Source organism: Falco cherrug, chromosome 6 (assembly GCF_023634085.1).
Source record: "Falco cherrug isolate bFalChe1 chromosome 6, bFalChe1.pri, whole genome shotgun sequence".
Taxonomy (NCBI): Eukaryota; Metazoa; Chordata; class Aves; order Falconiformes; family Falconidae; genus Falco; species Falco cherrug.
This window is the reverse complement of record NC_073702.1, coordinates 69,423,240-69,495,328: the sequence shown is the minus strand read 5'-3', so window position 1 is coordinate 69,495,328 and position 72,089 is coordinate 69,423,240.

Below are 72,089 nucleotides of genomic sequence, written 5' to 3'. Positions count from 1 at the left end.
ACATATGAAAATGACCCTCATCATAGAAATGTCGGAGAGAAAGATTTCAGCCCTGGCAATAAAGAACGATGATTCTACAAATGCATATGCATGCGTTTAATTCTATACACATGACTAATCCTATTTTTAATGTTAAATATGTCAGTAAACATTTGAAGAAACAAAATTATATTCATACTGTCCAGATACAGCTTTGTAAGCATTAATATATGAAGATTGTATAAGGGCAAGTAAATCAATAGCATCAAAATCATAGTATCAAATACAAGAAATAGTTTCAGTAATAGCAATTCCTTCATCACTGTCTCAGCTTAATCTAAGCTGTATTGAGGGCAGTAAGAAGCACACTTTGGGACAGTATTTTATACATCCTTGACACTGCATTACAGTAGCAATAAAACATTTAATATTTATGCCATATCCACAGGAGCTCTCATGTTATAAAGCATTTAAAAGTGAGTCACGTTCTTTCATATGTTTGTGGAACTGGTTGTCACTAAAATGATAAGAGGATTTTGGACTTAAAAATTAGCAGATACTGCCTTCAGAGACAGACCTCAGAAACACATGGGCTTTTAGCTACCCTTTTACCCCAAAGAATCTTTTGCTGTTGGGTTTTTTCATAGGTTTAGTCACCCATACATACACACATATATAAAATCCCTATATAAACGACTGAATGATATATTGCCTAAATTACAAAAGCTTTCTTTTGCTGCTTTTATTGCAGCCTTAAGAACTTGCAATAGTGCTTAGAATACTTGATGGAAAAGGAGAAATAGCTCAGCATATGTGTACACTTTAGGAGTTTTTAAACTTTATATATGGAGTTCCATAATTTTTTGGTGGTGAAAGCATATAGGTGGCAAGCTATTTAGTGCTAACTGTCTTGTTTCTATTCACCTTAGGGAAAAACACAGGTAAATACAATTTATTTCCAATATTACTTTTTAGTGTGAGAAACTGTATTATTAAAAGAAGATACCATTTGTTTATTAGTAGTTGATTTTTAGCAATATGCCATGTTGAAAGAATAATAATTTGAGAAGTATTTTTGTGGAAAACTTAAATAGTGGAGGACAATGCTGCTCATTTCAGTTGGGACATGACAAACAAATTCAAAGACATGATATTGACATAAAAAGAATGGGTCAGATTATGCTGCTTAGGATTTTCTGAATATCTCACTTAATGAGAGCACTTATCAGTTTGAGAAAGAACTGGATGGAATTGTTAACATTAATTGGATCAGTGTATCCAGTACAATTACTATACAGTGATTCCAGAATTACATGTGCCCCGACAAAATAAAATGCAAAATCTTCATCAACTTTTGGGGAATTAGAAGTACTTAAACACTAATGGGTTTACCATTTTATTAAATTTACCGAAAAGACAAAAAAAGATTTATGAAGCATGTAAAAAAGTTAGCATTATATTGCTAAAGGCCAAATAATCCATGAATCAAATTTCCCTTAATATGGAAAGGCCAAAAATATCTATTTTTCCTTTAATAAATGTATGTGTAGACTCTGAAGTCATACTGAATTAAGTATTTGGAAAGTAATAAATTATCAGATACTGAATCACTCTGAAACTGCACTGTAGTACAAATACTATGTACCTATAATGACAGATGACTAATGAAGGAGACCAGTGCAGTTACTTTAAAGGGAATATTTTGGTTTTGTTCCAGTTACCCATATAAATGAAAGACCAGAGAAAATGACTGAACTTATGCAGTATAATTCTGATTGATATTAATGACCCTGTGAAATATACACTAGTGGTAAATCAGAAGCAAGCTGTGAGCTTTGAAATTGGAAATTTTTATTTCTGTACCTAGCATTGACTGGATGGCCATGACTCAAGGTTTAGACCAAATGTTTCCAAAACAGTTCCTCCTTTGTAAACATTTAGCCGCTTTAGACTTGGGCATACGTCATCGGTACTAGGGAATTCTAGATCTTCACAGCAACCACTGTCATTGCTTTTGAAAAAACAAGTCAGCTGTAGCTGAAGTAGTAATCTGTATTTTACATACCAACTTTTTGAGTGGTTTTGAGTTCTTAAATCTGGCCAAATATGGGTAAAACTTCTTCTAAAACAGCACAAAAGTTACTGACTTATTAAAAGAGAACAAAAATAGTTTCAGTACTAACTGATCACACTGAATTTAAAGACCAGATTCTATGACTTTCATGAAAACTTCGCTTTTCAGATAAGTTCTCAACTGTATCATCCAAGAATAAAATACTACTTAGCAGGTATCCAGACTCTTAAATACTCATGGATTAATAATCAAACAGAAGCTAAAGCTTTAATAACAGCAAACAAGAAAAGCAAGTTGCCAGTTGGAAGAATACCACTTTACCAAAGCATACCCCTAAACTCTGTTTCTCAAATGGTATCTATTATTCTTTTTTTGTTAAAGTTTATTTACAAAGCATCCTGTGATACTTCACACCTGCCAAGGTTCTGATAGATGTGGCAATTTTTTTGGATTAATTTGAAACTCATATACATATATGAAACTTATATATCTAAGATATTTGTCTCCTTGTAATTTAACTGCTAAATTCAAAAGTTACACGGTCATATATATGATTTCCTTAATTAAAATTCCCAATGATTTATTTGCTGTGGACTGAATGGTTTCAGGAATTGATCAAATGGCTCACTTCAAATGAAAAAAAAGATTAAGTAAAACAGAAGTCATCATTTCATTCAGTTTAGTACATTTAGTACTTATTAGTACATTTAGTATTTATTAGCAAAATAAGCTAATACTAGGGTAGATTTACACTGAAATAATGCAAAAGAATGTAATTTTCAATAAGATTGAGTAAAAGTGTCAATGACTGCTGAAATATTTATGATTAGGCATTTTTAAAAAGATTTATAAATTTTGTGTGAATGTTTTTGGATTAGGCTTGTATAGCCAGCCAGTCACGTGTTTCCTCTTTCATGTGATCGAGTTCTATTTTTCTACATCTTCAAAAAACAAGCAAAACTCTTTTCCTATAATAACAAAACACAAATCCCTATTTTCTAATTAAATAAATAAATAAAAAAAAAAATTCCAAGCCTCCATAATTAAAGACCCAATTTGCAAAGATCCACATAAGAATCCTTATTTAGCAACCTACTTAATGGTTAAAGCTTACTGGTTTTTTACATTCTGTGTAAGTGCAAAGGATGTTAATCTGACTTCTTCAGTAATTATACATGTTCTTTGGTGAATGAATTTAAATAGGTGATCAAAATTAAACAAAATGTTTTGTTGAAGACAAGCCTCTCCATTGGAAATGGAGAACATCTTCAGAATTCACTGTATGTTGTGAAGAAGTTTTTGAACGAACTGACAGCAAGAAAATAGAATTCCATGAACATTTTCCTGCATCAAACAGTATAGTACATTTGCATGGTATTTTTCTCCCTTAATGTCTATTTCCACTTGCCTTTCCTGTCACTAACAATACCAGACATATTAACACCTCTATTTTTATATATTCAGTTGAGGTAATAAAAAATTTGCCCTTCATCGTCTTTGTTTTATTATAAAGCAAAATAACTCTTTTTGAAACTACTATAAAATAAAATCTGCGGCTCTGTGCTTGTTAATATTCTAAAGCAAAGTATGTTTTGAATAGCCAAAATAAATTCTAGTGTCAAACACAAAATGGCTATTCGTGTTGAAAATGTTAAGTCAGGAGTTTATAATACTGAAAACACTTTAGTTGTGACTGCCTGATAGAACACCTCTGTCATGGGCAGTAAAATACACATGGAAATACATATTTTGCAAAATGACAGAAATTTCCAAAATGAAGGCTTCAGACCAAGGTGAAGTCTATGCACAATATACATTTCAAGTTTGAATGGACATGCCTCTGTAGCTAGAAACACTCCTGTAGCGCTTCTGTGTCTGTGCTTTAGGGACAGCAGCAAGAAACCACAAAGAATGCCTGATCAAACCAAGCCAAGAAAAAAACCCAGTCACTTAAAAGTTTTCCTACATTTTGGTGAGATGCCACTGTCATTTTAATTAGTTTATTTTAAGAACTTTCATATTTTGTATATGTGTGCTGTAATATGCAGACTTCTTGCAATATACCAATATAATTGAAAGAAATTATTAGACTGAGCTCAACTTTTTTTTCTTTCTATGTAAGGGCGTGTTCCTGGGTTATTTCCTTTGGCTTTCATAGAACTTGACCTTTTCCTTAGGACTGCAAGAAAATATGGATCATTCCTGGAGTACTGTCTTTCTTACTTTGCTGACAAATCTGTCCATTGCTTCTGCCATTGTTCATGGCTTTCTTAATTTGCAGATGGCTAAAAGCTGGCAATTTTATCCATAGTTTGTCACAGTGATTGAAGACAACAGATTGAAAAATGGTTCATTTCTTTTTACTGATGGTGCTGAGAACCTAACCATCAATGTAAAGCATCAAAATTCTAACAGGATGTTGTACTTTCTTTAATCTTATCATCCTTGTTGTGACTAGCTTTTCCCAAATATGAAATGGAAGTAACATTTCCAAATCTATTTCTCTTTAGAAAAAAACAAATTGTTCTAAGTGAGGTTTGTGATTTCAAGGGTTATGCTCATAATTCGGAATATGAGTTTCACAGTACTGAAAGAATTAGATAAATTAAACTCTGATGCTAGGAAAAGCCATAGCAACAGCAAAAGCAAACTGAAGGGGTTTTCATAAAAAGAAAGACTGGGCAACAAAATATAATATTTATTACATAATAGCCAGGAAGAACTGTCATGGGAGTAGAGAGGATAAGAACATGAGGTTTTTTTGATTTGTAGCCAGAATTTTAGGGGGGAGGACAGGGGATACATTCAGGTTTTTTCACACTGATATTATTCAGCAGGACACTATTTTTTAATAGTGTGGCTTTGACTTAAATTTGGTAGAATGCTTGAGGTTTGAGGTACCTGACATAATCTAGGATTTTAGTTACCAAAGTCTTGCAAAGCAATTGTAACTGCTTACCTGCAAGCACTATCTCAAGAAAACCTTGCGAAAACAATAGAATACAGTACGCTATTGTGCTGGTTCTGGCTGGGATAGAGTTAATTTTCTTCATAGTACCTAGTACAGGTCTCTGTTTTGCATTTGGGCTGGAAACAATGTTGCTAACATAAGGATGTTTTTGTTATTGCTGAGCAGTGCTGACACAGAGCCAAGGCCTTTTCTGCTTCTCAAACACCCCACCAGCGAGGGGGCTGGGGGTGCACAAGGAGCTGGGAGGGGGCACAGGCAGAACAGCTGATCCCAGCTGACCAGAGGGATATTCCGTACAGTATGACATCTTGCTCAACATACAAAGCTGTGGGAAGAAGGAGGAGGCAGGGGGATATTTGGAGTAACCGTTACACGTGATGGAGTCCTGACTTCCTGGAGGTGGCTGAACCCCTGCCTGCGGATGGGAAGTGGTGAATGAATTCCTTGTTTTGCTTTGCTTGCATGTGCGTTTTTTGCTTTACTTATTAAACTGCCTTTATCTTGACACATGGGTTTTCTCACTTTTTTTCTTCTGATTCTCTCCACTGTCCTGCCATGGGGGCAAGGAGTGAGTGGCTGTGTGGTGCTCAGCTGCTGGCTGGGGTTAATCTGTGATAGCTTCACAGTTCCAGATACTAGGTTTCTTTCACCCCTTTTTTAGTCTTGTTTAAATATAGTGCCTGAATACTACACCAGTAAAACAGCATCCCTTCTCCATATAGTTAATGAGAAATAGGGATTCCATCATAATGTAAGGATGGATTTGGGGAGAAGAAGGCAAATATGAGTCTTTTCATAATGAAGAAGACTCAGCATGCATAAAAGAGGAAGTAGTGTAAGGTAGGGTAATGAGAACATAGTGCAAGGTATGGAAAGAGTAGAAAGGACAATACAGAAGACACAGCAGAGATTAAAGACGTGGAAGGGATCAAGGAAGTCTAATAGGCCAGAATCCGCTATCTCCTTGCACCAGAGAAGATTCCAGTATTTTCCAACCTGGCTAGTACTTCTGTTATGTTTAAGCAGCTGTCGTATGCCTTTGTAACTTGGTGACTAGCTTCACCAATTATAATACAACAGATTGTCTTTAGCCAGTTCTACAATACTTCTAGCTTGCCTGTAGGCTTAATGGAATGCTACTGGTACTATATAATGCTGGCATTCAGGGACTCAGCTCAAGAGCATGATTCGATTGTGCTACATGCTTTGCAATACTAGAACTAAACCTGGGTATTTGGAGCTGGCTGTCTAGCTAGAGGAGATACATACTGAGAGCACACGATAATGAAATTACAGAATATGTTATAGTTTTGAATATAAGCATATATTTAAAATTTCTTCTCTGAATGATCATGATTTATTGCTGAAATATTGTTTTAAAATTTCATGGACAAAATTCATCTGTTACAGCCTGACAGTAACTACATCTTCTAGTGCAGACACACATTTGGAAACATACCTCCATCTCTATTGAGAAATATCGTTGAGTGCATGGAATGTGCTTCCAAGGGTAGCAATACCAAGCAGAATAGAGCCCCAGATAAACTGTGGAGAGTTACTCCTAATTTATTCCTAGAACTGAGCCACTTTAAAAAATAAAATAATATATTTTTTTTTCCCAAATAATCTTTCTTCAGCAAATGGTGGAAGGACAGGACCCTATTATTTAACAACCATTAGACAACAAATACAGAATGTATTGCTATATTTCTGAGCAAAATTTTCTGTTCACTTGCAGAACACACAAGACAATGAAAACAGTGAGGAATGAAATTAAAAGCTGGAACAACTCCTCTTGATTGCAGTGGACTACTGTCTCTTGTCAGATTGAAAAGTAAAACTTAAAATCAAGTTATTTTCAGATGGTAGTGGTGGTGGTGGAACATCCACCTGAATAGAATAAATCTGAGGATTAAGGCTTGCTGGAATTTTTGTTTCTTTGTTGCACCAATTCTCATTGTAGTAGTAAGAACACTGCAAGCTGTATTGTTATCAAAGACACACGTGAAATTTGCGTGTATGAAATACATGCATAGTATATTAAATTATCTTATTGCTTTCTTATATCATCAAAATCTGTTCACCTACTTAAACTTAAATAAATAAATGAAAGAGGTGGAATGTCAGGACAGTGGTTACTAATTTTACTATTCCCACAACTTTTTGCCTTTGGGAAGAGAAAAAAGCCATTGTGAGTATTTCTGGAAATTTTGCTTTCTGTTCTTTTTTATCCTGATGAACATGACTAACAACTCAATACCTTGTGATGTCTCTGGTGGGATTTCAAACTTGTTTCAGTCAGAATTCATAGTTCAAGGTTTGCAATAGTGAACTACGGTTTCACTCTTGTAATAACCTCTGTGTTTGAAAACCCAACACAAAGAATCTGCAAGTTATTTTTTTTATAATAATCTCCAAGTATTCTGCTTAATAATTATTTGTTTAACTTATTTAGCATCTTTCTTGTCCAGTTTCAGTCAACAGTGACTTGGTTGCTTTTAAATTAAAATACATTTTTAGCTTCTATCTGAGCTCCTCTCAAAGGCGATTTTCAATTCCTTATCCAAATAATGACACACTGGAACAAAAATTTACCTCTGGGTCATCTTTATTATTTATTTGTATTTCAGAAGTAGCTAGATTGCCTACTGAACTGATGTCTTTTGAACTAGGAAAGCTGCATCAGATTTTGTCATAGTTTCCCTGCTGCTGCTAAGTCAGTTTCCTCTAAAGGAAATGCTTTTATAAATCCCTTTCCATCACCCATTGCATTTGTAAGGGATCTCTTAATGACAATTTCTTTTTTATGCATAGGTTTAAGTGAATAACTAAGAGTGGGATGCATTTTGGGAGCTGAGTAAGAAGATTTTTATGATGGGGTTGTTTGAACTAGATTTGTGTTTTGTGGTAACTTTATCTCTGAAGGAAACCTTACACTCTCTGTCCTCTTAGATGATAGCAATTAGGATTGGATATTTTATCATGAATCATCCTTTTTGCTTCTAGCAAATTTTATAGAAATATTTTACACAGAAAAAGCCAAACACCTGTAGCAGCAATCCAAAGTTAAGACAGGAGCATGTAAAATACCATGTATTCATGTGCAATACCTGGACAACTACTATGGACGTTAACAAATTATTTATGACAATTAGTTTTCTATTACCAGTTGTGTATTTTATAAGTTGATAGAGCTTCAGCAAACTGCTTAGTCCATTTTTCTCATTAAGCCTCTCCAAAACTATTATACTAATTATATTAGGTTTGAGAATATTTTCTTTGGGAAGGGTCTATGATAAGGCAAAATAAAATGACTTTTTTTGTGACAACTGCTAGGAGCACCATACAGTCTGTCAGCAAAGAAGGTGAAATTTAATTGCTCAAAATAGCTAAAGATTTCTATCTGCACTTAATTGCAGCCCATACTGCTGTTATTTAACATTGGAATGCCTCAGACTGGAGTCAGGAATTAATTGTATATAAAATTTTCAGGGATTTCAGTTACTTCTCTGAAGTAGTCTAGAGGTATAATGAAAGAGATGTAATTGTTTTAAAACTGGAGTGGTACAGAAGATAAATTCATTCTTTTTCACTCACTTTTTGGTTTTGACATTTTGCTTTATTGTGAGAAAAGCTCTTTATATATAAACCAAAGAACAACTTTGGAAGTAGTGGAATCTGTCAAACAGGAAACAGAGCTTCTAAAGCCTGCTGAAAAAGGACTACCTTATCCTTGTTTCTTTCTTCCAATTTTCATGAAAAATAGCTGAAAGCTCTGAATAAATTTTGATTTTGATTCAGGTAAACCCAAGCAAAAGCTAGATTGTGGAAGTAACATTGCTGAATGTGCAATTCCAGCCTTGAGCCTCTAAAAAGCATACTAATAATTTATTAGACCACTTAAAAGCAAGTTTTGGTTGTTTTTGGTTTCCAGTTAGGAAGGTGGGCAAACAGCTGCCTCTGCAGCCGATGTTAATGCTTTTGCTAAGCTAGAGAGGCTTTTATCTGAGATGGGTGTCTCAGTCACCTTTTCAGTTGAGTGCAACATTTCCATATCCATCAGACTTTCTGCCAGTTCACATGGTTCATCATTGAAATGTTCCCCATATAGAGCCTCTGCCTCCCCCTAGCCATTGTTATTTTCATTTTGTGATGAATTGTATTTGGGTTATGTCTGTACACTAGTTCTGTTGCTTGTTTTCTGCCATAATGAAGCTTAACACTTTGTAAAAAATCATAGAATCATAAAATTATAGAACAACTCAGGTTGCAAGGGACCTCAAATGACCATCTGGTACAACTTTTACAATAAACCACAACAAACTTCAGTTTAAGCTTTGATTGTTATTCTTGTATTACACTAAGGCATCTGTGAAGGTTGGACATTAACTATGCAATGGGAAAAATTATTCTGTGATAAGGTCTCAGGTCTCAATGTCTTAGGTCTCATAGAGAACTGTCCCCTTTACAGGTATAAATAAATACTGTACCATTCAAAAAATTTACAATATAAAAATTACATAAAACTATGAAATGAAAACAGAGGCAATAAAAGACAATATAAATGTACAATGAATGCTGTTGGCTTTCTTGTTTTTTTTAAAAACATGCTTAAATATTTAATATGAAATAATGATATCTGTAGACACCCTGTTTTTTACTTTTGAGATCATGAATTCAGGAATCTCTGATGGAGTCTTAATGAATTTAATGTCACTCACACTTTTGCATGCATACTCAGTGTGGGAAGTACTTCCCACAGTCCAGCCGGGGCAGGACTGGAGAATCATCAGAGTTGTTCTTACACAGTATGAGAATCTTCAGGATTCAAGAGTTTGGGGAAATACTTCGTAGTAACTTAAAAAAAAAAAAAAAAAAAAAAGCTTAATTCATAACAATATTTTTCTTCTCTAAAATTATCCTTACCATACAGATTGTAAATATAACAAACAAACAAAAAAAGAAATCCTACTCAGATTAATTTGATGGGAGCATTTCACGCAGAGATTACTAAGCATAATCACAGGTTTAGATTTTTTAGTGCCAAATATATTTAGCATAATAAGGTAAATTCTTCAGATTCTTCATGGATTAGACATTTGAGTAACTGCATAGCCACTTTACTGATTCTATCTGTCTTAAATTATAATGCTGGAAAGCTAAAATATAATACAAATTACAATTCCAGGGAATATACCTGACATCTTCTAGTACCACTGAAAGTAAATTTGGTGCTGAAAAATAAGATTCCTTAGGCTTAGTCTACATCATGAAGATAGTGCACCAAGAAATTTTTGGTTATTGCAAAATATAATAGTTTCAGTCCATTTTTTCTCCTGTGATCCTTAAAGCAAAGAGCTGGTAGGCACAATAATGTGTTTTTGTAGCTGAATAGCCTTCATTTCTTTTAAAAGAAGCCTTTGGGCATTTTAACAAAAATATTATTAACTCCTACAAACGACTGATCTACTAACTTTAATACCAAAGTTGTTATCCTAAACTTACATTCAAGAACTAGAGCTATAATTGTGAGAACCATGACAGTTTCACTTTGTACTGTCAGTTAATGCTTTCCCTACATACCATAATAACAGCAAATTCCAGTTGCCCAGCTTTTATTAAAGACCTTTAAGGCAATTTTCTGCAACAGGTCTTCAATAATCTCATGACATGGCCCTGCAGGAGCTGAAAGCACTGAAAATGTTGTCAAGATGGAAACCCCATAAATTAAATAACAGCACCACCAACAGCCATTCTGAAACCTCATATGTTACAGATGCATGCAAAAAGTGAGATCAAACTTGCAGAGGTCAGAGATTTATAAATTTCCTTAGGTCATTACATTACTGAAGTTAACACAGATAGATAAGAAGTACTCTAGGCTCTGGAATTGTACAGGTATAGTTATGGAAAAGTAGTGTATTCACAACCTTGTATTGCCTCAGTGTCCTTAAGGGCTTAAAATAGAAAGTACCTCTGATGGTAATGTAACAACATTTAGTAAATGCTGATTTAAATTGTTGCTACTGTATGTTGCCATAATTAGATTAAACAGATGGCTGTAATTTTTTGGTTTTAATATTTTAAAACAGAAATATTTGATACTTTTGAAATAAAAGTTTTCAAATGAAGATTATTTTTTCATTTCTAGAGTTATTTACATAAATACAAAGTTTTGCAAGTTTTGGAAAGATTTTGTTTAATAAAAATATTTGCAAATTGAACAAAATGTTTTGGTTTGGTTTGGGTTTTTTTAACCCATGTAAAACCTGCACACATTAGAAATCCATGTGAAATCTGTGGATTCCAGATTAATAACACAGTATTCCCAAGTTTTTCAGAAGCTCAGTTATCATTAGATATTAATTTTTGTGTCATTTAGGTTCACTATACTTTTTCTTGTAACCATCTGTGTTGCTAACCTTTTATACATTTTAAAATAATTAATAGAAAGGACACTTTCTACTCTTACTAGCTTACTGTTTGTGCATCAAGAACTTCTTTGTTGGGTAGCTGGGCAGACTGAAAACATGAAACAGTCAATGGTAAGCCTTTTTCATCTCAGGTAAGGGTGCTAAATCCTTCTTTCTAATATTTGAGAGTTTTTAAGTTCTAAATCAAGTTATTAAAAAACCCTTTCCAATTATTAAAGGATCCAGTCAGAATCAGTCAAAGTAATGAAAAAAACCCAACCCATACTTTACTGCGTGTTGAGAAGACATGTATTCAGCCTGAAAGGTACCCAACACCAAAAGCTTCCTCACAAATAATGCTCTTACTCTCAGTTTAAATATGTTGTACCCATCGATGATGTAGTAGATATTTACACAGAAATATGTTAGAATTTCAATTAAGTAAAGCCAAGTCTATAAGAGCAATTCATAATTCAGTTACTTTTTTTTTAACTTTGATTTGATATTTTGTGTTTAAAGTAATTTTTCTGTCTTTTGGACACATGCATTTTTCCTCTGCATACAAAGTCCTAGTCATTTCATGTACATTTGATGCAAAAGAACTAATATAATTTAGTGAGGAAAGCTATGCTCACTTTCTAGAGGGTGTAAATTCTGGTTTTCTCCCTTGAGTGTCTCTACTTACGCAAGTGACTTTTTCTGGGCATTTTGAAAGACAAAATGCCTTAAATTTGAACTTAATTATACATGCAAATTACTTCAGTAAATTAAAAGTGTAAAATAAGTACAAAACTTTGGGTTTGATTCAGTGTATTAGAAACTTGTCTATTCTGTAGCCAGGTGGACTGATTCATGGTGTACTACTTAGCAAGTGACTTGAGAATAACAATGTGTGTTTCATCATGTTGCTTTTCATTAATTTCTACAGACCAAACTGTTGGAAGTTGCATAATGGTGACTACAGAGAAAAAAGAAAAAAATGTAATGGAAATTGGAAAATATTGGCAATTCTTGAATATATTAAAAAAATCTACTCCAAACAAAAGTTAAGCTGCTTTTCGTTGTTGTTGGGTTTGGCTGTTGGGGTTTTCTTTTTTACTTTTATGTTAAAGGAAATCATTACCTGCCTTTGCTGGTGGACTCTTTTTGATAGCAGCAGGTAGCCCAAACCTATGGACTTCATTAATAAGATGAGGTCCTGGCACTACTGACTTTATTTAAAAGAAAAATAGGAATAAAGCAATATCTGTATTAAAACCTTCCCATTTCAGTTGCTTGGTTTTGAAAGGTGCTTTTTAATTCATTATTTGAAGCCTTCAAAGGAATTTGGATTAAAGCATGTTTGAAAATTAGGACCTTGGCTCCTGGAGCTTTTTCCAAAACTCACTTTTATTAGTGGCAGAACTCATGTTAACTGCTTCCCAAAATACAAGCTGTATTTCATTATTTTCAGTCGATGTGGTCATCTTTATTTCAGTTCCAGGTATGTTTCCAGTTTAGAAAGGATATTCAACTCAATCCCATACCTTCCTTAACTGAGTCTTTCCCCACACAAAACTCATATCTCAGTGTTCTTTTTTTATTATTTTAAAAGTGTTTTTAAGGAATTAACTTTCCTGTTCAGACACAAAGCCATTGCTCTATTCCAGGATCTCATGAGCTCAACTTTCCTACTTCATAGACAAGGAAGTGACCAACAGTGAGGTGAGATGACTTGCAAAGAGCTGCCTGGGCAGGCACTGAGCTACCCAGTAGCAAACCTAGATACAGAAATCCAGTCATGTGTGGAGGGGGTCCTATTTTTTCCTAGCCATTGTTGCCACTGCACTGCTCTGTATGCTCCCATTTATGCCAGTGTTCCTAAACTCTTGAATCATAATGGCATTATTTGTCAAGACAAATATAATGTTGGTAGGTTTCAAAGCTTTTTATTTTTTTCCCTCTTTCCCCTTGCAACAGCATTATGATATTTCTGTCAGAATAAGAATGAAAAATTCTTCCTTACATTTTAACTGAGTTGACCAAATATAGGCTTCCTATGCTACAGTTAAGTTTTGCAATAAACACACACTATTCATTTTCCAAATGACATATCCCTCACTTCATAACTATTTAAACCTCAAGGAACAGCCTTAATTATTTCTGCTTAAATCATCATTTTGGCTCCCCATCCAGATCTCTTCTTTATGCAGTAAATAGATATCTGGAATATTTTTTTTTAATAAATATTTTATAATAGATGAGATGCTTAAAAATGAAATTAACAATGAACTTGTATTTGTTGTTCTGAACTTGTATTTGTTGATCCTTCTTCACTGGGTTAACTGTTATCATTGAGGGACATTGTTCTTTTCCATAAGAACGTTACACAGTTCTGAATATAGAAGTACAAAGGAAACTATTGAACTATGAAAGAACTTTCTCTATAAATTTTTTGCTCAGTGAACAGTGATCTTGGCAAATAGAAATAATCCATATTCTAGTATCTCTCACCATTGTAGAGTTCTTTATGCACATTAAACCCCATGATCATAGCTTGCCCTTTCTATGGAGCAGAGTGCAGCTCAACCAGGGCTGAAGGTCCTCTGTGTTTTCCTAAGCCAGCAAGCTGCACAATGGGGAGGACCAGAAGTCTTATTCTTGTGAAAATCCGCAGGGGGAGTACCTAGGGAGAAGGCAGTTTTGTCTCCTCCCTCCCTACAATATGTCAGTCATTTTAAGTGTATATATGAATAACAATCTTTTCCACAGGAGGTGATAGGGATTATATCTACCCTGAAGTTCAGCAGTGATCAGACAACAAACTATAAGAATGTTACAGTTCAATCTTTGGTACTTTCATGGAGCAGCAGAATGGTTTAATGTCTTCAAACATCTCAGAGGTTATACCAGTTTCCCTTTTCATAGTTACCTGGTTTCACCTCATTTTATATAAAAGGTTTTCTATTTGATGGTTTGTTTGTCCAGGACAGTTTATATATACAAGTAAAGAGACCGACATACTTTTCTACACTGAAATAGCAAGAAATATAAGCCAGAGAGATAGCTTAAAGAAAGCTCAAGAAAAGCACTTACCAAGTCTGTAACCCTGTCTCTTTCAGTAATCTCAACATTCTACCCAGCACAGTGAAGAAAACCAGAATTGTGTAAAAAATTTAAAGAAAATCCATTTTCTTAAAGCAGAATAAAACCTTTTAAAATATTCTGGCCAAGTAAACTATTATAGATAAGATATGAAGAACCTTATCAACTTACTGAGTTGAAACGTATTAATAAAAGATATATAGACTTCTAAAGCTAAAGTTGATTAAGGCCATTTCATCCGTTAAATAATTTTCTCATATTAATAGGATTATTTTTTTAAATGAGCAGTTAAATTATGTGCTTTTGTCATTATTGGTAATTACAGTACTGAGGAGCTATTAATTTAATAATACTGAGATAAAACAGTTCATTAGTTCACATAAAGTTAGCATCCAATAATGTGTCCCATTCAGCAATCTACGGTTTTTACTCTTATAAATTCCCTTTCCAGGGAAAACTGTTTAAGAGATTTTTTCTTTTAAAAATTTCAGGACAAATCAGTTATTGTGCTTTCAGCTCAATATTTAGGATAAAGCCCCCTGTTCCTCTAAAGAAGACATAAAAATCCAGTTTTACAGTGAATTATTTTATTTTCGGTTCATTTCTTTACAAATATTTTACATAACTGTTTACCTCTTTGTCTTTTATTCATTCTCTGAAAGATCATTAATTTGATAATAAGGATATGATAAAACATTGCACTTATTTCCTATTAAACAGCCTGATAGGACTTTATAATTCCAGTACATTGTGCTTCATATTTTCAATTTTCCTGTTCCAGAGCCATTTTGTTCAACATGGGGGGGAGTACTTGTGAAGCTTGCTTTTAAATATAGCAGAGGTAATTTGTGACTGTGTTCACTCTCTGAAAACTAAGCTAATTCAAAATTTACCCATCTACTTGTCCAGCAATAGCTAGATAGTATGTACATTTTCAAATATGACCTGGGTGACTCTCCTAGTGTCCTCCTGAGTGCAAACTCAGAGTAACAAGAATTCTTCGAATTTTAGTTTTGAACAGAGAATGACTTCTGAATCTTACCAATTTTGGTAGGAAAACCAGACATTGCTATTTCAACCTCTGGACAATTTAAATGGGTTAAATCTTGAGATCATAGTGTTCCAATCTTCCTAACAAAAGTTTATCAAATACTGCTTTTCTGTCTGTTTTTAGGATTTTCAATCATGAATATTCAGTTTTAAATTTTGCTTGCTTCCGCTGTCATTGTTGACAAGGACAAATGATATTATGATAAAATGGAAAAGGGAAATATTATTTTTTTAAGAATGATAGTTTTCTACCTCTTCAGAGCTTTATATCATTGCCATACTGTACTTTGTTTGTCTTGACGCCCTATTGAAAACAACTAGAGGAACTATTATCAAATCATTAATTATATCTCCAAAGACAACTGTGAAGCAATAAATGTGCCCTGTGCTGCTAACAAATTACTGCAACTGACACAAAGAGGCCTTGGGAGGCTATTTATTTCTGTTAAGACTCTTTCATAACACAGTTGCTAATATATTTTTTGGTTTACCTCAGTTCTGTAACATGTCTCACTTCCTTTTTGTATTTTTCTAGAAAGACATTTTCTACGTGGCATCCAATCAAAATTGAATAATGGCCAGAATATATCACTGAGGAGATACAACAGTTTTATAGGTTACCAGGCTGACTGGTCAAAGATTTGGTTTATTGACTGCATTTATTAATAACATGGGTATAATAGCATATTTCATATCTAAAACAGCATGCGCTATTCTTCACTTGCAGGATAAAGTTTTGCAGGCAGCTGGAAAGCAATTTTCATGAGAATATCTCATCCATTGTTTTTTTTCTATCATAATTATCAGAAGTTGATAGTATTGAGCCTGAAGTATATTTTAATTCCTTATCTCATTTCTAAAATGAGCATTAGGCTTAAATATAGTTATTTAAGTTCTGAGACAGTTGCTTCCTCTTGCAGGTGCTGCCAATATTCCATCAAGAAAGATTCTTTCAGAAAGTTTAGTAGCCTTTAAATCACTAAAACAGTTTATGAAGTACAATGAATAAATGTACTGTAGACTTTAAAAGAATTTAGGACTGAAACTGCTTTTGCAATTGCCCAGGACTTTTTCCTGTTTGTTCAGCTGATGTATAGGAGTGGAGTAAATGGTTCATCAATATATGACTGACCTACAGTTTGTAGACTCACTAGAGGTAAAAATAGCAGAACATTTCACTATGATAAAACTTACGTGTGACTGCTATGAGAAACACTTTTTTTGTGCTCAAAAAGCAGCACCACAGCAAAGGAAAAAAAATAAAAATGGAGAGGGATACTCTGTGACAGCATCCTAACATGGCTCGCAGTTGTAAATACATGCCTAGGATGATGTGCTGGTAGATTTGTAGGTTTTATAAGGAGGTGTACAAATCTGATATTCCTCCAGAGGAAAACAGTAGTTTTGCCAACTCCCATATTAAGCTTCTCAGAATGCATTTATGCTCATGCCAGAGCCTCCATTTTATTTTTTTATTTTCTTTCCCTAGAAGGTAGGTGTTTGGGACCTTTGTCGGAATACAGTTTTTATAAAGGTAGTTCAACGCTTTGCTTAAGAAATGTGAAGAGGACATGACTGACAATGCTTACTACAACTTTCCATCATAAAAAAAAAAAAAAAAAAAAAAAAACCAAAAAAAAAAAAACCCAAAGAAAAAAAACAAACAAACAAAAAACCAAGAAAAGAATGTAACAAGAAGCACCTACCAATATGCAATGCTCACTGACAGGTCAACTTCCTATCATTTTAAACCTGACCAGCCATTTTACATTATTTGTGCCGACTAAGAAATACTGTGTCTAACAACTTACTTTTTTTGTGCTGAGAATGAGCTTTAAAGCATAGCATATTTTTTTGACTTCTTTTGTTTCTTACTAACTTCGTTAAATGTATTGGTTGGAGAAGACAAATGTCATTCTGCTCCAAAGCTTGTTTGCTATTTCATATGCCTTCAGCACATGCCTTGGCATATGCTGTTCTCCATGACACCACAAGCCAAACAGGATTAGTAGCCTTAACGTGCAATTAGCTGGTAAGGGGGTTGGCCATTTACCATGTCATAGCATTGTCTCCTCAATGACAAGATGACACATGACATCATCACATAAATCTAAATGATAGTCATGTGTCCCACACCAGGAAGGTGTGAGAGCAGAAGTCTGGAAGGGAATGTGCAGAAGAATAACTGCCTGATTTATGGCACGCTTGTTCACTTAATTAAAAACTTGTGGAAACATCTGATGTATATCCTACTTGTTTCTTTGAATTGCTCATCTGTAACTGCGACAAACAAACCATTTTCTTTTTCCAGGAAACTTTCACATTGAAGAGGTGAGACCTATTCCTAGTTCAGACACACTGTAAGTGATTCTAATACTGTTACAGTGTATGTCATATATCAGACATTGTGCAACATAAAAGGAAATTTTACATCTGTACTGTGACATCTCCATCCTGTGTGTTTATTTTCTGGTCTTTTTATAGTCCAGGCATATATCCCTGGCTGTTATGAGTCATGATTGCCCATAGGGAAAAAAAAAAGAATTGACCAAACCGTGTTACTGTGACCAATATAATCATTGATAATACTAGATAATGATTAGATAGACCCTAGGACTCCTAGGAGGAGTAGAAATGATGTCTAAAAGATTAGAAATTAAAAAAAGAAAAAAAAAAAGATTATTTAGATCTATTTCTTATTCTGCTACTGACTCATAAGATTTTGGACAAATCTTTTTAAAAGTGGCTATGAATCTGAAATATACACTAAGAAAAAGAAGTAACCCAACTGCAGTATTGCATACTGTTATCTCCAAGACCTGATAGGAATACAGACTTGTAGGGTAAGGATGGGAAATGAATATTCATCTTGTCAACCTTTAATGTAACTCTATGTTTCTGTGCATATGTCTGTATACAATAGATTGGAATATAATAATCACTGTGTATTAGTATAGTGATCTGTTTAAGTTTTTAAATGTAGAATTTGTTTAACTGACTCTCACAAGTATTAAAATATCAGCCATTTCAAATTTATGGCATATATGAGAAGGTTATGAATTTAGTAACATATGTTTCTTATAGTTTCACCAGCTTCTTGGAATTTGCTATATGTAATATGAAACATTAAGAATTATATTTACTTTAAAATAACTTGAGAACTTAAACTTACATCACACTTTATCCTCCTGGATGTAAAAGGCAAAAAGGACCATTATGATTACTTTCCTGATCTGTGTAATATAACCACAGAATATAATCAGTTCTTGCCCCATAAGTAATTGATGAATAGAGTATAACTGTGAAAAAAGACATTGGTCTTCATTCAGGCTTGCTGGTGCCACCCTGTGCAGACACTACATTCAGAATAATAGAATATGGTATCACCATAACTACAGCTAACTCAAACATATATTGTGACTGCACAGAGATATACAAGATGTATGTCAAATTCAAGCAAGTATACATCCAGTATAGTGGAACCCTTCATGTTCTTCAAATCTGGTCTTGTCTTTCCATCCTCATTCCATCCCTGCAACTGACTCCACCACCTCTCAGCAAGAGGGAAGGATGGCAGCTGTCGTTAGATTTATGATCTGAGATAATTTTTCCAGATGGTGCACAGTACGTTGAACAAAAATTCTTACAGTACAGCTGAATAGCTGAATGGGAGAACCATACAGACATACTGAGGTGGCTCTAAAGGAACAAGTTTCAGAACTAGTATGGCCAGAATGATAATCATGATAAATTAGCTGCATATGGGTTTGGCTACTGCTTCTTCTAGGACCGATTATGTCATGGTGTTACAGTTCAGGACAAAGAACACCCCACAGAAATAAGAATAGAAGTCAGAAGATACAAAAGAGAATGAAAGTTTTCTTTGATACTTTTAAATTTTTGGTCCATGACATATTTTTATGAGACTCTGTGTTTTTTTACTTCTAAGGTATGCTCTCTGTTTGTTGTTTGTTTGCTTGTTTAGTTATGAAAAAAATAATTTGGAATTGTAGACATTCTACAACACTAAAATTAACTCCAGTATTTGCTCCACCTTTCTCATGGATAAGAATTTGCTATTTCTTTGTTGTCTGAAGTAAATCAGGAAGACTTACATAAACATACATGCCATTCCTGTTGGGAAAATTACTATTTTATTTTGTTTGTTCATTCAAAGCCTGAGAAAGCCTAGTAGCTTCAGTGTGAGGTACATACATGTGTAGTTTAGACTAGCATGAGGCAAAGAAATGCCTTTTAAGTGAGATTTCCTGCATTCTTCACCTCTTGTTATTTTAAAGGCACCATGCTCTATATTTGAATTGCTCAGTAGTCATCATTGCATGCAGAAATAGCTGGCAGTGCAGCCAAAATATATAAGGGGAAAATGAGACAAAACAACTGTCCTTTTTCCCTAAGCAGACCAAAGAAGGAAGCAGTAGGGAGGAGAAGTATTTCAGAGGGATGATAATTCAGAAATCTGGAAACTGCTTTAGTTAAGTAGATTGTCAAAGTTCTGTATAGAGAGATTTTCTAAAGTAAGTTTCATGGAACAAGTGGAATATAAATTCCAGGTATTCTTAGTGATCTGATTGGTCTGGCTGCTGAGGAATGGTGTTGGCAATGTGGCAGGAAACTAATCAAGTACTTTGGCATGTTGAAAGCTATTTAGATTTTGGAGAGTAAGCAAATTACAGTGATGATGTATACTGTGGAAAACAACTGACTAATTTTACTCACAGGTATTTCTCAGCCATCCTTCTCAGGAAGTACTGACTGATGGTTAATTTTGTATGGCTCCGTTCACCTGGAAAGAAGATTGCCTTTCTTCCCCAGATTATTTCATTAGATTTTTAAAGCTTTCTTTTTTTTAGATTGATAAGGGATTTTTATAGTTGAGAATGTTGTTCTTAACTGAAAAAAACCCACAAACACCAAAACTAAACAACTCCAAAACAAACAGCCAAAGTCTTTTCATCTGTGAATTCAATGCACGAGCTGAAGTACTGTGTAGCTGTTTCACTTTAAATCAAGAAAGAAAAGACGTACTTTCCTTTTTTATTCAGACCAGCTTTTGAGTTTGATGGTTGGGTAATTTCTCAGTTGTTAGAATACTACTCCGATTACTACTGAACAAATATGTCATTCCTTGATGATGATGACTTTTATTTTATCACACTATTGACTATACTTTTAGGAGTAGAGATACTGAGAGTTAAAAGGTAAAAAACCAGTTATGAAACAAAAAAAATGTCTGTGGTCATCCTGAAATCAAAATCACATATTAGCCAATATTTAATTTGAAAAAATCCATAATAACTTCATTTAGGCATAATAATGAGCTTTAACTAGTCTGAGTCTTAAAAATTAGCAAAAAAAACCCTCAAATTTCCTTCAGCTCTCCATGTCCTTTATCAATATTACCAGTACAACAGTAAAAATCCTTATATTATATATTATCAAATATATAGTGAGGTAGTTCTTGCTCCCCAAAAACTATTAATTGATATGGTGATGATCTGAAAAAGAAGTCAAATATATAGAACTCCTTATTGATAAGATGCAGGTAATTCACCCAAATTTTACAAAATACTACAGTTAAGCTTTAGCAAAGATATAGATTAAACCCATCTCTGTGCACCTCCATCTAGTTCCTTACCAGCTTCTGAGTTGTATGTAGCTGGTGTCTTTGAAATTATTTATTTCTATTACAAGACATAGAAAATATGGGTTTGCCATGTTTATAAGTCAGATGCCATATATTTTTCACAGAAAATTTGTGTTGCAGAGGAGTAAACAAATAAATTCTGATTTTTTTAGATAATATGTATAAAAGTTAAAGGTAATGAAATAACTTTTTTTTGTTTGTTTTAACCAGGATCTAAGAACATAGGAAAGCACATAATCAAAACCATTTTTAGATCACAGAACCACAGACTGATTTAGGTTGGAAGGTACTTTGGAGGTCATCTTCTCCACCTCCCCTGATCAAGCAGGTCCACTTACAATCAGTTGCCCAGGACTATGCCCAGACACCTTCTGAAAAGCTTCAAAGATAGAGACTCCAGAAATTCTCTCGGCAGTTTCTTCCATGTTCAGTCACCCCCACATTAAATAAGTATTTCCTTCTCTTCACACAGAGCCTCCTGTGTTTCATTTTTGCCCATTGCCTCTTGTCCTGTCACTGAGCACCCCTGGAAAGATCCTGGATCCATCTTCTTTGCGCACACACACACACACACCACCCCCCCACCACCACCCCTTTAGGTATTTGTATGCATTGATAGGATCTCTTCTGAACCATATCTTCGCTAGGCTGAAGAGTCCCAGCTCTCTCAGCCTTTCCTTATAGGAGAGATGCTCCAGTACCTTCATAATATTCATGTCCCTTTGTTGGAGCCTCTGCACTATGCCCGTGTCTCTCTTGTACTTGAGAGCAAAGAACTGGACACAGAATTCCAATTCCAGGTGTAGCCTCACCAGGGCTGAGTAGAAGGGAAGGTTAATCTCCCTCAACCTGCTGTCAACGGTAACTGATGCAGCACAGAATACTATTAGCCTTCTTTGCTGCAAAAGCACATAGCTGGCTGTTCAACTTGGTGTCCACCAGGACCCCCAGATCGTTTTCTGCAAAGCTGCTTTTCCGCTGCTAGTCTGAGTCACACCTCAGAATACACTGGTGCATGGGGTTGTTCCTCCCCAGGTGCAGGACTTTGTACGTCCCTTTGCTGAACTTCGGGTGATTTCTGTCATCCCGCTGGGCTGACAGTATTAGATCAAGTACGTAGATCAAAGCAAGCTATGAAATCAGAAAAGGGCCTTGCATGTTGAGAAGCTTGTAACTTTTTTCCAACTATTCTACAAATAAACTAATACTATCTAAACCTGGGTGGGTTTCCAGGTGCCTTGGAAAGTAATGGAATTCTAAAACTATTATGCCTTCCTGTTAAAACTTTCTTTTAGCCTTTTCTATTTTCAGTTATTTTTCTCCCCTAAACCAAGGTTATGAGTTTTGTTCATACGGTCTCAGGTACTCTTTCCATGCTGTCTCCTCCTCCATACAGCCCTTCAGAGAACAGCTTTTGACTTGGACAAGCTGTGTTTGAATGTATGGCTGTTTAAATAATAAATGTCTCCCAGTTTAGTTCAAAGATACAAGCCTTATCTCACTTGGAATTTTCTGCTGAATTTTGATCCTAAACTCAAACATGTGATTCCACTTCTTTATAGCTAGCATTTCAGCACTTCCTGTCAGAATAAATGTATCTAAAGGAGCAAGCCATGTAGAAAATAACTTCTAGCATTTATTATTTTTTTTTTTATAATTGAAACAAATATAAATCATTTCAGTGCTCAGCCCCAAGCGGAGATGATATCTGCCTTTTAAAATAGCTACTTCAAAGAAGTTCAAAACACATTTGCATAAAACAGTTGTCAGATTGTTTATGTTTAGTTCAAGGAGATGAAAATTAGTTGTAAAATGCCATGTGGGGAATTTGTTCATATGGTTTCCTTAGGGATGAACAATTTGATAACTTGATTTTACATAGAATGGTTCAAAGGACAAATTTTAAATAATATTTCCCCTCCCATTAGGGTTAAGTACGCAGGCACATCTCAGCAGAGTATAAGCTGTGTTTTTTGCTTTAATCTGCTAAAACTTCTCCAGAAGGGCTGCATATTTAGTGTAATTAGATAGTTGGCTCCTGTGTGGTAAATGGAAGATGTAACACACGAAAAGGCTGTGTTTCACCCTGTTGAATGAGAGACACATATCAGATATGCATCCAGTGTGATTTGTTGAAAATTAAAATAACTCTTTTTTCTCCTATTTGTCAAGGTTATCAGAAAAAAAACCAAAAAGAGGGCGGGGGCCACTGCTGGGATACCTATCCTTACCATGTGAATACTACACATTTCTGTGAGGATGACGAGCAAACTATATGGATTGTTGAATATAGAAGTTAAGTATATTGAACGAAAAGAAGACATCAGAAAGTGAGCTTTGATTGCAGAGGTTTTTAATGGGGGAACCAGATCCACCATGGCTGAAGTGGTGACATCCCAACAGTACTTGAACAATGCAACATTTCGGTTTATATTTAGGAGGAAATTTTTGAAATGGGAGCATATTTGAGGAAGGACTAAGTATTCTAATTTAAAGATCACTGAATTAAAAAATATTTTTTTTCTGATTTTTTGGCTTACTTTATTTCCTGTACAAATTGGTGAAGCTTAATATTTCTCTAAGTTATTCTTACATAGTAAGAACATATACATAACTTACATAGTAGGCTACTCCTACTAAAATAAAAAGTCTGGACATTTCCAGGCATTTGAAACTAGTTGTCTATGTTATCAAATTGCCTTTATTGATAAACTTTTTAGTGGTCACAGGAAAAGTGCAGGAATTGTCATGGGACAATAAATGTTTTCAATAAGGACATTCTAAGAGGTTAAAGTGATTAATATATGGGCAAGTCCATGGCATACCACACCAGTTGTCCTTAAAATTGGAAAACATATCTATCCACATGTAATTTATTACTATAAATCTAAGAACAGAGGGTAAGAAACATGGATTAGTCACACACACCACAGGTTTGTCTTGACCTTTTAAGCTCATATGTTTTCAAGGGAGAAGCCAACTGACTGATTATAGACAAAACTTATTCCTCAGATGATACAGAACCAAGCTGCAGTGAGAAATCGCCTGAAAATGAGCCCAACATGACATAAGGGAAGTGAAATGAAGACATAGCATTTTGCACCATTATATTAATTGATATTAACTTCTTAATAAAAGTGGGTATTTAATTTGATATTGCAGTGGGCAAATGTTTTCTTTGGTAATACATACTCATGCAAAACTCACAGGATTCTTTCTTTGTTCTGGGTTTCTTTTCCTGGGTAAATTAAGATGGCACAATTAGAAAGTCAGTTATGCTTTTGGACAGCCAGTTGCTGTAGATATAATTCCAAGATATTTTGATGAATGGTTTGCTGTTAAAGTTATTGACTTACAGGATTTTGAATCTTTTTAAATTTGTTTCAGCTTTTCCCCTATCCTTTTCCCCAAATTTTCCTTCTTCCTTTCCTATAACTTCTTCCCATTGTTCCTCAGTCTGGCAGATTACCTTTGAACAGGATAAGATTTGATATATTTTAAATTTGTATTTGGGAGGTTTTATTCCCTTTGTTTATGTAAACCTCAAATCAGTTTACTCACAGATTGGCAGATTCTCAATCTTTATTGCTTGCCAAACTATTGCTACTGAATATTTTCTGTTCTGTGTTATTTTATTAAAGGCAAGGCAAGGCAAGCAAAAAGGCAAGGCAAAGAAAAAGAGGGAAGGGAAGGGAAGGGAAGGGAAAGGAAGGGAAGGGAAGGGAAGGGAAGGGAAGGGAAGGGAAGGGAAGGGAAGGGAAGGGAAGGGAAGGGAAGGGAAGGGAAGGGAAGGGAAGGGAAGGTAAATGATGTAGGATGAAAGGTAAAATACAAATGTAGAAGAAGGCATATGATGAAGAAAGGATTTGTAACAGTATTATTTAAAAGATCAAATAATAATGATCAAACAACAAACAACCAAACTCATCACCAGCCCAAATTAGACTGTAGCTGTAACCCAGGGCAAAATTACATTTCTCTGCAAGTCTGCCAACATCCAGTCAGACCTTTGCAGCTGTCCATAATGCCCTACAGTGATAAATGAATACTGGTATGTTAATTCAGAAGTGCAGAAAAATGCATAGATTTAAAAAAAAAAAAAACTAGATAAGGATAGCCTTAAAAAATGTATTTTTGTAAAAAAATTTGTATAAAATCTAGCTTGGAGTTGTAGTGATAAAGCTCTATTTTTTTTTTTTTTTCAATAGTAGTAGACTGAAAGCATAGCAACTAATCATTAATGCTATGTTGTTTGGTAAACCACACATTTTCTTTCCTTAAATTTTTCATCTAATGCTAACTCTCATATACGTCTTAAAATTTATCAGCTTTTTAGATTGTATAACAAGTGTCACTGGGCTTCTTGGAATAAAGGGCATCTTTACACCTCAGGTATGTGTGCTACCCAAGAGCATGAAAGCTTGCCACATGGTATGCTAATGGATTTTTTTGGAGGAAGAACAATTTCTGCACCATTGTGAAGAAAATCCTTAGGACTGGATGCATTTTGTCATCTGTGAAGCTCAAAATCACAGGGTTATTTACATATTGATATGAAGGAAAGGCCAAATGTGAACCTCGGGTGCTGAGTTTTTTTGCTGTAATAAGACTATGTAAGGCAGGAGTGCTGGGATATGACTGATCATTACTTCTGGGTCCCAGTTATTTGTCACAGGATATTAACTTCTCCTAATGACCTCAGTGGTTATAGTGTTTCCTTAAAACCATGACGACAATGATTGTTTTTTGGCTCAGTTGACAGTACTGAGAACTGATATATCAATATGAATTCCTGATTTAACTAAGCATTTAATTCAGTCTGAAATGTTTCATCCCAGACCACAACTGAATCGCTATCTCTGGTTTTGCACTCCTGAGTACAACTGAGACAGGGGCATACCGAAATAAGCCCGCCAAAAGGTCAGATAAGGACTCAAGAGTATCTGTTACACAGCAAAAGGCTGAGAGAGTTGGGCTTGTTCAGCCTGGAGAAGAGAAGGCTCAAGCACATCTGAGCAATGTATATAAAAGTACCTGATGGGAGAGAGTAAAGAATGCGGAGCCAGGCTTATCTAAGTGATGTCAGTGGATGAGCAAGAGTCATTGGCCACAAACTGAAATATAAGAAATTCTGCTTAAATATGAAAGAATTACTTTTCACTGTTAGGATAGCCAAACACTGAAACCATTTGTCTAGAGATGTTGTGGAGTTTCCATCTTTGGAGATATTAAAAATCCAACTGGACAATATCCTATGCAACCTTCTGTAGTTGACCATGCTTGAGCAGTGTATTGCACTAGGCAATCTCCAGAGATCCTATGCAGTCTCAGTGACACTATGACTCTGTGAATGTGTGCATTATTTTGTTCTTTAGTGAAAATAAATAAGAAATATAGAACTAAACACTAGCTTTCTAGAAAAGTTGGTGGCCATTTCCAGAAGCAAAGGATGCTCTATTGATGTTTATCTTCTGATTTCCTTATCTTACACCCTAGAGGTACATGGTCATCTAAGATGTGAGTACAGCCAAAATCAGAAGCCTGACATGGGGTAAAAATTTTTGTATATGACTTCCCTAGCTTTTATGTGGTACTTCTAAAACATTTGAAAGAGCTACCAGGCATTTTGTAGTAAGATCTTCCTACCCATTCCTGCTGAAGATGTTTCTCTTTTTGTAAAATAGTTTCATGATCATTTGTTTTAAGACAAACTAGGAATGTCCATATATAATCATCATCTATAGAATGTCTACTATTTAGGGTCCCAAGAGCAGAATAATCTGGATTCCATTCCTTACCTACAAAAAAAAAAAAAAAAGGGTCCAACTAATTTCCTTTAATTGCTTCATTTCACATGGTGCTTCGATGATTTAGATACGTGATGGTCTGTCATGGTTTAACGCCAGCTGGCAACTAAGTACCGCACAGCTGCTCACTCACTCCCCTAGCCCCCAGAGGGATGGGAAGGAGAAACGGGAAATAAGGAAGTCTTAGTTGAAAACCATTTTTAAAATGTGTGTCACTTTGCTAAATGGTACCATCTTCCTGAAATTTGTATTTGACTTAGTCAAACAATGCAGTTTCATTTATCTTCCCTTCTGAAAAACATATTCAGTCACTGAGATTCTGAATTCATTGTGTAAGGTGATTCTTCAAAGACTAAGCCCTGCACAGGATCTCTTGCTTCCTAAAATAAAGTGTAACTATTTTCTGAAATTATAATAAATACATACATACATACATACATACATACATACATACATAATCAAACAAACAAATTAATATATTGCAGGAGAGCATAGAGGGCTTCACTTCATATCACTTTAAATGTTTGCATTATGGTTGTCTATCATGCCCATGGAGGAAAAGAAGGCATTTCTAATGTATCCATCTGTAAGGTTTAAAATATTTACTCTAGAATAGCATTCATCACAGCTTGAAACTGGCACTTTCCTGTAGTCACAAAAGCATCTTAGGTTTTCTTGCTTAGTGATAAATGTGTAGAAATTCATATTTGGTCAGATGAATTTGAGCTACAGTTTTCAAACTGAGAATAATCTTCATTACAAAAAGCTAATATACTGAAAATAGCTTGCAGATTTTGGGAAACTCACACAGTCTTCTGATTATTATTTTATTTTCAGTTCACTTGTCTAGTCTAGTATGTAATATTTGAATGTGTAGATGGACCGGAAGAGTCTATAATTTATAACATCATTGTTTTCTGTCTAAGGAATCTGGAGAAATCCCTAGTGCACTCTGTGATTGCCAAATATGTACTTTGGAAGCTGAGTTTCAGTACTGATGCTTGAGGACTGAAGGAAGTTTTATTTTAAATATATAAGATAGACATACAAACAAATTCTATTATTAAATACATATTAAAAAAAAAAAAAAGGCATTTTATGGCTCTGAAATCTTCCTAAACAAATCTGTCACTGCACCAACATTCCAACCAGGAAATATAATCCTAAATTGTTTCAATGTGAAATTAGTTTTGAGTGATGTTCACTTGACAGGCATTGATTTGGTAGACTAAGAAAATACTGAAAATCCCTGGTGAACAAGAGAGTCTTTGACATCATCTGCTCAGATAAGGACAGAGGATTTTTACAGCTTTGTCTGTTTCATTTCAATAAGCTTTTGAAAGGGGAGCTAGCTTTAGTGTGGAACATGAGTAGATTCAGAAAGCATCCTAATTCCAGATTCAAGAAAGTATGGAACTAGCTGGCAAGAATCAGAAAAGTTGTAGACTAGGGAGGAGGAACTTGGCTGTAAAAAAAAATTTATTGTTATTTTATTGAGCATTAAGCCATTAAACTTTTTTCTAGAGAAAGAAGAGTGATCACTTTAGGTATCTTCAATTTCTGCAGAAACAAGAAATCATCTTCTAGGATCTGGATCAGTAAACTAATTGAGTGGAAGAAAAGACAGAAAAAGTAAATATACATTCAAAACAAAATTACCAAGAACTGAATTAATGTGATGTGTAAACCAAAATTTTTGGGATTTCTTTTGTAAATTTCTTATACTTCAGTGCTAGAGGTCTTGCTAAGAAATGAGAAGAGTTGGAATTGCAATTACCATATATGCTACGATCCCTCATCTCCCAATCATACTTTTATTGATTTTCTCAGCTTAAAAACTAATCAATCAGTCATGGTTTGGTACTGTATGAACAAACAGTATGCATTCTATTGTAAAATAGCAAGAACTGTCACACAGTTATGAATAGTGGATGTAGGCTACATGAAAACCACAGGGAATTCTATCTTCAGAGGCAAATTTTGAAAAAGTTGTGACAGATAATCTGGTTAACATGAATGTCTAGTGCAATGCTACAGTAGGCAAAGATAATTTATCCCTTCTACTTATTTCTTCATTTTACATATCAATGGGAATATTTAACAGGAGCAAAATAGTTATAATACTAGTATCATTGTCTGATTTATTGGAACCCTGTTTATAATTCAGATGCTGACACTGCAAGAAGAATGTTTTAACAGTTAATGAAGTTTCAGAGAAGAGCAGTGAAAGTGATTGTAGTATTGGGAACTGGGAACTGTGCCTTAAGAGAAACTGTGTGCATCCCCAGTTTGATTGCTGAATAAGACGTCACCAGAAGGATTTGACTACATTACTTAAGCACCTGTATAGATGTGGAAAGCTGAGTAAACTGCAGTTGACCATAATTTTAAACATGTGTATTGTTTCTACTGTATCTTTGTCTTAAATGTCAGGCATTACACGAAAGAAGAACACCAAACTGTCTTTCTCTGGAGAAGGCAGTTGTTCAAAAAAATCATAAATTACTGAGCAGTTTTTTTAAAGAGAATGACTTTGGCAGTGGTAAAGACATTTTCCCAGAGAGTTTTCTGAAGGTTTGTTTTGCATCTGAGATATTTATTCAGCCATTTAAAAAGTGAAAGCAAGAGAGAGAAGTTATTTATCACTTGATAAGTTGAATCTCAAAATTTGAGATCTTTTTTTTTTTTTTTGTCTGGGAAAAGCAAACACAAGAAAACCCAGAACACGGGAAAAAAAAAATCTGTAATCCTGAAAAGAATTTGGTGTACTTTTTAAAAATTTAGTGAGTTGTAACAAAAATGAGGAAGAGACTTACCTGAAAGTGCTATTTATGTTGCTGACTATAGACACATCCTTTATTTCCTAGAAATTCATCCAAGTTGGAGCCTCAGCTTTGCTTTTGCAGCACAACTTTTCTAGCCTGATACATTCAAATTTTGTACAGAAGGTCCCAAAGAAATGACCATGGTTGCTCATGCAATTAGGGAGATCAGCAATTATTCTCTGGTCACGGAGATTATTCCCAAGGAGTGCTCCAGGCAAGATGCTGTGCCAGTGGAGCTAGAGATGGCTGTTGGACAGAAATCTGTCACCATGACAGCTTAGGAAGCAAGTGTGAAAATTCAATCACAGCACCTTGTGTTTGAAAAGTAATGCTCAACCAGGCAGGTAGTACAAAGATTAGGAAATTATTTTATCCCTGTCTGTGAAGAAACCAAAAGTCTGGCTTGTCCATAAAAGAAAAATATAACAGTTTTCAAAGGATGGAAATTAAAACTAACCATATAAGGCTACTGATAATATGTGCTAGAAAGAGTGATAAGTAATTATTGAAACAATTCTGAATAGGTGCAGAATACTGTTGATGACTCTAAATTTTACCCAGGGAGTTGTGTTTCTCTAAAAATTAAGATTTTGAAACTCTATCCATTGGAGTGAAACAAATTGCAAGAAATGTTATGACCTTTTTTTTTATGTAGTAGTCCAGATCACATAATCACAATAAACCTTTTTGGTTTTAAATAAAAGACATGAATCCAGTGCCACTCTTCTGCTTCTTATGTGCTTATACGGCAGTCCATTAGGAGCCAGATCACTCAAGCTGTCTAGTCCAATTTGTGAAAATGCTGAGAGAGCCTAGATAATTGACATTTGAACTTTTAAGTTAAAATGTGGCTTTTCTGTCTTGTCAAGAAAAAGTATTCTCAGAATATTTGGAGAACCATTCTGAACACTTGAGCTCCTGGTTATTGATAAGTATTAGTCTGTGTTGCTCATTATTATTTCCTTTACTTTCATAAGTAATCAGGCTATCCCTGCAACTGGAGCATGACTGGTACTTTGTTGTTCCTGTATCAAATTTCAGTAGGGAAAAGAATAAAGTTCTTTTGCATCTGAAGTACACTATAATATAATTTGATAGTGACCTCTGGCACTGGTAGAATGACCTCTAGGTATTGCTTGACTCTTTTAAAAATACTATTATTATTACTTACAAAGTTTTAAAAACTGAAATTGTTGCTATTCCAGCAAATTCAGCATACAGTCAGATATTTTTTAATGCTCACACTCAACAAATAAAACTAAGTTATTTCTATAATATGTAACTACTTGTAAGTCTACAATAGTGCAAGCATGAACTTCTCATGAGTTTTTGACACCAAAAATGTAAAAAGATTACTAAATACGATCCCATAGTATTTCCATCTACTTTATTTTCTTTATTACAGCCTAGCACATGGTCAGCCTTGTCCTGTGGTCCTAACATTTTTTCCACAGGGACATTCAATACCTGTATACATTAATATTGGAGCTGTTCTGTTCTGTAGCTTTTGTGCACTACCACTGATATAAAAGGCAAGGATTTAGTCAAGATCAGAATCTGATCTCATGCACTGGAAAAGAATAAATACTCCTTAGCTTTCCTTGTATCTTAATCATCATGTATGAAGTAGAAATTGATTCCAGGGTGCCTTACGGACTGCATTACTTAGCATGATGTGTTAACTCTAGTCAGCAGCTCAGCTCCACACAGCCACTTGCTCACTCCCCTATAGTGGGATTAGGAAAAGAATCAGAAGGGTAAAAATGAGAAAACTTTTGGGTTGAGATAAAGCTAGCTTAATAAGGAAAGCAAAAGCAACACACAAGTAAACCAAAATAAGAAATTCACTACTTCCCATTGGCAGGCAGGTGCTCAGCCATCTCCAGGAAAGAAGGGCTCCATTCACCCATAATAGTTACTTGGAAAGACAAATGCTGTAACTCTGAACATCCCCCCTTCCTCTTTTTTCCCTGCAGCTTTTATTGCCAAGCATGATGTCATATGTTATGGGATATCCCTTTGGTCAGTTTGGGTTAGATGACCTGACTGTTTACCTCTCCCTTATGTGCATCCAGCCAACTTGCTGGCAGGGCACTTGTAAAAAGCAGAAATGGCTTTGATGCTGTGCTAGCACTACTCAGCAATAACTAAAAAATTTATGTGTTAATAACACTTCTTTGGTCACAAAGCCAAAACACAGCCCTATACTAACTACTATGAAGAAAATTAACTGAGTCCCAGCCCAAACAAGTACACTTAGCAAGTCAGAATCATCAGAAAATGTTTTGCTTCAGTTTGGTCAATATAGTGCTGAGATTTTATTTCCTTATGTTTATGTTTACAGGACTAAATCTCTAGAAGAACTTAAATGCATGAAAAAAACAGATGTTGAGGGAAGTCTTGATTCAGGGATGTATAGGACCCTCTGGTGAACTGGCTTGGCTGCTGTTCTGGCTACCAGATTGTTTCCTTCTGCTCTGCAGTGGAACAATATTGTGTTGCACCTGTAATTTGGGGTAGAGGACTAATGCTACTTTAATTGAATTTTTTGAGAACAGCTGATGAAACCAAAGGCCTTTAAAGTGTAAAGAGCTGTGCTACCAGCTCTTTTCCCTTCTGTTTCCTTATGCTTACAGATTTTTGTCTTAATACCATTTATTTTTGCTCATGTTGTCAAAAAAGGTTTCATTAATTTGCATCAACTGAAGATTCCCCTTTGAGAATCCTCTTTGAAATTAATAGGATTTGATGGCTCACACTTCTACATACAAGTTAATATGATCCAACAGGCATTGCTTCTGCACATAAACAAACAGTGTGAAATTATAATTACAACTAGGAAGTAGAGCAAGAGAAGCAAATTCATCTAATTTTCATGCAAGCTTTACGTCTACTTTTTTTTTTCTTTTACTTTTAATGTTATTTAAAACATACACTTCTTTCTACTTTGGCAGTACTAGCCAGCATGAGGGAGCAGCGAATAATATGAATAATATTGAATATGATTTGGAATCCATCAATGTTCCATACATTAATGTGTTGTACAGACAATTCTAAGCAAGTCCTAATAAAACTGGATTTTAACGTAATCTGATTCTTGTACCTAAGATGATTTGTTGATACACAGCACTACAGCGTAGTAGTAAGGCAAAGTTTTTACAGTCCTAAACCACTAATTCTGAAATTCTTTCACCCAATTATGTACAGATAACAAAATTTTCATTTTGGTGACTGTGATAGTTTTTGTGCGTTATTCAGTTGTGCTCCTGCTAAATAACAATGATGAAGAATCTGTATTTGCTTTGCTGTTGTGTATCAGGTCAGGCAGAGTCATCTAGGAGACAAAAGACTGCATATGAGGAGTGAGCATCCTCGGTTGGGGGATTTTTGCAGTGTGGTGGGGCAGGCACTTCTTCAGTCTGGGAAAATGAGTTGTCAGAATAGTGAAGACTTGAGGTGGAGGCGGGGGGGCTTTGCTGAACTGAGCTCCTAGTAGACACAGCAGGTCTTGGTAATTATAGAAAGAAAGAAATATTTCCTAAAGCTCGAGAAGGACTTTACAGCATTTTTTGCAAGCCAGACAATCTGAAAAGTGTCAGCTGGGAGGAAGCTGGGACAAGAGATCTATGCAGCGAGGGCACATGAAGCAGGGCAGTGCTACTCTTGTACTCTAATCCTAGTCATCGGTTTCTAATCCTACTCTATCTCTTTTAGAGGCTGGGTCTTTTGTTTGTTTGTTTGTTAAGTTTTGACTCTGTTTTTTTCCTATCTAAAAGACCCGTTTTTGGTTGTGTTTTAATAATACTTGATTTTTGAGATAAAAAAAATGAGATTTCAGCGTACTTGATTTATGAAAAGATGCTGATAGATCCACTTCAAAGGTCTCAGGGAAAAATTTTGGTGCCAATACTCTATATTTAGACACAATTTATGGACGCATATCCATTCCACAAATTAAATAAAGTTTAAGCTGTTTCCTGAGCTTGGGTCTAACAATTCATCAAATAAATCTGTAAAAACATTCTGAAAAATAGCAGTCACCATACTGTTCCTTAGCACTATAAAAAGCTATGATAGATTGATTTTAAATTGACTAATTAAGTTTTTGAGATTGAAGCATTATCTTACTCCACAGACTATTTAAATCACAGGAAGCAAATGGCTCTATTAGAATAAATAGATCTTTCCTTTCAGCCTGTTACTAAGTGTTGTCCAAAGAACCATTGTGAAACTCTTCTGCAATGTTTTTTGCAGACAATTTTTCTCAATAATGACAGTATAATAAAGTGATTTGTTCAGTGGTGATGGTTCATTCATTTATAGAAGAAGTAATTTGATTGAGGATGATCAAAGTGACGAGCTAAACAGACTTTGATATATTGTAACTTCAAACACTCATTTCTTGAGAAAGCTAACTTTAAAAATGAGCTCTGTATCACATGAGCCACACCTTTTCGCTCCCAATTCCTCAAGCTTTTACCTGCCTTTGAAGGGGACTGTTGAAAGGACCAACAATTAAGATGGCTGTTGTTCCCAATATTCTTGAAAGCACAGGGGACGACAGAGGAAAGCAGAGATTTTTACTGGTCAGTTACATGGATTTGCATTGTGTGTCCTGATCTGAGTGAATAAAAGTAGATATGCACAGGACCTTGCAAGTTCAGAGCAAAGAACAGCTTCAGTTGGGGTGGGGGTGGGGGGTGGGGTGGGGGAGGTGGGAGGGAGGGGGAGGAGAAAAGAGGCTGCTCAGAACTAGAATCAGAGAGGATTGCTGAAGTGTCTGCTCCTGAAGGGAGATTGTTGTCTTGTGATGAATCAGTGATAAAGAGTTTGGAGAGAAAGGGAGCTCTGCTTCAGAAACAGCAGACTTGCTGTGATTTCAAGGGGATTGCAGTGTAGTGACAAGAGTGGAAGCAAACTCCTGCCCTTCTCCTTCTTGCAGAACAAAAACCCCACAAGCCAAATTAAGAAAAACGACAACAACAACAACAACAAAAAAACCACAACCAAAAAAAAGGAAAACTGTGACAGTACTTTATCATTTCACCTTTAATCCTTGATCTTGATTACCATTCTTTGCACAAGGAGAAAAGCAGAAAGAAGTGGAATTTGGAGGAGCTGGTGAATATTAAGTATTGGTGGTTTAATTAATTGTGCTAATGTCAAAATGGCAGTAAGCAACCTCTCGTTATATTGAACCCTGTGAATCAATGGAAAAGAGCCCTACAGGTGTCAATCCTGGATTCAATTTACACACGAAAAATGGAGAAAAGACTTAAATGAAAATTTTTATTCTGCCGCATTCCTGGAACAATATGGTAGTGGCTGTCAGTCATATCTCAAAAGAAGGCCTTCAGAAGTAAACTAATTGAAGACATCACAGTTTTATTGAATTTACAGAATAAAAAAATTTTTGCTGATTTTTTTTTATTTAGTTTTCTATGCACGTTTTCTTGAGTAGCATGAGTTTTCTTGAGTAGCATGGAGATTATTACTGCCCAGATACTGTGATTTCATTATTTTAAAAGTCTGCACAATGCTTTTTTAGCTGAAACAGCTGCAAATTTTCATTAAATCTCAAAGACAAACTTTTTAATAGATTTTTTTTTTTATTGCTAGGGCAGGAGGTAATGGTTTTAAACTAAAAGAAGGTAGATTTAGACTAGTTGTAAGGAAGTAATTTTTTATGATGAGGGTGGTGAAACACTGGAACAGTGGCCCAGAGAGGTGGTAGATGCCCCATCCCTGGAAGCATTCAAAGCCAGGCTGGATGGGGCTCTGAGCAACCTGATCTAGCTGAAGATGTCCCTGCTCATTGCAGAGGGGTTGGCCTAGGTGACCTCTAAAGGTCCCTTCCAACCTAAACCATTCTATGCTGTCAGAGAAGCCCTTAAACAATTTTAAAAGACAGCATGGGTACCCATTAAGTGTGAAGGTAATAAAAATAATGAAATATTGTAATTTAAGAAGTTAGCCTTGGTTCTGTTCTCTTTGTAGATAAATTATGGGTTAGACACTGCAAAGACAAAATAGGAGGTTTTAAAAAGAGAAACTGTAGAAAGATAGAACAAAGAGAAGCAAGAATATACTTTAAATTCCATTTTTACAACAGTAGATCACAAGATAGAACTGTTAGCATCACTGGAGTAATCCATATGCCTCTTAGTAAAAATTTGTAAGAAAGGTTAGAGTTACCGGCTGTGTAAATATTTGAGTAATTCTGAACCTTCAAAGGCTTCTGAATATATGTAATTTATACTAAGTGTACTTGAAGTTCGAAAGCAGCCAATAATAATAATTAGTGCTTTGTTAATATTACCTCTTTCTATTTGCTTAGACATTTTCAAAATGGTAATTTTTCATCTAACTATACACATTGGTCTGTAAGTTTGGTAATTATACTGAAACAAAAGCCTTATATGCATCATATTGAGATCTTTTTTAAAGGGGCTGGATATAGCAAAATAAGGGAAAGCTGATTTCTTGTTTGCAAAAAATTGCTAAGGTTTAAGTTGCTGACAGCCACTTTAAAGAGAAAAAAGAAAGGTACCAGAATGTGTCTGAAAAAAATATATCTTAGGGATCAGAACTACATTAGATGGAAGAATACACTTAATATATTTTGAATGGTGTACACTTAATATATTTTGAATGGTGTTATTTCCCTTCTGACTCCAGAGAATCTGTGAAAAGGAATTAATTTTAAAGTCAATTGCATCCAATGTTAGTCACATGATTTGTGGTGGGTATTTTCATTGATTTTGTAAACAGAAACTGAATGTATGTGTAGTTTAGTGTCTTTGCCCCCTGGGAAATTGCAAGGAAGAACATTTTGTTCTCAGGTGTCTTTTTCGGTTTACAGCAAAAACCAGTGTGATTGTTATTCTAAACATCCACCGGCAGGATGGAGGAGAAGGAAGAGGAAACAAAATCAGCTTAAGAGAATGTGAATGCCCAGGGTTGCAGATGCTGGCCTTGATATTGTAAAGACTTGTACCAGAGCTTAACTTTATGCTTTGTAAGCAGTTCTAGTGAATTTAGCTGAACTGTTCAGAGGGCATAAAGTTAAGTGAATATGCAAAGTTTTGTGGAATAATGAGTTTAGTTGCCTTTTTATTTTTTCCCTAGGAAGCTGCATCAAACCATTAAAGTGGATGTCTGATTGAAAGGATGATGGACCTGATTTAAAGCATAGCTTTGGGTTGGGTTTTTGGTTGGTTTTTTTTTTTCATGTTAGCACTTTACCTCTTACTACTTATAGAGTGTATTTCCATGGGTTTCAAAGTACCTTTTTTTCTTGATTAAACTTTGTCAGCGTTTATTGCCTGAGGGTTTTTTTGCAAGCAAGGTCTCACAGGAATTCAAATAAAAGTATAATTTCATAATTTAAAATCCTTTCAAGTTATTTAAGTATTAACTGGAAGTGGTATTAGTTGATTTTTTAAAATATTTCTCTCAATTTTGATGCCAGTGATAAAAATGTGAAGCAATACATATCTCTTCCTACATTAGAAATCTAAAACTTGACCTAGAGATACCTAGTTCCTTCTTACAACTATATAAATGATAACTACCTGAGATGCAAATACCTATAAGATAGGCTTTGTGAGTACCAGTCTGACTGATCTACACTTCTTGGATGCATTTTTTTTTAATGTATCCACCCCTGAGGTACCTCTTATTAAAGTGAATCTCCTAAGTGATGTAAGCTTGTTTCTTTGGTTGTTTTGATTTGGTTTGGTTTTGGGGTTTTTTTGTTGTTTTTGTTCTTTTTTTTTTAATATTAGGTGGAATTAATCATATTATGTCAGATGATACTTTTTACTTCTTCATCTTCACTGACGATGGCAACACAGTTCTACAGGCTTTTCTTCTATGCAGTAAAGGAAGGACTTTTTCTATTTTATTTGCCTCAGATATTTCTATATATTATTTCTATATCCGTAACCATGGATATTTCATAAGGCTTTGAACCTGTCTGCTTTTTCAGGTAGGTTATTAACTAGGCTAATAGTTGACTAGGCATGTACTTTAAGCTGGTGACCCATCTTCGGTGTCTGCACTTGATTTTATGTAGTACACACAGCAGTGTACACAATGAAAAGGTAGAATGGTTACTCTTGCCTGCAGTTTGTAGTATTATCCACATTTTGAAGTAGGTGTGACTTCAAAAGAAACACATTGAGACACTACAAGGCTGTTCTTAATAATTAATAATTAATATATTTACATATACTTCTTTATTATTAGCGATGTTTTTCTTGCAAACTAGACATACTAGGGTAGAAAGTAAGCATACTCCAGACATATAATTAAAGCATATTAATACAACAGGGCCATTCATAAATTAAACATTATCTAAAGCATGTTTAAGTTTATTTTCATTCTTGGCTATAACTGCAGTTTTAATACTTGAAATGCCTGTTTTTATTCAGCAAGCTGATGAAAAGTTTCTGAATGACTTTGTTCAGACAGCTCTGCTTGCTTTATTCTTGTTTGAGGCTTGTTTCAGGTAAACTTCAGGAGATGGATTGCAACATGTAAGCCTGAAGTCTCAATCAAGAATGACATAATTTTGTTTTAATGTCTGGGTATATGACATTCATGTGAAATTCTTGTAAGACCCTTCTGACTGTGAAGAATCTTTCATAGAGTGATGTAGCTTAAAGCGTTACTACCACTTTGTGGATCTTCATGTTTGCCTTAATTAATACTGTAGAATCTGAACTTCTCTCTCCTTGGTAAGGTTTGAATTGGGAAAAAAAAATATTTGTGATCATTTTTTACTGCAACTATACTGTGGAAAAAATGTTAAGTAGTTACTTTTTCAGTAACTCTTTCTGTTAATATGGAGTCATGTAATCTGAGGGTAGCAAGCCAGAGGAAGAGCTGAAAAACAACAGGTTTCATATAGCTAATTACCTCGCTTTGGTAGTAATAAAATGTTTTATCTTACTATGAAAGTATTAGGAAACAGAACTATATTTACTATTTCTATATGACTTGTTCTCTTTCTCTTGATGTTTATCAACCTCAGCTGCCTACTAAAAATTAGGTCCAGGGAAAATACATTTCCTCTCAGCCAAGATATGGTTTTATACCATCTAACATTCTTAAAATATTCCTAATAGATATTTGTCTAACCTGTCCTTAAGATGTTAGATATTCCAAAATAGAATAGAAATTCCCCAAACTCCTTTGGTAATCTGAGAATTCCTTTATTAGTTTTGAATAAAAAAGATGTTTGCAATTTCTGTAATCTGAATATTTCTTATTTCAATTTATATTCATTGCTTCTTATCCTCTCTTTGGAAATAAATTATTCTGTTTCTCAATGCATCAATCATTACTAATTCGTCAGCCATTATCTTCCCTTACTCCCTAATCTGGACTAACAATAAGAATTACTCTGTTCCTTTGTAGACTTCCAATGGTAATCAAAAGTGGAAGATGCTGGGAAATCTAGGCAATGAAACAGGAATAGTGGTCTGAACTAAATCTGAGAACCCTGTTTAAACTTTACAACTTAATGACACACCTGAAAACTTTACTCTAGATTCACATAAATTGATAGGAGCTTTCTGCTAAACCTTTATAGGCACAGACAGTTTAAAATGTATGCCATCATGAAGGAAATACAGAAGGGAAGGTAGGAGGCTTGTGGGAAGTGTCATCTTTATCCTCTGTTATGAATTAGGTGATTGAGATGCTTATATTCAACACTTTTTAAACAGGGATTCGGTTGCATTGTTTAGTAAGCAACTCTCGCAACTCCAGCCCTTGGTTGTTTTACTTTATCCATTGTTCCTTCTATAATTTCCTTTGGGAATCTTATCAGAAGGAGAATGTAGTGTAAAAAATGGAAACAAATTGTCTTGATCAGCTTGAATAAAAAAAACCTTGCAGTATGGCATATTCTGATGTGAGAATTTTTTGATAGAAATCTCAGCTCTGAAGTCTTGCTAGGGTCAGTCTGCCCGGAAAAGTGATAACTTTTATGGACAACAATCTTGCCTTCTTTTTCTGGGAAGCTGGAAATATTTAGAAGTTAAAATTAATCTTCAGGTAAAAAATAATGTACATGCAGTTAAGAACAATTATCAGCATAGTTGTATGTCATACATGTTGCAAGAGGAAAGAAAGACTGTCAAGTATTTCATTTGATGGAATGGGAACCATGAAAACACAGGGATCAATAGAGGAGAGACATCAATACCTGCATAGGTTAGGAATGAGGATAATTATTTTGATTAGGGTAGGGAGATTTGGAATTAAACAAGATTGCTGATAAGAAATAAGAAATGGAAAAATAGATTAGGAAAGAAAACTGAAAATTGAACAGAACATAGGGAAGACTCACTGTTAAACCGACGGACTGAGAAGAACTTTGGTGCAATAAACGTATTTAGGATGAGAATGCTGAGCTGACAAATAAGGCAAGAGGAAGAATCTCCCTGGTGAATTGAATGAGGTCAGAGTGAATCTAATAAACCAAAGGCAAATAGGGGGGAAATTATGTACTGGGGAGTAAAGAGTGAATTAAATTCAGTATAAGCCCTAGAAACATAGAAACATTTAGTCTGGGAAAGACCTTTAAGATCATGGAATACAACCATTAACCATATGCTACCAAGTCCACCACCAAACTATGTCCCTAAACACCACATCTACATGTCTTTTAAACAGCTCCAGGGATGGTGACTCAACCACTTCCCTGTGCAGCCTGTCCCAGTTCTTGACAACCCTTTCTGTGAATAAATTTGTCCTAATACCTAATCTAAACCTCCCTTGGCACAACTTAAGGGTGTTTCTTCTTGTCCTGTCACTTGTTAATTTGGAGAAGAGACTGAGACCCATCTTGCTACAACCTGACTTCAGGCAGTTGTAGAGAGAGATAAGGTCTCCCCTCAGCCTCCCTTTCTCCAGGCTAAACACCACCAGTCCCTTCAGCCTCTCCTCATGAGACTTATGGTCTAGACACTTCACCAGCTTCATTGCCCTTCTCTGGACACACTCTGGTACTTCAGTGTCTTTCTTGTAGGGAGGGCCCCAAACTGGACACAGTATTCAAGGTGCAGCCTCGCTAGTGCCATTTATGTACAGGGACATGATCACTTCCCTAGTCCTGCTGGCCACACTATTTCTAATTAAAGCCAGGATGCCACCTGGGAATGCTGCTGGCTTATATTCAGCTGGCTGTCAACAAACATCCCGAGGTTCTTTTCCCACAGGCAGCTTTCCAGCTACTCTTCCCCAGGCCTGTAGTGTTCTGTGGGGTTGTTGTCACCCAAGTGTAGGACCCAGCACTGAGCTTCATTGAACATCATACAACTGGCCTTGGCCCATTGATCCAGCCTGCCTAGATCCCTTTGCAGAGCCTCTCTGCCCTTAAATAGATCAACAGTCCCACCCAACATGGTGTCGTCTGCAAACGTACTGAGGGTGCACTCGATCCCCTTGTCTGGATTGTCAATAAAGCTATTAAACAGAACTGGCCCCAATATTGAGCCCTGGGGAACAGCACTTGTGACCAGCTGCTAACTGGATTTAACTCCATTCAGCCCCACTCTTTAGGCTTGGCCGTCCAGGCACTTTTTTACCCATTGAAGCGTGTGCCCATCCAAGCCACAAGAAGCCAGATTTTTAAGAACACTGTCAGAAATGGTGTCAAAGACTTTACTAATGTCTTGGCAGATAACATCCACAGCCTTTCTCTTATCTATTTAGTGGGTCACCTTGCCATAGAGGGAGATCAGGCTAGTCAAGCAGGACCTGCCTTTCATAAACCCATGCTGGCTGGGCCTCATCATCTGGTTGTCCTGTATGTGCCACATGATGGCATTCAGGATGACCTGCTCCATAACCTTCCCTGGCACCAAGGGTAGAGTTACAGTCCTGTAGTTCCCTGGGTCCTCCTTCTGGTCCTTCTTTTAGATGGGTGTCACATTTGCTAATATCCAGTCTTCTGGGACCTCCCCAGTTAGCCAGGACTGCTGATAAATGATGGAGAGTGGCTCAGTGAGCACTTCTGCCAGCTCCCTCACTATTCTTGGGTGGATCCTACCCAGCCCCATAGGCTTGTGTGTGTCTAAGTGGTGTAGCAGGTCACTGACCATTTCCCCTTGGGTTACAGGGGCTTCATTCTGCCCCCTGTCCCTGTCTTCGAGCTCGTGGGCTGGGTATGTGGGTAACAGGTGGTCTTACTATGAAAGTCTTAGGCAAAGAAGGCATTAAGTACCTCATCCTTTGTCACTGTGTTTCCCCCCACATCCAATGATGGACAGAGAATCCCCTCAGCCCTCCTTTTGTTGCTAATGTATTTATAGAAATTTTTTTTTTATTGTCTTTTATGGCAGTAGCTAGATTAAATTCTAGCTGGCCTGAGCCTTCTAATTTTCTCCCAGTATAACCTCACAACATCCTTGTAGTACTCCTGTGTTGCCTCCCCTTCTTCAAAAGGTCATAAACTCTCTTTTTTTTATTCCTGAGTTCCAGCCAAAGCTCTTCTGTTCAGCCAGGCCAGTCTTCTTCCCCACCAGCTCATCTTTCAGCACATGGGGATGACCTGCTCCTGTGCTTTTATGATTTCCCTCTTGAAGAATGTCAAGTCCTCCTGGACCCCTTTGCCCTTCAGGACTGCTCCCAAGGGACTCTGTCAACCAGGCTCCTAAACAGGCCAAAGTCTGTCCCCTGAGGCAAAGGTAGCAGTCCTGCTACTCTGCCACCCTCACTTTGAGAATCAAAAACTATCATTTCATGATTGCTGTGCTTAAGAGGACCACCAACCATCACATCACTCACAAGTCCTGTCTGTTCACAAAAGAGAGAGGCTTAAGGAAGACTGGAGGGAAAGAACAGTAGAAGTCTGGAAGCTGATGAATAGTCTTTTGAATAGTTAGTTAAATATGGACATGAATCCTGAAACCAAGAAAAAACAAATTGAAGGAATATAGTGGAAATAGAACTAAGTATAATTTTAAATAAAAGTGAAAACTGTGTCTGTAGTGCTCGTGTGTACATGAAAATACTTGTGTTGTATATATAAAAGAAAAATTTTTATAAATTGCCTTATCAACCCCTCTTAAAATGTCTAAATGGTTTAGCAATTGGAGAGATGAAATGAAAAAGATGTGTGTGTGCAGGAACTTCCACAACTGTAGAAAATGGGGAAAAAAAAAAAACCAAAATAAAACCCAACAAAAAAAGTTCACCATAAAGAGAAGCTGATGCTATAGACCCTGGTCAGGTGAGTGTATGCTCTTCAGAAAAGGACTTCAATGCCAGGCTGTAATACGTACTGTATACTGCAAAAGAAGTCATTTCCACTTCAATCTATTTTGCTTTTTCTGCGTGAGTGGAAGAGGCACTTTAGCTAAACTGTGGGCTAGGGTGATTTTTCAGAGAAGTATGTAGTGATATCGCTGGAGGCAAATACTTTCTCCTGTTTTCAAGCCCTTTGGCATAATGTGTTCACCATGCCATTTTCTGCATCGTGCTAGGACTCTTTTTCCTCTCTAAAGTGTTTTAAGAGAGTTTATGTTCAAACATGAGACCAAGATTGCCCAAGCATATGTTTGGATGAAAGTAGTTTTTCTGTCAGCCTCAGTTCTGATACAGTGATTGATGAATTGTACTCAGAAGAATGTGATAGCCTCATTTCAGTATAACACTAGGGTTGATTTCATTTGAGTAAATCTAAATAAAACAAATAGTGAGGGAACAATATCTGAAAAGCTCTAGGATAATAATCTTTTATGTTCTTTTTCCTTTTTGTGAAACAGAGTATCTCTGTTCTTTAATTTTTAATTTATTTATTGAATTAATTATTTTTGCACGTAGTCACAAAACACTTCATATGGTACAGAATTTATGGAGAACAGGTTTGCAATAGTATGACAAGCATAATGGTGCCAGCTAGTATTTCAGTACTTATAGATGACTAGCCATCTGGGAAAGGGGTAATTTAAGGTCAACACATGAATAAGAATAAATGCCCAGACACTCTTTTTTCGTCTGCAGCAGCTATGCTGCCAAAAGATTGATAATAAATGCAAAAATCAAGTATTGTGTGTTCCAGCAATAATTCATTCATAAGTTTCAGTAGATCTGTCACATTACTTTTGTTTTAAGCACATGGCTCTAGCAGAATTACAAGCACCTCTCAAGCCAGTGCAATCTCGTTCAAAGGAAAAGCTGGTATGGCACTATCTTAAATCTGAATTTCCGTAAGTTGCAGTTCCCCATGAACAATAGAAAATAAAGTTGATAACGTGATAGAAAATTAGTCTTATTAGTAACAGCCTAAGACTGAGCAAGCTGTTTGCTGCCCAGAGGAAAGAAAAAAAAAATTATGCATATGAATTTTGCTAAGCCTAACTAACTTCACCAGTTCAGCGTGGATTTCACTCTGGGTAATGTTATGTATATGTTTACTTGTTTGTGGCACCCAAATATACTGGAAACTAGGCAACTCTCATTATCAAGATACAGTACTTTCTGGAAATTCACATGCAACACATAAGCGCAAAGGGATGGACATGTGCAAAAATAAAGTAGGCGTAAACCTGTATTTTATTATTGCTAGTCATATGGTACAAACATTTTCTTGATCTGGTTCTTCTATTCCTATGTAAGTGATAATATTTATTTGTGGGGTTTGGGTGGGTTTTGGTTTTTTTTCATGAAAGGAAGAAAATCATGTATTTGAAACTATATTTGTCCTTCATATACAATTGACAGTGAAGGAAGAGCCTTTCCCATCGAAGTCATTATGTCAACCTATATGAACAATGACTGAATCTCCTGAAAGTAATTCGATCAGTTTAAATGAAAAGAGAAGGGTATTCCAGTTCAATTCCTCCAAATTAGGTGTCCATAATTCCTAAAGAAAGAAAACTTTGCCTAATAGCTTATTATTTTTATTTCTAAATTGTTTCCTAAACATTTGGAAATAATTTCCCATCCCCAGTTTCATAGACACATGTACAGGTGCACAGTCATCTTTGTGTATATTTGTTAGATTATGAAATGTTAAGTTAATGCTTAAATGAGATCCCAAGGAATAAGTAAAGATTGAGTTTCTTCATATTTCTCCTTTAATAGCCTAATGTAAACAACAAAGTTTGACCAGGAGAGAAACAGAACATCCTTCTCACATACTCCTCATGATTACTTATCTCTGACATCTAGAGAAAAAATAGAGTAAATATAGATTTCAATTTTAGAAACTGAGAAAATGAGGCAACTCTCATCTCAGTGAAGTTAGTTAGGCTGCTAACAGCACCTGAACAAACCATTATGAATCTAGCTTCAATCTATACCAGAAGATACTATAATTTTTTAAATAAATTCATCTAGGTGTTGAACAAATAGGGGAAAATGTACCATTGAATTTGAAAGGTAAAGTTGACAAGAGGAGTAATATTTGGCAAGTCATTGAGAATTTAGTCTGGAAATTAGAAAAATCTATTTCCATTTTCCATACAGGATATGAAAGGTCTAGAACCTCTTTTCAGTACTAGCAGAGAGATGAAAACCGAGTTGCGTATAGCTCTGGAGGACAGAGTCAAAACAGTCCATGAGCAGACTGCATGTCACTCAGGGTAAGGAGATTTTCTTCATTTTCATATTCTTATGACTCCATAGTAATATTTCTGTTATAGTATTGCACTATTTCAGTACACATTCACTATGTCATACTCATTATTTCAGTGTGAATTATACTGAAATTCATATACTGAAATATTATTTATACTGTAAAATATCATTATTATTATTGGTTTTATATTTTAACAAAATTATACATTGAATGTGATTATTATGAAAACAATGACAGGATATTTCAGAGCGTCTGTGCGTATTTTCTTCACAGCCTTCTTTGAAAATACCATCAACATTTAAAATACTTGCAGTGGTGTTTATTATCTTATTACAGAAGCTAAAACAACATGCATGCATAAAACTACATACAGAATGCTATTTTTGTGAGATTATTTTGAAGTTCACTGTCACCTGCCTCTTTAACTATTTATTTCTCCTCTTGTGTCTTGCCTTTTATACAGGAATAGCACCTGCCTTTTCCTATACATGTAGAATTAAAACATAAATATACCTGTTCTTTGAACTTGTGGATGACTGTCATACATTCAGAAGTCATAACACCATCCTGAGCTGAAGAATAGGGTACAGCTGCTTCCAAGTCCTTTCTTCCTTTGAAACACGTTGAGAAAAATGCCTGAAAGGCACACAGATAAATTAGCCTACCCCAACAACAACAACAAAAAAGCATAGCTATTCTTCAGATTTGTTATAACATATGGTTTAAAGTTCAGATCAGCCAAAGAATGCTGAAGAGATCTTATACCAGGTCAGAATGGTGATCTCTCCAGAGTACCTGACAAAGTGTGCAGAAACCCTTCGCTGGGACCCAGGTTCTGCCAAGGACTTACAGCCTTGCATTTAATGAGACTTTTCAATATACAGCTAATTTAGCTGTTATTCATGTGCAGTGAATCCTTTCTCAGTTGGGCACTTTATGAGCTTAGAAAAAAGTCTACTGTGTATTTTCAGTCCACAGTTTTCAAAGGCTTATCGTTCTGTCAAATCAAAACGGATTTCCTATAGGACAGTGAAAGACACCGCTCCTCACTGAAGGTTATTTTGTAAAGCTTTAGCTTTCAAATGAACTTCAGTTTTTTTGGCTACAGACTTACTGGAAAATAAATGGCTGCAAGATTTATTTATTTTTAATGTAATAAAAAAAATTCCTTTTTTCTACTCATTTTATGTCCAAATGCCTAATTACTGCAGAAAAAATAAAGAAAAAATAAAATAGACAAAATCAGCACTGAACAGATAATTCTAGTCCTTATGAAGAGTGCTTCTGATAGTGTGGCATCAGTGAGTATCAGGATTAGTACAGAAAGTTGTTTTTTTTATTGTAGGGGTAGGCGTTGTGTCTAATAAATAATAAAATTAATGAAATAAAAATAAGTAACAAACCCATAGATTTTATTTCCATATTTACCAAAACAAACATATGAAAAAATCACTGAAGGTTCCTAGGGTCTTATGCTAAACAGTGTGGTTTCTGTTGTGTATGTGAGGAAACTTGTACTTTGCTTGCAGGATGTTTTCAGCCACCTGTGACACTGTGTTCTCTCTTGTAAGTGTGATTATTTTTTTTTTTAATAGTGCTGGAAAATGCTGCTTCACTCCAACTTAGAAACTACTGTCTAATTTTACAGAAGGTAACTAGAACGGAGTAAAATGATAATTTTAGAACAAGTGGTTATATAGCAATGACCAAGATTTAGTTGTAAAATGGTCTGCTGACAAGGAGAAAAAAAAAAAATAGTCAAATTAACTAAATTGTATGTACAGTATTCTTCAAAATCATAAACAAACCACTGAAATATAAGCAAAATATAAGCAAATGCTTACTATTTAGGCAATATCAGTTTTGTGAAGAGAATGAGATAGACATCACTGTGAAAAGTAACATTCATGCAATTACATGCAACCATGTAATCATGTGGCCACACATTTAAGAACAAAAATACAATTGTATATATAACAGTGTAGAAAATAAGGGTTACATGCACAGGTTTAATTTTTCAGCTTCTCTTTAGAACTTGACTTTTTAACTTTAATAATGCTGATGTGCTGAAGGTGTGATTTCCTACAGTTTTGATGAAGTAAACAGAAAATGTTAATTCCATAGAAGTCAGTAGAAAATGCAGATACATGATGCTGACATTTAAAGACAGTAGGTACCTTTGCCCTTTGATCTTGAGTAAGCAAATGATGATATTAATAGATTATCAGACTCTGTGAAACAAGATGAAGTAGAGAATGGCAAAGGCAGACCATTTCCTTGTAGAGGCTTTCAAAAAGCCACTTTTTTGTTGGTTTCGCAAAGTTTTCTAACATCACATTGAGGACTCAAACATTTAATTTTATCCTATGGGTGGAATGTCCTTAAATAGTCACATTATGTATGCTTTCTCTGTCTCCTGCCACTTTATATGCAGAGCATAAATATATATGGAGATACATATGAATCACATTTTCTGTCTTTGTTTCTTGGTCTTTTAGCTAATCTCTCTCCTTATCATCATGTCATGATTCCCACACTTTTTACTTTATTATGTTCTATTCCTAGTTTGGAGATATTTTCAAGACATTTTCTAATGCTGTATCACTGACTCCTTGTGTGTTTCTGTGCCCTTTGGGAACTTGTATGCAGAGCAATGATGGTACTAGATCTTACTTGCAGTGCTTGACACCACAGCTACCCATGAACAGTTTCACCTCTGAATGAATACATGAACAGTAAATATTAAGCAAACAAACAATGAAAACAGCTTTTGAGACTATAACCACCAGTTTTTCATGTCAATCAATTGGACCTCTTTTGCTGAAACTTTCCAAAGATTTGTGTTTCAAACAGGCAATCAGATTGCAAAATTTCAGACTGACCTGGTAAATTAACACTCAATCATATCAGTCAGAGGAAGAAAAAAAAAAAAAAAGAAGGAAAAAAAAATGCCTAATCCCAAGTATTGATGTTCCTAAAATAAATTCTATCTCTTCTAAAGTATTTTTACTTTCTTTAGTTATTTTCTGTACAGTCCAGTAACATTTTTTTCACATTCTCTCTTTCTTCCTTACTTCTACACAATTCTTTCTCTTTTGGTTTTGGTTCATATTTCTCCCCACCCACCATGTCTTACACAGAAAATGTGATCTCATCTTCTGATTATGAGTTAAACTTCTGCACTTCGGCTGCTGAAAGGAATTACAAATTAGTCAAATGAGACAAAATATCTTCATTGACCCTCAAGCCAAACTGGAAAGAAATAAAGCATGATCAGGTTTTCAGTGTCTCCCTCTGCTGAAAAGTTCCAGACAGCAGTGACAGGTGAACGAAGATGCTGCTTTTAACGTTGGGGTTTGTGCTAATTTATGTTAAGGCAAAATGTTACACATTGCATAAACAGGAAGGGAATTTACTTTCTTACTGCCAGAGTCTGCCATACCATTTTATATGCACCCAAGAGAGGAGGGAGAACAAAGGAACCACAAAATGACACAGTAAGGGTTTCTGGCCTTTTCTGAGCTAACACCTTCTCACAGAAAAGCTGTAGCAGTCCAGTTTAGGTGCTGGATGAAGGACCAGTGCTTGTATATTGAATTGATTGATGTGACTCGAATTGTTATGAACTATTTCAAAAGCAAATGGCTAAGAAAAAACTCAGGGAAATATTAGAAATTTATTTTATAGGTTTTCAGAGATAAGTAGTCATTTTGGATGTCTTTTTTTGTGTACCCAAATGGAATAGCTCTGAGTGGGATGTTCTCAATATGTTCTGCAAATCATAGCTTTTAAACCAGCACAAAATAGAGAAAAATAATACTTTCAATTTCAAGAAAACTGAGATACGAATACGCAGAAAAAAAAGATTTGTAATGGCAAAACAAGGATCTGAAATTATTATTAAACAGATAAAGGAAATAAATTGTATGGCATAGGTGGCAAGTGTTTGATGGCTTTACTTGCATTTCTGATGTATCCCACACTGGTATAGCGTGGAGTGTTCTAGACATGAATGGTTGTTAATCTGTTCTGACATTGTAATTCTTGTTACCGTTAATACGTATGTGTTTTCAGCAGGTAAGTTATTTCATAAAGTAAAACTACCAAGCCAAAAAACCCTGAGTCAAAAAAAACCAGTCCAAAATTACCCTAGTTATTCTTGTCGGTGCATCAGGGTGGGCACAGCAGTCTGAGTGACATAGTTTGATCTATTGAAGCCATGAAAAATTGGTCCCAGCATACACACAGAATAGGGAAGTATTTAATTTGAATTTAGAAACACTTGAGGCACATTAGCAACATTCTTTACTGCTAAGTGGAAGTTACACATGCCAACTGGCATAGCAGGAGTAATAGTCTAACATACTCCTTACTGCTAACCATTATAATTTTAGACTGTGCCTTTTTGAAGGCTTCAAATTCTGTTCACCTTTCAATTTCCGAAAAAGATGTTTAAATTCCCTGTTCTCAAAACAAGATGCTTTGCAAACGATATAATTTTTTTATGTTTGCCTTTGCTTATTGTGGATGCCACAAATTGTAAATATGGCTTAGAATAAAAATAGAAAAAAAAAAAAAAAAGTTACTCGGGCCAAGAACTAGCACTGAGCTAATGTTAAACTTTTCAAACTAATGACATGATATTTATGACCTTACAGTTCTCATTAAAACAGTAGCTATATGACCTCTCCTTTAGATTTCCTAATAAAAGAAAAGAATTCCTTCCTCCTGATTTTGACTTTCATTGTTACACATCATATTTAGCATGGGAAAAACAATGGACACTAAATATAGTCCTTCTAAGATAGAGAATGTGTAAATATTCTCTAAACCACCATTAATAATGAATACAAACTTTACATAAAACAGGAAAATCATGAAAGATAGAGATTATTTTTGCTTTGCTTTGCTGTCCACTCACACAGGGAAAGAAGTAGAAAAGGATCTGTGAACAGTCTTTACCTGAAAAGTAGATTTCAACCTTACTGAAGTAGGAGGAGAACAGGCAGGAGCCTAAGGCCATGTGCTTTCTTGGGAACAGGCTACTTGCAGAATTCTTTTTCACATGTTTTGTAAGAATCTGCATACTGAAGTAGCTATTCATGGGTGCAAATAAATTATTTAATAACGTGTTACCCAGGCTGGATTCAGACTCCTCCTACACAGTGCAGAACTGTGAGGAAAACCATACTTCAGTACTGGTTCCTCGTAAGCCCTTTCACTGCACTCAGCCTGCCCCACTGCAATCTGATTGCAATGTAAAGTGGCTGCAGAAGCGTCTGCAAAAACTAGAGACTTCAGAGCTGAAGTTTATTTGCAACCATACAGGCATGACGACACAGAGCTCATCACATTAAAAAGCATACATTAAACTCTGTTAAACTGTAGCTGGCATCCAAATTAGCTTTTTTCAAGACTTCACTACTGTCACCATTGTGATTTTACACACAGTCAATTGCATTATTCCTGTGGACAACATTAGTGGCTTCTTTAGTCACATCAGTGAAGAAAATTATTTGCCTATCCCAAGAGTTTCTTTGTTGATGCACAAAAGTGCTGTGTTTTTACTGGTATCAAAATGATTAATAAATCAAAATGACTGATCAAACATGTATTTTCTATTTATGAAACTTGTTTTAAAGTGTGACTTAATTTGGCATAAGTATGATTGGTTCTGCCTTTAAGCGGGGAGATAGAACTAAGGACCTCTTCCAGCCGCACCCAGAACTAATTTATAAAGTTTTACAACATGGCAGTCTGTAAAAGATTATCCTTGAAGGTATGGAAGTATTCCACCACCAAATTACATGGCATTTATTTGTTTGACTAATAAGGTGAACACAGAATTTCAGTCTACAAGAGGAGTTTTGATGTTGGGCCTATTGAAATGTCCAAGGTAGTAATATCGTTGTTAACAGTGATGGTTTCCTGGTTCAGATTGACATTTCTTTGTTTGACCTAGACATTTATTCTGTGTTCTCAGTGGTTTATTTCTATTCCTATTGCCCACTTTGGGCTGTTTTTATTTGTATTGTCTAAAATCACAAAACATGGAAGTTATAAGATACTATACTTTATGACAATGGTTTTATTTTTGGCTTTTGTATCTTCCTCAGTTCACTGTAATTGCTATAGTTATTGTTGGTCCTTCTGTATAACTAAAAATTTAATTAATAAAAAAAAATTGGCTTAATTTTATCATCTTATTCTTGCACACTGGTACTTTAATGTCCCTAGAGATCTCTCTGTGGAAAGGCAGCTGCACTAACGGCGCAGGTTTGGTAAAAGTAGCGTTCAGATATGTGACTGGGCATCAAAATGTTACTACTTCAAATGAATCTAAAGATTCTCCTCCTTTCTGATTACAGAGGGAATCCAGTCCTGCCAGCTTGTTACTTTTGATACCCAAAAAGCTGTCTCAGCAGCCTTTGCTTTTGGTGCCATCACACACTTTGGTGTGATAATCATTAACATTTTCACAGACTAAAAAAAATAAAGCATAATTTGATCATTATATCAGACACTGGTTTCGCTGAGAACCTCTTTCTGTTGATCTCAGACACTTAAGTCTTTAAGACAAATTCCATGAAACAGGCAGCATCTACCGCAAATGCACTGCGGTCATGGTGTACAAACAGGAGAAAACTCCTAAGCAGACTGTAGGGCATTCCTGTGTCTGCTCAGGAAAGATGAAGTTCAGAAAGGAAATAGATATATATTAAGAAGGCATTGCAGCTCAACAGTGTGTACCTGATGGGCATTCACCCATAAGTACTGGTTCTTTCAGGAACGTTTCATAGGTCAGGGCAGGCCATAGTATTTTCTCTATAGTCAGTTCTGAAAGTTCTTGCACTGGTAAATTGGAGCTGAGGACACCCGTGTACAGACAGTCCAGGTTTCAGGCAGCAGGATGCGTGAGTGAAAATGCAGTCCACCAGAGTGCAAATGTATGTTTCTGATTGCTCTTCAGGGACTTATCCTTTGCATGAATTTAAGCTAATGAGGGTAATTTCAGTTTCTCTACGAAGCTAAGCTAGTGGTAGTGAGCAGGAAACAGAGCTTCTTTGTGTTTTCCAGTACAGAAGCCATTTTGATGACAGTGCTTTTCTGGTTTTGATGGGATTTTTAGTATTTGAGTCAGTGTGTGACTGGTGAACTGGAAACAACTTCAGAGGAAATAACTAGTCCATGTATGTGTGTGCATGTATGCGATGGGAGTATTCAGTATTCCAGCAGAGCACTGAAGCACACACATGGTTAATGGAGGCTGCACCTTTTGAGATTGAACCCTTAATGTCAAGAGGGTTCAGTTTGTACCTGGTCAGATCACATATGCATTTTGTTTGGGATTCAGTCATTTCTCAGGTATTTCTCTCAAACCCCATCTCCTTCTTCCCCTCCAAAAAAGAATATGAGACAATGTTCAGAAGTCCCTGTAAAGTAGTGAAGATACTGCTAATATTTTATGTATGCATTTAACCATTTTAACTTTCAAATTACAATGTTATTTTAATCTCACATTTCCTCTCTGCCACGAACACTGAAAAAAGAAGCAATTCTTTAACAGCTTAATTATTTTTCTCTTGTCTGTATAGATTTTTCCCTACATGTATTCCTACCTGGTACTAATAACTTAGTCTTTTATATAAATGAATCAATATTGTTGCTTTAACATTTTAATAATTTCAAAACGCCTTGAGGGCATTATTCCTCTGAAGCATGTGTATGACTTTCAGTAACCCCTAGTGAATTACTCTTGCTCATCAAGGTGAAACTATGCCCTATAGTGTTGCATCTAATTTTCTTTTTCCTTCTTTGTCCTTTTCTCTAGCTAACTGCTTAGTAATGAGATGATAATAAGGATATGACAGAATATTTAAAATGTAAAAAATCAGAAATGGAGTTAGCTTAACACTTATATCAGTCTTTGAATATAATACAGCAAGGCAAGATACAGTACATTTGCAGCAATACTTATTACAATATTTAGTGTAATTCCAGAACTCTTCATCTGTTACGTTCACCATAGGAAGAAAAAAATTTCTTCAGCCCCAAATAAGTTAAAGTGATCCCAGTATTGGCTCTGTTGCCTTTAAAAAGGAACACTTGACGTCCATTTTGATAATGTGAGATCTTTAACCTGGGAAATGTCAAACTGATTGTTTCTTTCACAGATATTACCCGGGTGAGGTTTTCCCAATTCACTTCTATCCTTGCTGTCAGCTCACTTAAATGGAATCTTATCAAACAGTCTTCATGCTCTCCTGCTCAGCATGTGATCTTCCTTCAGTTTTCCTAAAGTGAAAACTGAAATCCTCTGTGTTGTTTGGCTGGCACCTGTCTCCTGAACTGACATGAGATCAAAACCAACTATTATTTTCACCACTGAGGCAAGAATTAACGGAAGGAAAGTTTAGTGAGCAAAGTATAAAAGCTATTAACTTTCTGAAACTCTATTTTAGATTTATTGGCTCCATCTTCAAATCTAGAGCTAAAAATTACATGTAGCTGCTGATATGTAGGCTCAGTCTCTTTTGGATTTTTCAATCTGTTACTGCAGGTCAGGCCTGTCTGAGCTTTTCTCTCACAAGTCCAGATGAGATCAACTAAGCCATTCGTGTATTTTAATGATCCTATCTTGGTGCACATGACACTGTGACACACAAATGGTATAGCAGCAGCATGTACGAACACGTATATTAGTCTACAGATTACTTTCACCCATATGTCTGAAGCACTTTCAGTAGTGTGGATACTTTTCACCCAGATAGTACCAGTTTAGTGTCACTAAGTCATATTTTTTTCATAATTTGTCACTAGATAATTTATCAAAGAGTAGGAAAAGGATTGTAATGCAGAGCTAAACTACCTTTGGACACTTTTCAGATCCCCATTTTTTGCTACTATTCCCAATTGTTATTTTTAAATGGGAAATAAATAATTTTAATTATGTCCTCTCTATTTAAAGCAAGAAATTCCATAACAGTTAAGATGATTTGTTTATCCTTAGCTATTTTTTCAAGAAGGTATCCCATTGTCTTACATGAGTTCAGCCAATGAATTTTTATCATTAGTAGGTAAACTTTGGCAGCCTTTCTTACCTTAGTTCACAAGCCCAAAAGGATACCTTCCCTGCTTTATTCTTCTGGGTTGTTTTCCTTGCAGCACTTTTCCTTTTATATTAACATTACTGAACATTTTCTTGAGACTAATCCTTGAGATCATTGAGGATGCTGTTGTCCTTTTTGCAGTTTCCCAAAAATTGGTCTTATATGTAGTTCAAATGAAGGGGTTTCAGTTTCTTTAGCTTGCCATCAACTTGCTGAGTTATCTGATATTACTTAATTTTTTATAGTCTTGTAAATAACTAGAACTATATATTTTTTCACAAATGCAATAGAAGTCTTGAAATAAAAAGCCTGAAAGCACTTCAGAAATGCAGATTTAAAGACATGATTTCAGATTTCCCATTTCAGGACTCCTTAGACAACATCGATTAACAGAACATAAGCAGCCAGCAGGGCATTTTTTTGTTTGGCTGTGTTGTGGCTTTTTTTATTTTATTTTATTTAAAATTTTTATTTTAAGTTCTCTTTTCAGATACCTTATGTTGGACACTCAAAATAGAACTACTCAATGCTTAGGACTAAAATCCCACACTTCTTAAGAGACTTTTTTTTTTTTTAAAATAATCTTCAGGAAAAAGAGAAAAGAATAAAAGAGGCAAAAAAGTGTAGTGAATATACTTGAAATACTAACATACTGATTTCCTCATTTTAAGCTGGAGCTGTTTGAATGGGTCAGATAAAAATCTCATGCCAAATGTGGAAGCAAACCTTGAGAAATCTGGATATATAATACTTTTGTGTTGTTGTTATTGTGTGACATTTCATGTTTACATTGAAGCTGAAAACAGTAAAACTGTCACACTACGGCTTAGCAGTCTAAGACGTGAAATGCTGGACTGTTATCCTTAACTCCTTTACAATTGACAGTTGGATCCATTCTGATTAAATATTAAAAAATAGATATCCTGGCAAGACAGGGAGGAGAGAAGAGTTACCAAAAAAACCTGAGAATTAATCTTTTAAAATTTGATTTTAGATTTAACTGCAAGAATGGAATAGTCTGGGGTGGGAGGGGGAAGGAATGAAAATTATTCTAAGAACAGAAAATGAGCCTCTCCAACTTATGTAGCTGAGAATGATGAAAACAAATGTTTATTGTTCTAGACTGCTTTTTTTGTTTGGTTGGTTTTGTTTGGTTTTGTATCATTACTTTTCTTACAGATAAAGGTGTTCTTTGTATTGCACTGTCTATGGCCATATAGGACAGACTACCTGGAGGCTTTTACTACATTCATTAGGTTCTTCCCTAAGTGTGGCATTTTGTGAAGATGAAACCTTTTAATGGTTTCTTGTTATTTCATCCCTGGAACTGACAAGATTCCTGGTATTACATTCAAACACACATACATATATTTTTTTACATGTACACATATGTGGGTTTGTATATATGTTTGTGCATGTATATATATGTTTGTGTGTGTATATATACACACGCATATATATATATATATGTAAATGTATATATACATACAGCTTTCCATAAAAGAAGAATTTCTGAACTACTGCATCTGAGCCCAAGACATCAGATAACATTGACTAGAGGAATGGACAAGTAGCATTGTCAAGCCGCTTTGGTGCTCTGTGTCTTCAGGATGCCTCAGCATGCAAGTCAGCTTAAAAGACAGAACGGAGAAGCCCGTAAGGGCTTCTAGGTCCTGGTTTTGTTGCACAAAGCTTGCAATCTCTGCTGCATTGTGGCTGCCAGGTATTCAGACTGGGGCCTTTAGTAAGACTGTCAGCCCCACTGTGTAGCCTCTCAAGCCAAAGGAACTTGGTAAATTTTGGGTTACCAGACAATTCATTGCAGAAGTGGGCACACCATTGCCAGCTGGTTCCAGGGTCAGTGGCTCCAGTGCAGATCCTTCCCGTAGACTGACCGAGAACAAATCAGTTATGTGAACATGCCCCAGATTTTGATAAGAAAGCTTTCCGTTTTCCCATTCTGGAACTAGCCTGGTGAATCTGTCCCAGACCTGACAAATTTGGCAGCAGTAAATTGATTGCTCTGAAGCAGCCTGGCAGGACAAGAGGCTCTGCTTTTGTTTTGGCAAAATGTAGTCAAACCTGAGATGAGTCAAACAAAGCAGTCAGGCTCAGTGAAACATTTCTTAATAAAAATATTTCCCTGGAAAATATCTGACCATCTGTACTCAAGTTAATAGAGCCAATTCTCACTAAGGTCATAAATATTAATTACATACATGTTTCCATTAACATTGTACTCTAATCACAGTGGGTTTTTATAAATGTTAAGTCAGGGGGTTTTATAATGCACATAGTATTTTAGTTTTTGACCAGCAGCCTTCAGCAGTCTTTGTGTTACGTTTCCTTTTTTTCATATATGTTTTGTATGTTCCCTAAATGGACTATGCATTGTGCAGCTGTTTAGAATAGTGTCAATATAACTTTTTTTTCCATCTAATGCTTCCTTTTCCCTGGCTGTGCCTGAAGTGAGTAGCTGCCTTACAAACCAGAGTTATTCAGGTTACAAGACAACAAGAGACAATCAAGTTTGTAACTCATTTATTTGTGTGACTCTGATGGTTCCTGGAGACCTCAGGGCCACCATGGCATCAGAGCACAAGGTGTACACATATTCCTCCTTCTCCTAGTTGAATGTGTTCATACATCTAGGGGAATAAACTTTCCCAGGTAGGGTGAACATAACAGGTAACTCTTCTTCCTAGTTGTGCAATAATAATGCTTTCCCCTGAGAATCAGAAGACATTGCATTTTCATCCTAGCCCATAAAGGTCACACTTAGAGTAGCAAACTAAGTGTCCAGGAGTTGAGTACATGATAACTATATTAAAATACTCCCTGAAAGTTTTGTTTCATGACAGCTACAACCTTCCCAGGCTGTGCAAAGTAGCCTGGAGAAGAGCAAAGAACAGTTTTTTAAGGAGAGCTAAGGGTATTCCTGCCAAGCAATACGGAATACAGGTTAGTCATAGCAATGTTGGTCCTTCTCCATTCTGTTTACCAGCATAAACATAACCAAAGTATCTGTGTGCCAAATGAAAGTCAGTGAATGAAATGCTCAGGTAAACCTTGGAAAATACAGCTTTCAGGCCTTCTCACACCTTTCTTGAAGGCTTTTGTCACAAGATTAAAACCTAGCAGACTACTCGTAGATGAGTGATACTTGTGGAAACATTTTACATACATATCTGATATGCTCACCCTGGCATCCAAAGCAAGGGAGATGGTAGAACAGTCCTGCTGGGGCATGACAAGTGAGAGTCATAGGCTGTATCTTCTCAAAAAAAGAGAAGGAATTAAATGCGGTGTACACAGATCCTTCTTTAGCATGCACATTTTGTGGATCCTATTTTAAGAAGTCTAACTTCTCTAATGTATCATATAGGGAGCTTTATGTTATGATTCCATCCTTGGGACCAGTAGTTAAAAATTAGGTGTTGAGATGCTTTAGCTCCTAAGTTCCCTTTGAATCTAAGCCAATGAAACTTATAATTTCTAAATCCTCACTGAATAATAGTGGTATAGGAGAAGGAGAAAACTGAGTTTTACTCAGTCTGCCTGAGAAAAAATCATAACCCTGAGGATATAGTTTTATAATGCCTCTGATGGGAATTCATTGTGACTTTGATGAGGAAGGCAAAGACAGAGAAGTAGAATGCATCAAAGTATTTGAGAAACCTCCAAGGAAACAAATAGAATTGGAATTATTCAGTGTGATTATACATATCCCAGAACCGTCTAAATGTAGACTGGTCTTAAAGCATACGTTATGGCCCAGTGGGATAACTTGGAAGAAAACCAAGCTTTAATAATCATACTGCACATATAAAATTTGCATTTAAATAACATTAATGAATTAAGTGTCAAAGCCATAAAAAAAATTATAAAATCCTTCTTGGTCAAAAAAGTAAGTTATGTTTTAAAATAGTGTATATAAATGCCTAACAAGGTAAAAGACGAGCTTGCAGAAATACAATTTCTCTAAGTGTTGAATTCACCTCTTTACTAGACCCTCCCATGCACTTGCAAATTTCAGTTCTGGTGTGAGCTGGATGTTCCACTTATATCACATTCTTGCTTCAAAGGAACAGGATTTCACAACTGGTGATTTAAAAATACAAAGTATTATCCTTAAGCTTTTGTCAATGAACTTCCTTGAATAAGTCTGCATTTCTGGAAAAAGGACTGTCCTTTCTGCAGGAAAGAAGACTTTCAGTTCTCAGGACTGCATACTAGTCAAGCACTAAAGCATTTAGTCTGACCATCAATTTTTGTGGAACAGCACTCCATACGCCCTCAGGGACAGGCTGCATAAGGAAGTGGTTGAGTCACCACTGCTGGAACTATTTAAAAGACATGTAGATGTGGTGCTTAGGGACGTGGTTTGGTGATGGCCTTGGCAGTGTTAGATTGAGCTGGGCTCAGTGGTCTTAAATATTGCTTTCGACCTAAATGATTCTATGATTCTACAGTTGTCACAGTGAACAGATCTTCTATGATCCATGTTGTTATTTCATTGGAAAAGTTCAGTTCCACAATACTTGTGGAAAACTTTCTTGTGAGTTATCTGCATGAAGACTGCAAGATAAACCTCTCTGAAGTGTGTGTTATTAAAATGAAGATATACTAAAATTATTGCTGTGTTTTATTATCATTCTTCTTTTGAGGCACAAGTGATTCCTTGAAAATGTGTAGGATCATCCTCTCTGTTCAGCCATTATTGTACAGATGATATTAGGGATCAGTGCAAACAAAAGAAAGTATCTTTGATACCATGGAAATTTTGTATGAAATTTGTTTTGGAGAAGAAAGAGTAAGTGGTTAGGCATTTCAGTAATTTGTGTTTCAGTGTTTCTTGAATTAAATATGGCATGTTTCTTTTCAAAAAAACTTATCACTGTACAATATGAACTATTAAATATGAAGGTTGAATAAGAAATATTTAAATCAAGGCATTACCTTAAATACTGAAGTGATGTTTCTCAGTCTTTTTACAGCCCATGGAATACTTAAACTGAAATTCACAAGAATCATCTAGTTGTTTTGGAAAAAAAAGAAAAAAAAACACCCCACCCCCCAAAATGTAGCACTGGATTTGTGCCATCATATGCAGTGTAGCTTCAATGGTGTTCATTTTCACCCTACTTAAAAGCCTGAGTTTTGTGAGTTCACAGCAGTAAGCTGTTATCACCCTTTTCCATTCCACTTGTTTCCTTCCACATGACAGGGTACATGTGGTCAAATACATATTTAAAAAAAATAAATAAATACATTGTGATGGTTTCATATGCTACTTCCATGGAGCACAGGCTGAGAAACATTATTGTAGTACATTTTGAAATATTTTGTTTCATTCTCCATCAGAGAATAAAAATAAATGTTGAAAACCTGTGTGAAGTATGCTTTTCTTCTTGAGTCTGTCTGTAAGTGATTTCAAAATGTATTCAGAGGAATCTAGCTGAAAAGATAATCTTTACCATACTGATAATGTCAGTTGTCTGAGAGTACACAACGATGTAACTTAAATTTCTTTCTACAAATTATGTCCAGAAAACAGCTATTTTATTAATTGTAGCAAGCTGCATTTGTCTCTGCAAGGCTGAGCAAATGAACAGCAGAGATGCCCTTTGGCAACAAGAATAATAAGTGACTTGTATGGTCCCTCCAGTACAGATCAAACTGACAAGAAGCAAAAGGTGGAAAACATAATGAATCTAGCCCATGTATGTGTTAGATTTTGACGTGCTTGTCTGTACATCAATCAATACAAGAGACTGCACCTCAGAGGAAGAGAAAACTAACAGCTGTCAGGGATGCTACTCCAGGACACTGTAGACATCATGCTGCATTCTTTCCTTATATCTGCATAATCAGCTGCAAGGCGAAAAAAGGCAAGATAACAGCTAATGGGGAGGGAATTTTCAGTTCTGTTGAAGTTCTTATTTTGTATCTAGTATCAGAAAAACGTCCATTATAGTTTGTCTATCCACCTGTAAGATACGAGTTTGGGACAACAAAAGAATGCTCTGCTGAGATATAAGTACTTAATACTTTCTTGATACGTAGTATGCCTGTTAACCCAGCTTTATTTCTGTAGGTACAGTTCTGTAAGGGGTAAAAATAAACCAGATTATAGCTTGTCTGTAAAGGCAGAAAATTCCTGTAAAAGAATAAGATTGGGACCTGAATATTCAGATTCAGAATCATGCAACTGATTGCTTTCTGCAACCAGACTTTATGCTTTTATGGCAAGTCAACATCATAATCAGAGGTCATCATGTTGGAGATTAAGATTAACACCTAATAAAATCATAGAGGAGAGACAGCCATATCTCAGAACCATCCGTTTTAACACTGATTACTGGTTGGGTAATCATGCATCTTCCTCAGTCAAGGTGGGTATTGCTGAACTGGCTCACCTGTGCTTAACTGGAAAAAAAAAAAAAAAGAAAAAACCCAAAAACATTAAAAAAAACCTTTTGCCTTAAATCTCCAAATAATTTCAGAGATCCAAGTCATTTTAGATGGCTTATTATACAAACTACACATTTCTGTCTCAATGCACATGTAATTGAAATATTAGCAGTGCTGTGTTAGATTAAAATTATATGCTGCATCTGAAGCATTAAACTTTGACAGGACTATGCTGGGTAAGTTAACAAGAAAGCACTCCACACAGAAGATACTAGAACAGTCTATTAGCTATGGAAGTAATTATCTTCATATGCATTTGTGATGTTTTAAAACAGCAGAAAATTTTATTTTACTCTTACAGCTCTGAAATACAGCTGATTAAAAGACTAGCTGTAAGTATGAAATTGTATGCTGCCATTCTAACCCTTTGTACACAGGTTCTGAGAGAACAAACAACATTCAATACTCCAGTTGAAGGCATTAGTAAAGTCTAGATAAGTTTTGGATAAAATTGATTAAAGTACTTTAATAATATTTATGATATATAAAAAGCAACACAGCCAAGATGTCTATTAAAAGGGATTTGAAAAAGCTAAGTTCATTAAAAAAATTCAAAATATGATGCTTTGAGTCAGTTCATTGATGGTTCAAAAAATCTTTAAGAACCTGGACCCATCTGAAGCTTTAAAATACTAAACTATTTTAGCATTACTTGTGGTTATTCTAAACGTGTTGCCTTTTTAGCTAAGTTTTATTCTTCCTTTTTTTGTTTCACTCTTCTCTGTAAATAGACTTCAAAGCTGAAAATAGCTTATTTTGTTAAAATACTCCTCTGCTGGGCTATTGGTTTGCATGAGGATATGTGGTAGCCACTTCTTGGCTGGCCCTGGCTTGTCTTAGAGACTCATCCTTCTAAGGCAGTCTTTCTGTGAATGTTAAGAGTGATTATCTGTATTTTCTCACAACTGTTTTCCCAAAGTGATGATGTGGTGACATCTACAGCAGATGTTCAGTGTGGTGGTTTTTTTAATTTTTTTTTTTGCATGAATTTTGGGACTAGTATTATTAGGAATGTATCAGTATAGCTCCATCTATTACATGCTCATCCACAAGCATAATAAACCACACAGGTGCTCTGCCAGCATAGCTTTACTGTTTTTAATAATTGAATTAATTCATGTGTCTTTATATTCTTCCATTTAGACCAAATCTGAAATACTACGTTAATAAATGATGCCTCTGTCTAAGGGGATTTAACCGCTGACAAACCCTAGGAGGAAAAACATGGGTGCTAACTATAGCTTGCTTTCTTCTCTATAGCTTTATTTCTGTTTTTCTCAAAGTACTGTTAGGTCTCTTAAAAAATGCTGACAGCGAGAAATGAGATTCTGTATGTATGAAGATTCATCCATACACTTATATTACCCTTTTTTTAAGCCCTAAAATTTATTACTAAATAAAAGAAAAGACACCAACATCCAGCAAATACTGCAAAACTCACATCCTTCAGTCCATGACAAACCGTTCTTTGGGGGGGGAGTATTGAGGTAACTTTTAATTAACTTCATTAACCAATTGTTTAAAAAAGTTACAATCACTATTTCTTGGACATTCATCCATTCATAATTAATCAGACAAGGAAAAAAAAGACAAAATATACTTTTACCACTGTCTTAAAGGAATTCTTTCCTGAAGACCAAAAGACTCCCAGTTTTCTTTATATATACAAAATTCTGCTTACTATGTCTACAGAGGCCCTCTGCCATATCTTGCAATGAAAACTGTGTTCAGAGCTCATTAAAGGCCTTCCTTGATTGTTTCTGTAGGGCCCTCTTGTGGGTTCTAATAAATATTTCTTTGCCTTGAGCACAAAAATCACCACAAATGAACCAAAAAGACTGACATGACAACGGTGCATACAGTACTTCTGCTAAACCTATAAGCTCACCCTTGGAAAAAAATCAATGCTCCTTTCATAGCCATACATTTAGCAACTCAGTGTGACTTTACAAAGAGTCGTAAGATTTCTGGTTCCAGAAATCATAGTTTGAGCTACATGGAAGAAATTAATATTGGCTGGGGGATAAATTATCTGTCATTTTTAAATTATGTGTAACGACAATGAACAAGTACTGTTGTTTTTTCATGCTCACTATGTTTCACTCCATGGAGTAAGTACCATGCCTGCTGCCATTGGAAAGTCAATATTTGCCAGCCGTTGCCAACTGTTAGCAACAGTTACAGTAACTGAAATTCTGTCATAATTCCTTTGCTAATAACAAACAACATCATCACCAGTGTTTGTTTTTCTGAGTGCATACCAATTCCAAGATGTAATAAACTGATAGTAACATGAGACATTACAAATAAAACAATGCAGCAGAGGTTATTCTGATATATAGTATAGGATGTAGAGAGTTAAATGCTCTGTAAAAAAGCAGAGCAATATAGTATTGCATGAATAAATGACGGACCACTCTTAATCTAGAGATGCTGGAGTGATGAGTGAAGTGCCAACAAACTTCGTGGGTATAGATGGAAGCCCACTCCAAATTGTTGTTTATTGAAACCTGAAATTTTACTGTAAGCTTTCTACCAAATCCAATAATTATTTCTGCTGATTCAGTAAAGAAGTATGATCCCAGCTAAACTGAAAATGGAAATATGGGATAAATTGGAACTTTAACCTTAAGGATGCCTTCACAGTCTGAAACAGATAGTAACAGGGAGTTATTACATAATCAGGAGTTGAGGGATGACTAGAACAACAGCAGAATTGTCAACAGGGAAAAGTAAAATAGCAGATATAAAAGTCATATTAGTAAGTTTATTTTTAATTTTCACATTAAAATGTCAATACATGTTTGCATGCATTTTGTTTATTAACATACACTAATAGAATTTACAACAAACCTTTCAGTTATAATCTCTCCTTCGGTTCATTCTTTGGTATTTATATTACTGGTGGAATGCATTCTATTCTAGCTGAGGACAATAAAGTAAAACAAATAGTTATTGCAGAAAACTGTATTTTAAAATGCTATATAATTTTCATATTTTGTATGATTTTTGATCGGAGTTTTATGGTGTAAATTGTACCATAAACTACCTGTTAAATAATGGATCTTCCTTTCTTTCTGCATCTTTTCTGAGCTTTTTTATAAATGAAACTTTAAGAAAATACAGCTCAGGTTATGCTGTATTGAACATTTTCAAGTGTTTGCAAGGTCTGACAGCTGGTACTAGCATAAACTATGTTAGGGAGAAAAAAAAAAAGAAGCAATAAAAATAAAAATACATTGGTAGAAAAAGGTATATTTTCTGAACTTAATAAAAGTCCATCATCTGTTCCTGTTTCTTCAGTGCTCCCAGGCATACACTATTGCTTACCTAGTTTCTTTCTGAAGTAGTAACCAAGTGTGAACTTTGTCATTATAATTTTTTTTTCCTATAATGCATTTTAAAAGTATCTTTGATATTTAGCTTCTTTTTGTGTTATTATAACAAAATTGTTGAATTCATTATATGCTTCCACAAAACACTGGGCAGCTGGAACTTCATATCAGTTTGCTGGTATGTCATGTATATAATCTCTTTTGAATGTATCAAAATAGTTGCATTCTTCTAAATATGACTGTCTGCAACTCCAAGAAGTTGTGAAATTATTTTTTTCTTGATGTTTTCTATTTATAAATGGAATTATATGTATTTTTAGCATTAAATTTCTACTGAACACAATGCAGATAGAGTGAAAAAATAATGTTCAACTGTGATTTAGTGAAAAACAAAAATATTTAAGTTATGAATATACATAGAATTTACAATGTGTGTTTTACTGGATCAGATAAAAGTGTTGTGACTGATATTTGGATGCTTCCAAGAATAGTTTAGTAAATGTTTATGTTTAGTAAATGTTATGTTACTGATACCACATGCAGCTCAATTCTTATAGATGAGTATATAAATTGTTACATAATTTGTTTTTTTAAATTCTTTCCATCAAGTCACTGCATTTTAGATATTCATTTAAGTTTACATAAATATGGCTAAGCTTCTGTATCTTGTGTGTGTTACTTTTTTTTTTTTTCTGAAACAGATTATTTTTTTCAGAAATGGACACAACTCACAACAGCTTACTAAAGCTATAGATTAAAATGAGAAGTTTTGGCAGAATTTTTTCTGAATATCAACATTCAATTCAACTTCATTCTTTTTTATATGCTATCACCTTTTTATGTTTCAAGGCTGTTCTTTACCCTGACTGAGCTGGACACCAATACAAGAAGTAATGTTAGCTTAGTCTGTTCTAGTCACCCAAGTCTTTCAGTTGGGCCTTTAACGTACCATTATTTTGCTTTTCCTCTTTGAACTTCTAAATTTTGTCTTGCACATTCAAAAAATTCTTACCAGATATAGGAGAAAAGTAATACTTTTATCTTTGTGGTCACCAGTAAAATAATGATATAAAAATAGTACTTAATTTGAACACTTAGAATTTTTCAGCCTTTTTTATAAGATAAACATAAAACCATAAATATTTGGATTGAACTAAGTTCCTTGAAATATGCCATATATTTTAAATTTTTTTTAACTGAATTCAACATCTTTTAAAAGAAGTAATTCTAAAAAAAAACTTTTAAAAGTATTAGAAGGATTTAAAAAATACTTTTAAAAGGGAATTTTGGATATCAATTGATAAACAAAATGTATAAAAATAAAAATCTGATTACTTTTTATTACATGAATTTCATTTGATTTATTAATATTTTGAATCTCTAATATTTTTTTAATTTGTTTTCTCTTATTTAGAAACAAACAAACAAAAAGGTCACATAGGTTTTCCCTTTATTCAAATAAATTCGGCCTCTCGTTCATGACAGCTGTCTTATTCCACATGACGGTTTCATCTTAGCGAATTACAGAACTCTACACATTTTTCTAGGATTTTCTAGAGCGATTAAGACAGGTTATGAGGCCTATAAGAAGAACAGGGGAGATGAGCACTGGTACTGTGAATGTCAAGTAGCAGCTGCAAAGATTGTAATATTTGGGACTGGATGACCTTTAGCAATATAGGGAAAACTCGTTAGGAAAACATACAAACTGAAGTGTACGTAGAGGGACTTGGAGAAGAAAGCATGACAGAGTTGGACTAATTTGAGTAGAGGATGGATTTAGGTATTGGGGCTAGGGTTAAAGATGTAACACTGTAAAAAGGTGTTTTTTAAATTATGGGAAATTGTGCTGGACAATGATGACTAACTAGAAGATGACGCAAAGACAGGCAAAATAGAAAGTTAACCTTCATAAAAACAGTAAATGCAGACAGAGTAAAGCAGTCTAGAAAAGGATCTAAAAAAAAGGGAAAATGTACTTAATTATATACTTCTTGGGTATGAGTTGAAGAAATTTAGTAGGAATAATGGTGTTGGGTTTAAAAGGTGAGGCAAGGTGGAAACTGAGGAAGATTTTGAATCTGAACATAGAAGCAACAAGTGAATACTTATACTCATTGCTCAAGGAAATTTGGAATAGGTTTTGAAGGTGAAAGAATGAAAATAAAACAAGAATTGGAACTGGGTTAGGTAAATTTGAGAACTGATCCTGATTTATAGTGGGGAATATGCAAAAGATTCTGTTCATCTCTCACCCACTAGAAGTTTTTTTGATTTTTGTGACTTCTATCAGTGATAGGTCAGAAACAGAAAGACAGAATGCTTAAATGTTATTCACATAGTAGATAACAATATATTACTGTTGTTAACCTGTTCACTTGGCAACAATTGTTGTAACAAACAGGTGTCTTTATAAAACTCTTTTTGTTAAAAAAAAAAATCATCTAAAGTTAGAAAACACATTTAAAAAATGTAATAATATATCACACAGTCAAACTATGAGAAATGTCAGATTATATGCTGCCTTGAATATTAGTACAATGATGCAATTGTTATCTACAAGTGGAATAATATTTTTGAATTTGCTTCATTGCATAGGACAGGTGTAGATAAAGCAAGGAAGACTGTGTAGAGATGAAGGTTGTCATTGCTACATTGTTTGCTTCAGAATCTGTGAAGTATGTAGTGACTAGAGTCCTCATCAGGTAGAAGGATACTCTGCTGATTTAGTATTCTAAAAGCTAATTGAAACAAGTTCTCATTTGATTTGCTTGAGACTTCATGAGATATAAAGCAAGTACAAAACTCTGAAAATGGTCACTCGTTTTTAACAATTGTCAAATGTGAGAACCTTCAAAACGATTTGCTGAAGATGCTGTATATTCACAACAGCAATTAAAAACAAAGAGACATATACCTTGAGCATATTAAGTGCTACATAATGAAAATTACTTAGGTATAAGAGGGTCCAGCTGCCTCCTGCCTAAAATGTAACAATTTTTCAATCTTAATCTTCCTCTATTTTGGCTCTCCAGCTATGAAATGAAATTATACTGCTCCCTCACCTCCCAAATATATTTTTAAAAATGCAGATGCTATACTTAGAATAGTCCAGAACAGCCTCAGAGATAATTGATAATCTGTAATCAAAAAAAATATTTAAATAATGTACAGTAAATAGAATCTAAGGTTATAGTGCAGCCAATAATGTTAAAACAAAAAAAAAAAAATAAAATATTAACTATTTGGTGCAAGGAAAAAATGTTTATTTTTGCAGCAAATGAAGCAAGAAAGTAAAGAAAAATATGACAACATCAGAAAACATATTTAAAAGGGCTTAGAAATAAGGTTATAAAGGCAATTTAAATTTTGGGATTTCTTTTTTACTTTGACTTTTCAACTTTTAGAAGGTTCTTTCAAATCAGCATGATGATTATAAATAGTTGAATGGCATATATATGAACGATTCAGAGCAGATACTTCATCAAATTAACTCTGTGATTGTGATCAATTGCAACTCTGAGAAATCGAATAATACTAAATAACTAAGATAATGTTCCAGGAAAATATGATACATTATTTTAAAATGCACTCGACATTCCTGCATACTTGACCTAACCATGTCATTGCATCTCAGACTTTTTTTTTTTTTTACTCTTAAAAAAGGATTCTGTTCTGATTCCTAGTGTTAGTACTCCCAGATTGACTGTTTGTGAAAACACTGAGACAGAACAGCTCACTCAGGCAATTTCCATAATGATATTTTCCTTTTCCCAAGGGAATGTTAACATCAAACAGGGGCAGATTGATGAGCATGAAAAGACATGTAGTGCAGTGGAATCACACACTGATGAAATCATACAGATGGAAACAGTTTGGAGTATATTTCAACCATACATCTGGTTTTGGCTCCAGCCTTACCACAGCTTTCTCATAGCTAAAGAATGAACAGACACCATAAATAAATCTGATGAAAATAAAATCAAGAACAAAGTAAACTCAAAGACATGGCAATTATGTGAAAAACAAGTAATAGTTAACATAGTTAACATAGAATTTCCAGTTGTGTTTCCAAAATGAGTCTGATTTACATCTTATACTGGAGCATTGGGCTAAGGAAGGTAGTCTGCTCAGACAGAAGAAAGAGAAAGGTCTTTGTCTCAAAATGGAACATTCCTTAGGAAAAAAAAAAAAAAACCAAAACCCAAACATCTAAATGTTTGAAGTCTGCAATTTGATGTAGATAGTTCATATAGGAAATATGCAATTGCAAAAAAAAAAAAAAAAATGTAAAACTTAAGGTAGCAGCAAGTTATATAATAACATGCTTTACAAATCTCAAAATCACAGCACAAGCAATAGGCCTGACCATTCTGTCATAACAGCTAGCTAGGTTGTAGTTGACTATTAACTAGGCAATAGTCATCTCGTCATATTATAGCAAGTTGACACCACAGCAGAATTTTCTTAAATGCTTTGGAAGTACATGTATAATCAAGCTAAAACATATTCCAGTTCCAGACAAAGCTTGGCAAAGTCTGAGATACAATGTGGTTAATTATTGTTTTTAAACCCTGAGGCTTGTTACTGACACTCAGCAACATTAAATTGCCTTGGCCACAGGGTTGACAAAATTCATATTACCCATCAGCTATTTACTGTCTCAGGGACCTATCTAATACCTTGCTACCATTATTAGATTTCTGAACAGAGAAAATTACTGTACTTCTCATTGTCTTTCACTTCGGTTGATTGCAAACCATTCCATCATTATTTATACTAGTTTTACAACCTAAATCTTATAACAGTAGGGGCTTATTGACGCTAATTGAATCAAACACATTGTTAACACTTCCCAGACAAATGCAATAAAAATCTCAAGCATTAGAAGACGCACCTATTCTTTCACAGAAATGAGTTTTAGTCAAGTAAAAAAACCACCAAAACCAACCAAAACCCAAACCAAAACACCCTCACTTTTTTTTTTCTTTTTTTCTTTTTTGGGAGGGTGGTAATTTCATGGTTGTTAATTGCCCTCTTGTGCTGATTCCATCTTGCTTAAATGAAATCTTCTGTGATCACTTGGTATTTCTAATGCTGTTTTTCTTTAGATACTTTCCAGAATGGCTAGGATAGAAGTAGGTCAGAAGTTTATATGAAATGATTACAAGTGACTTGTAAACCATAATGTTTACTTAATTTACATACTTTTACCTTATTGATTAATCATATATGCAGCTGAGTAATTCCCTAAGAGAGCCCTTAGGTTCTTTACTAGTGTGGAAAGACCCACCAGGAGTTAGAGGCTTATTTCTCTTTCCCTTCTGCTCTCTCCTAATAAATCTCTGTAGAGATGAAGTAGAAGTCCCTGCAAAAATGTAACCTCCTTTCATTTAAATTTCGTGTGTAATAGTAATGATAATAGTATCTGGCTTTCCTATAGTGTTTTTCATTAACAGATTTTCAAGTGTTTTGCAAAGAAAGTCAAAAGCTTTATTACTATTAAAGTAAACTGCATGTAAATGACGTTTTAAATAGCAAAATATATTAATCTGTTAAAAAAAATATAATTCTACAGCAAGGTACTTCCAATTTAAGACAATATTCAATGTGGAGAGAATGGCTTTCCCCAGAGTGTTTACTTGTGTGCTCAGCAATTTATATATTCATTAGTTACTGATGAGAGACACATTCTGTACTTTCTTTCCCTACTGGACTTCAGATTAAGCAATGCCAGCACTTGTACATTTTTCCTAGGTGCTTCTGAAACAGTTTACCCTATGAAATGTATCTGTCATTAAAAAAATCCTTCCTGATATCCTTAAGAGATCTGAGGGGCTTTTTTGTTGTTTTTTATGAAGTTGTTTGGGTGGGGGTTTTTTTCTTAATTTTTTACTCCCCTGGAAATATTCAGTACAAATTTCATGTTTGTCTTTGCTTTACAGCAGGTTACAGAAAATTCTATAGTTTTCTTCTTGCATTTCTAAGGATTTTATACTCCTACTCTGTATGACTATTGCTGTGTCAGCCTTTCTTCCTTCATAAGGTTATTCAATTAGCTGAAAACTGAATTTGATTTGTAAGTGCAGCCAATATCAGACAGATGCTTTGTTCAGTGAGTTTTTTGTGTCCTGTGCTCCTACAGAAGTCATAACCAGGGGTGTGCGAGTTATGAGTCTCAAGGTCAAGGTAACAGGGAGAAGAAACCTGAGGGATGTTGGGTGAGGATTTGCTGCAGCCTGCCCCCCAAGACTGAGAGGGATCAATAAGGCATTTTATCCATAATCACCAGAGCCTCACATCTGCAGGTACTCTTGCTTGTAGAGGTCTTAGGCTGTTCAGAAAACTGGGAGGGAGAAAATAAGGCAATCCAAGAAGTTGCTAGGCTGTCCTGGTGAGAACCTGAATTGAACTTAAGTAAACTCAGGATTAGTTCTTTCTCAGCTGATTTCTATGTGATTTTTTCTTCATTGGTAGTTTGTAAGTGAATTCAAACTTTGTATATGCTACAGACACATTTTTCTTTTTTCTTCTATTTTTCATCATCTTTTGTAGGATATTAAGACATTAATTTTGATCTAAAGAATGGTATCAAAGTAAAACTAAAGGACTAGTGGGAACTTATTTTTTATAATACCTGAATTACACTCAAAATCTTGTTCTGGACAAAAAAGAATAATTTATATTAAACTAAGAACAATATTGCTAATATATTTTTTAAATGTCTAATAGTCCAGATTATCAGAATAAATGTAGGAGGGACTCAAGAATACAGTTCTACAGTTCTCTCCTCTCCTCTTAGCAAAGCCAATGCAGGCTATGTGCATAAACAGCTGTTATTAAGAGTTCTTTAATATACCCAAGTTTAGTGTACAGATATATTTCCTTTATAGCTTTAAGTGTCATAATTCAGGTATAAAAAACTGGTAAGGTGAATAAGTACAACGTACTTTATAATCTCTTTTCTCTTAGGTTTCAAATAGTATCATGGTGTCTAAATGCCAGATGATTTCGGTTTGCTAACATATCTGAGAGTCTACATCAATAAATATTAATGTCTCCTGCTGATTACGTTTGAAGATCTAACTGAGCTGTATTTTCATCAGAATAAGAGGCATAAAAAAAGTAGTTTTCCACTGTCTTTTTGCTTCTGATCAGCTGAAGGTATTAATTTGACTCCTCTCAGGAAAATGAAAGGCGTTTCATTTGCAGCTCACACTCTTAAACAGTTATTTTTGTTGATCTTCCATTTTTATTGATCACGTTATTCAGGAAAGGGAGAATTAAAGTTTTTTATGTAACTGCTGCACAAGACTTTTCTCTTTAGTTAGCTTTTAGTTCTATCAGATTTCAGGTGTTTTTTTTCACCTACATCTTTTTTTCCACTAATGGAAAAATACTTTTCTTTGACTTTTTAATGCATCAAAAGCAAAATTGCTTTTCACTCTCATTTTTCATGCACTTAAACTACTTACAAATTTCAATGTGGTATGTGCCCTATAATTGCTCTACCTATTTGAGCTTCTGAGTATGAATCAAAGGTGCTAGCATTTTTTATAATATCTGAGTGCCTTCCAGAAAATGTCATTATATGGTAAATTTGCTTTAGAACTTTGGCTATGTTATAGAATTGGGAGGCAAAACTGACCCCAAACAATATAGTTCTGAGAAAGCTAGGGCTATCATCTTACTTACATATCTTGA